This window comes from Branchiostoma belcheri, unplaced genomic scaffold, assembly GCF_001625305.1.
Source record: "Branchiostoma belcheri isolate BF01 breed outbred unplaced genomic scaffold, Haploidv18h27 scaffold19, whole genome shotgun sequence".
In the NCBI taxonomy this organism is placed as follows: domain Eukaryota; kingdom Metazoa; phylum Chordata; class Leptocardii; order Amphioxiformes; family Branchiostomatidae; genus Branchiostoma; species Branchiostoma belcheri.
Window position 1 is genome coordinate 3,038,976 of NW_017803379.1, and position 68,091 is coordinate 3,107,066.

At 42.6% G+C, this 68,091-nt stretch overlaps 11 protein-coding genes and 1 non-coding gene across 13 annotated transcripts in view; 7 read left to right on the top strand and 5 right to left on the bottom strand.

Annotated features, from left to right (window-relative positions):
- Positions 1-513: 513 nt before the first annotated feature.
- LOC109467789 (von Willebrand factor D and EGF domain-containing protein-like) lies at positions 514-13,860 on the top strand. Its single transcript, XM_019765839.1, has 17 exons — positions 514-628; positions 1,531-1,800; positions 2,140-2,247; positions 4,485-4,699; positions 5,989-6,075; positions 6,576-6,681; positions 7,327-7,529; positions 8,500-8,697; positions 9,116-9,312; positions 9,872-10,075; positions 10,414-10,636; positions 10,895-11,102; positions 11,488-11,666; positions 11,974-12,234; positions 12,619-12,733; positions 13,051-13,180; positions 13,410-13,860. The coding sequence occupies exons 1-17, from the start codon at positions 514-516 to the stop codon at positions 13,462-13,464; spliced, it is 2,874 nt and encodes a 957-aa protein (XP_019621398.1). The 3' UTR covers positions 13,465-13,860.
- Positions 13,861-15,845: 1,985 nt separating this feature from the next.
- On the top strand, positions 15,846-19,088 carry LOC109467967 (solute carrier family 25 member 43-like). Its single transcript, XM_019766148.1, has 5 exons — positions 15,846-16,099; positions 16,687-17,083; positions 17,426-17,598; positions 17,853-17,987; positions 18,342-19,088. Exons 1-5 carry the CDS (start codon positions 15,980-15,982, stop codon positions 18,591-18,593), a joined length of 1,077 nt encoding a protein of 358 aa, XP_019621707.1. The 5' UTR covers positions 15,846-15,979; the 3' UTR covers positions 18,594-19,088.
- On the bottom strand, positions 19,078-23,033 carry LOC109467966 (iduronate 2-sulfatase-like). Its single transcript, XM_019766147.1, is given in 10 exon segments — positions 19,078-19,260; positions 19,262-19,986; positions 20,319-20,445; positions 20,664-20,824; positions 21,021-21,246; positions 21,344-21,432; positions 21,803-21,961; positions 21,964-21,979; positions 22,443-22,582; positions 22,839-23,033. Coding segments are annotated over 10 exon segments (1,776 nt in total). The 5' UTR covers positions 22,912-23,033; the 3' UTR covers positions 19,078-19,200.
- A 219-nt stretch (positions 23,034-23,252) lies between these two features.
- On the top strand, positions 23,253-26,152 carry LOC109467965 (guanine nucleotide-binding protein-like 3 homolog). The gene is given in 4 exon segments (XM_019766146.1): positions 23,253-23,402; positions 23,585-24,205; positions 24,207-24,242; positions 24,245-26,152. Coding segments are annotated over 3 exon segments (1,887 nt in total). The 5' UTR covers positions 23,253-23,402; positions 23,585-23,641; the 3' UTR covers positions 25,532-26,152.
- A 1,133-nt stretch (positions 26,153-27,285) lies between these two features.
- Positions 27,286-31,610, top strand: LOC109468044 (thioredoxin domain-containing protein 9-like). Its single transcript, XM_019766265.1, is given in 4 exon segments — positions 27,286-27,420; positions 29,620-29,806; positions 30,197-30,638; positions 30,641-31,610. Coding segments are annotated over 3 exon segments (645 nt in total). The 5' UTR covers positions 27,286-27,420; positions 29,620-29,638; the 3' UTR covers positions 30,676-31,610.
- Positions 31,611-33,167: 1,557 nt separating this feature from the next.
- LOC109467993 (kynurenine/alpha-aminoadipate aminotransferase, mitochondrial-like) lies at positions 33,168-47,085 on the top strand. 2 transcript variants are annotated; one of them, XM_019766187.1, is made up of 14 exons: positions 33,168-33,371; positions 36,281-36,383; positions 36,577-36,645; positions 37,037-37,166; positions 37,643-37,717; positions 38,029-38,238; positions 38,613-38,678; positions 39,011-39,093; positions 39,467-39,563; positions 39,860-39,921; positions 40,104-40,168; positions 40,394-40,498; positions 41,018-41,118; positions 46,640-47,085. In XM_019766187.1, the coding sequence occupies exons 1-14, from the start codon at positions 33,305-33,307 to the stop codon at positions 46,697-46,699; spliced, it is 1,293 nt and encodes a 430-aa protein (XP_019621746.1). In that variant the 5' UTR covers positions 33,168-33,304; the 3' UTR covers positions 46,700-47,085. The 2 variants fall into 2 exon arrangements, with proteins under 2 accessions (XP_019621746.1, XP_019621747.1); XM_019766188.1 differs by lacking the exon at positions 33,168-33,371 and adding an exon at positions 35,593-35,743.
- LOC109467992 (leucine-rich repeat and immunoglobulin-like domain-containing nogo receptor-interacting protein 2) lies at positions 41,130-46,631 on the bottom strand. The gene is made up of 2 exons (XM_019766186.1): positions 45,718-46,631; positions 41,130-44,384 (listed from the first exon to the last, which is right to left on the bottom strand). Exon 2 carries the CDS (start codon positions 44,319-44,321, stop codon positions 41,301-41,303), a length of 3,021 nt encoding a protein of 1,006 aa, XP_019621745.1. The 5' UTR covers positions 44,322-44,384; positions 45,718-46,631; the 3' UTR covers positions 41,130-41,300.
- A 1,117-nt stretch (positions 47,086-48,202) lies between the features above and the next one.
- LOC109467994 (ribosomal protein 63, mitochondrial-like) lies at positions 48,203-50,535 on the bottom strand. Its single transcript, XM_019766189.1, has 3 exons — positions 50,342-50,535; positions 49,718-49,829; positions 48,203-48,524 (listed from the first exon to the last, which is right to left on the bottom strand). Exons 1-3 carry the CDS (start codon positions 50,443-50,445, stop codon positions 48,315-48,317), a joined length of 426 nt encoding a protein of 141 aa, XP_019621748.1. The 5' UTR covers positions 50,446-50,535; the 3' UTR covers positions 48,203-48,314.
- Positions 50,536-51,153: 618 nt separating this feature from the next.
- Positions 51,154-52,853, top strand: LOC109468053 (60S ribosomal protein L31-like). Its single transcript, XM_019766273.1, has 4 exons — positions 51,154-51,380; positions 51,865-51,990; positions 52,231-52,343; positions 52,770-52,853. The coding sequence occupies exons 1-4, from the start codon at positions 51,262-51,264 to the stop codon at positions 52,802-52,804; spliced, it is 393 nt and encodes a 130-aa protein (XP_019621832.1). The 5' UTR covers positions 51,154-51,261; the 3' UTR covers positions 52,805-52,853.
- Positions 52,854-54,381: 1,528 nt separating this feature from the next.
- On the bottom strand, positions 54,382-54,463 carry Trnas-aga. The gene has a single exon. It is a non-coding gene; the product is annotated as a tRNA-Ser (tRNA).
- Positions 54,464-55,381: 918 nt separating this feature from the next.
- On the bottom strand, positions 55,382-58,384 carry LOC109468015 (40S ribosomal protein S3). Its single transcript, XM_019766219.1, has 7 exons — positions 58,305-58,384; positions 57,896-58,120; positions 57,405-57,499; positions 56,769-56,956; positions 56,198-56,320; positions 55,722-55,836; positions 55,382-55,501 (listed from the first exon to the last, which is right to left on the bottom strand). The coding sequence occupies exons 1-7, from the start codon at positions 58,332-58,334 to the stop codon at positions 55,468-55,470; spliced, it is 810 nt and encodes a 269-aa protein (XP_019621778.1). The 5' UTR covers positions 58,335-58,384; the 3' UTR covers positions 55,382-55,467.
- Positions 58,385-58,667: 283 nt separating this feature from the next.
- LOC109467920 (NF-X1-type zinc finger protein NFXL1-like) overlaps positions 58,668-68,091 on the top strand; it is a 14,158-nt gene continuing 4,734 nt past the window's right edge. The window contains 22 exon segments of the mRNA XM_019766070.1: positions 58,668-58,914; positions 58,916-58,962; positions 58,964-59,049; positions 59,587-59,772; positions 60,192-60,304; positions 60,692-60,822; positions 61,113-61,182; positions 61,381-61,489; positions 61,872-62,033; positions 62,364-62,464; positions 62,650-62,694; positions 62,981-63,050; positions 63,398-63,456; positions 63,644-63,703; positions 64,001-64,132; positions 64,419-64,509; positions 64,941-65,061; positions 65,746-65,905; positions 66,358-66,449; positions 66,683-66,704; positions 67,019-67,153; positions 67,945-68,091. The exon segment at positions 67,945-68,091 is cut by the window's right edge and continues 20 nt beyond it. Of these exon segments, the coding sequence (XP_019621629.1) occupies positions 58,783-58,914; positions 58,916-58,962; positions 58,964-59,049; positions 59,587-59,772; positions 60,192-60,304; positions 60,692-60,822; positions 61,113-61,182; positions 61,381-61,489; positions 61,872-62,033; positions 62,364-62,464; positions 62,650-62,694; positions 62,981-63,050; positions 63,398-63,456; positions 63,644-63,703; positions 64,001-64,132; positions 64,419-64,509; positions 64,941-65,061; positions 65,746-65,905; positions 66,358-66,449; positions 66,683-66,704; positions 67,019-67,153; positions 67,945-68,091 (2,271 nt within the window). The 5' untranslated portion in view covers positions 58,668-58,782.

The window sequence follows — 68,091 nt, forward strand, 5'->3', positions numbered from 1 at the left end:
TGTCTTGTCACGGGGGAAATCCTAGTTGGTTGGTTCTGTCACAGCCTGCTTCCAAATTCTACAACATCAAAAACGTACGATGACTTACAACGAATATGACCGCGCCGTAAATTCTCTTCAAGGACAAAAATCCTAGCCCTCTCCATCTTTCAAACGTTCTGAAATCTCTACTTCTAAAGTCCTAATCGCCGACCTTTCATTTGCTTTTAATCATGTTTTTATTGTCTTTTATTATCAGTGTCCTATTTTTGTTTTCGATTGGAGATCAGGTTTGATCCTGTTTGTATTACTAGTACCCATTACATCAATCTATTCAACGTCACCTGTGTTATTGCTCTTCAATGTAGTCTTCATCATTGTATTGAATTTATCACCCTCTACAACTTAAGTGCGCAATCACTTTCCTTTGTCATATTATTTGATGTTTAGTTACATTGATTGATGTAAAATGTCGCAAGTACCAATTTGCGTAGTGTCTTAAATTCTTCTTGCAGCTTAGCAATTGTCCGGAGCATGTGCCAAGGCAAGCAGCAATGTTTCGTGCCTGCGGCGGACGCCATTTTTAATGGCAGCCCTTGTAACTCTGTCATGAAATACCTAGAAGTGAATTATGAGTGCCAGGGCGAAGGTAAGACTCCACGCGCTTTATCACTGTCAACAGTGTTCTAGAGTGTGCTGTGCTTTTTTTGCAGCTTAGCAATTGTGCAGGCCATGTGCCAAGGCAAGCAGCAATGCTACGTGCTCTCGGCTGACACCACTTTTGGCGACCCTTGCATGCATATAGTAAAATACCTAGAAGTGAGGTATGAGTGCCAGGGCGAAGGTAAGAGTCCATACGCTTTACAGTGTCTAGCATGGGCTATGGTAAAAGATCAAATAAAGATGTCTAAGATGTAGCATGTGCATGACATTTAGGACAGGATAGTACAGAATCCTAGAACATAAAGAATCCTAGAACATAAAGAATCCTAGAACATAAAGAATCCTAGAATATAAAGAATCCCAGAACATAAAGAATCCTAGAACATAAAGAATCCTAGAACATAAAGAATCCTAGAACATTAAGAATCCTAGAATATAAAGAATCCTAGAACATTAAGAATCCTAGAACATTAAGAATCCTAGAACTTAACGAATCCTAGAACATAACGAATCCTAGAACAAAAAGAATCATAGAACATAAAGAATTCTAGAATATATAAAGAATCATAGAACACAAAAAAACAATAGAACATATAGAACACTAGAACGTAATTTATTCCACTGAGTCTTCCATTGTAATCCCATCGCTTTTAAAACACATAGGATACATCAGGATAAGCGTAAAGTAAAGATACGCGTAGAGGTGAGTAAAGTAGAAAATAAGGATAACGACTTGATATGATACGGTCTTGTCAAGCTTGTCAAGATCACAAGGTTAAGATAAAAGACGAATACAGACGCTGAGGAGCACATAACACGATTGTAAGTAACCATATAGATTAATCGTAACCTCCCTGGAATAATGCTCTCCCTCTCCCCACACGGAAGACCCGTGCGAGCAGAACGAACACGACTCCATCGACGACATTTGGCGGAGCACCGGGCACCGCACGATCGGCCTCCCGGACAGCGAGCTTCACGACGACCGTTATGTGCTCGCCGAGGGCTGGTACCGCTTCGTGAGCCCGGCAGGGGGAGAGATGCCCACCTCCTGTGTGCCTCTGGAGTCCTGTGGTACCAGGTCTCCTGTGTGGATGGACGGGACCGTACCGGCGGTCAACCAGACCCAGACAGTCTCGGGGTGTATAAACGACGGAGGTATACTGTACACAGAGCTTCATATCTTATGTTAGAGGACTGATTATGGTGTTCAAATGCATGTATGTCGACTACATGTATTCTTAAATTTGGCATGATAAGTTTGATTGATATTGGTTTTAATCATAAGTTAGTAACTTAATCACAAAATACCCACAGGTATAAGACCTGCCCAGTACAAGTCTCAGGCTGTCGACGTCAGGCGACCGCAACCATAGCGTTTGATAATTGCACGCAATGTCTTTTAAACCTTTGAAGGCACACCTTGCACACGCAACAATAAGAAGGTACGACAGATGTCTGCGTATGTAAAGCGTGCTTGTTACTTGTCCTCTGCAGGCTGCTGTGATAACATTGTCAGCTTGAAAGTGAAAAACTGCGGTGATTTCCTGGTGTACAAGCTCTCACCCCTGCAGTTCGCCTTAAACCCCAGTGCCTACTGTGCAGGTAGGGTCGGTTGTATCCAGAACCGCGCTTTAACCAGAACCATGCTCACGTACGGTTCTGGATAGTCCACGCGTATCCAGAACCGTGCCTGGGGCAAATCTATGTTCTGTCCTTGGATACGCGGAGACTATCCACAACCGTGCCTAGATCCTAGCCCTAGCCCTAGCCCATTTAGGCATGCATAGAACTAGATAGTGAATGTACAAACAGATGCATTGCAATGTACTACTACTAGTATGCATTGTAATGTGCAATGTGCATACAGTTTAGCATTGAGTCTTACAGGTGTCAAACGAACGAAATAAACGATTAAGTTGTCTACCATCCAGTAATTGCTTCCCGTGACTGTTAGTAGCGACGTAGGTTTATGCACACTGTCACTGGGTCCCAAGGCCGTGTGGTAGGTCACGTAAAACAAGAACAAAGTCGTTCTGTAGGTCATGTAACTTTATACACAATCACGTCGCAACTGACGAATTCCTTTTCAGCCTGGTAAGCTGTACAGTGCCAGGCTATTTCATGTCGTTATAAAGTCGTAAATCCTGTGGTTGTGACAGGAGGATGATTATTGACATGACGACCCGTTTCATTCCCATCAGGTGATCGTGTGCCGTGTCCGGAGGGTCAGGGGTCACCGAACGGCGGCTTCTCCCCAGGCTGCACAGGCATGTTATTCACTTTTAAGTGCTGACATATCATCTTAAACAGACGAGAGTTCTGTTTGATGTAGTCAATCATCTGATACTGTAGGTGTGCTGATTGTGACATACTTTCTTCTCCACGAATGATCTCTTAGATTTCCAATTGTACACATACGAAGTTTTCTGTGGAGCACAGGTATTCTACCTAAAACACAAGCGCACGTATGAATAAATTGTACCAGCCGTACTTTGTGCATTCGACAAAAGTTCTGTAGTTATGTTGCTGACACGGCATCATTTAGTTAAGAGTTTATGGTAGTTGAATGTCATGAAAAGTAGGATTACGGAGCTAATGCCTCGTAATCCATGTACAACATTTGTATTTGGAGATGCCTTTACAAAATACTGGTGTCAACTGCCACTAATCACGTCCACATCCCAGAGGCTACAGAAGCGCATACAGACCAAACATCCTGCAAAACAAAGGCTAACCGTTAAACGGTGAAAAGTGGGGCACGTGTGGATCCAACTACAGGCAGAGCGTGGAGTGCGTGTCACAGCTTTGCCTGGCGCAAACAAACCACGAGTCCTTCTAGAGAATAACACTAGAAAAACACAAACACCCTCTTTGAGTGTGAGGGGAAACTGCGGACAAGTTTACACACCGACTTGTCAGCCCTTCACACGTACCATGGATACACATGTAGCTGTTTGACTCAGATGACCGATAGTTTGCGACCTCATTTGTAAAACAGGTTTAACTTGTTTCTGGCTTTTATGCTTAGACCAAGGTCACAATTTTGTACACCGGCCAACAACGGGTCAGGCGTCTATGGTAATCTCCAAGCAGATCTTTCGGTGACTGCAAAGACAGAATCAAATTGGCCAGGCTGTATCCATGTGCCAGAGAGTTGGTGCCAGACAAATCGGTAGCCAATGGTAACTGTCTGGCACATGGATACTGCTTGGCCAATTTCATACTGTCTTTGCAGCCACCGAAAGATCTGCTTGGAGATTGCTGTATGGGCGTGATTGTGCTGTCATTCCTAGCGTTTTTATTATATCCTGCACACAACAACCTACCATCCTCTTTCATGGAGGAGACAATAATTTTAAGGTACATCATTGAATACTAGTAGAAACGACAGATAAAGATAAAGACTCCAGTACAATTGTAATGTATCATGAGCTCTATCGTGTATCGGAGTAGAAATATTTTGCAATAGTTGTTTTCGGTTACGTGCAGTAAAGAATTACGTCCCTTCTTGGCAACCAAAGACACAACCATCGAATGTGCTACTCAGCGTATAACGTTACGTAAAGCTGGGGGCCTTGATCAACAACTATAATAAGAACAAAGTTCTGCCTGAAATATGTTTTCCCAACAAAGCTTTACAAAGACGCCAAAATGAATCATTAGCTAAATCACAGGAATAGGAAACGGCCTGATTACACAAATCTCCAAGCAGATACTAGGGTGGCAAGGCAGTATCCATTGGCCAGAGCTGTGACCATTGACCGTCGAAGTCACGCCATTGTCAATGGATACTACCTTGCCACCGTAGGGTTTGCTGATGACACCCCTCCCTCCCGCAGACATGATCCCGAAGCTCCGCGGCGCGCCCACGCTGGACTACCACGCCAGCCAGACCGAGTCGTACTTCCTGTGCGACTTTGACGGCCCGACCTGGCCCAACGTCACGTGGGTGGTGGAGTGGTTCCTGGACGACACCGTCATCCTGACGGAGGAGCTGCCGGGATGGGTGCAGACAGCCTACCTGGACCAGAACGCCATTCTGCTCAACACCGAGGTGTCTATCAGCTAGGCTTTAGAAACGATATAAACGATACAACACACCTGACAGATGTATATACATAGCCAACTAGAGTTCCACGATCTCATACCTTCGCCAAATGATGTTAGCTTTTATGATTAAGAAATTATATATTAATCCCCCTAATTATGCAAATAGGATCCTCAATTGCATGAATTATATCTGTTGATCATATTCTCCACTAAAAGACAGTCTTATCTTAACAAAGAATGCCATGATGACACTTTCTCATAAATTATGCAAATGAGGTCCTTATTTGAATAAGTTATGTTTAATTATGTTCACCTTAACTTAACTTTCAAACACCCCAAGTATAAAATTCCAGGCAGTTACCACTATGCAATTATAATATTTTCTCATTAATTATGCAAATTAAGTCTTCATTTGCATAATCGATATCTGCCTGTGTTTCTCTCATTCTTAATAACATATGTCACAAGCTTGAACTTCCTATTATGGAATGCAGCTGATAAATAGAATTTCCTGATTAATTATGCAAATTACATCCATATTTGCATAATTGTAACATCATTATGTCAAGCATCACTCAAGCTACCTACATACCAAAAATCACGATGATCCATCAATCGGTTCTTGAGTTATCCGCCTTTAAACATTTGTCCATTAAACCCCCCTGCAGTTCTAGAGCAAGCAACTAGGGGGCTCAAACTCATGTCACTTTATCCCCAGCACAAGAGCTATCTACCATCCAACTTTCGTCACCCTAGCATGTCTGGATCATGAGATATCAAAACCGGAAGTTCTGCTGCAGTACCATGACAAGCCGCCAGGGGGCCCAAAATCTAATCATTTTGAGGTCTCATCAAGACCTACCCACCTACCAAGTATCAAGACAATCCATCAAGGCCTTCTCAAGTTATAGTGTTTACACACACACACACACACACATACACGAACGCCCCTGAAAACATAACCTTCTTGGCGAAGGTAATCAGAGCACAACTGCCCCCAATAACGTTTGATATGAGAACAAGCCGCCAGGTGGGCCAAAATCATTTTCAGGTCTCAGGAAGATCTAACCACCAACCAAATTAATACGAAGATTCATTACAATCCATCCATAGCTCCAGAGTTATCTTGCTGAATCAAGGGTAAATATAGGTAGATATAGCTTGCAGGTCATACAGTTAGATAGTCTTTAGTTGTGATTATGCACATGTTTTTCCTCGGTTGCTTGTGCCATTTTATGAAGCAAAAACAATCTAATCAGAGAAAAACCACGTCTGTATTTCCATAATCTGCAGGTAAGCTGTCAGGTCCATGGTCACTTCGACGGTTCGAACGCCACCACCGTGCCGGACAAAAGTGACCCGTACTACGCTGGCATCGTGGTGAGTCATTTTATATCCTTCGGGAAACATACTCTCCAAGCATAGGTTTGGGTTTGGGGTCATTTTTGGCGTGTTTTTGGACTTTTTTTATCGGGGTTTCTCTTTTGCACTGAATTTTTTGTGGGAAAAAAAATTCAGTGCAAAAGAGAAACCCCGATGAAAAAAGCCTAAAAACACGCTAAAATACCCCCAAAACCCAAACCTCTGCTTGGAGAGTACGGGAAACAGCCACTAGTCTCTATTACCACCAGTATGTGTGGAACTGCACTTAAACTAAAACTTACTGCTTCAGATGCCACTGGAAAGACTAGAAGCTGGCCAAATGAACAGAACCTGCAAGGGGAGTTGGTCCGCTAGAGGAGTACAGTTTGTCTACGCTTTTCACGATCAGCCGCCTCTTGAGTGATATGATCGTGTATGAGAAGGCACAATTATCAAAGCCGATAGGTCGTTATCGAGGGTATTGTTACGATTGCTCTTTTATGGTGTCCATCTCTAAGGTTGGACCACAGAACCTGACCGTACACGAGAACGGCGGACCGGCCAACTTCACAGTCCACTCAACCATCGCCCTGAACTGTGACGTCATGATCGTCAACAACGACGGTAGGTCTTCACATCTAGGCACTGAATACGCAACCTTAAAGCAGACTGTGTATATGATTATCTTTTTGTCGAATAAAGGACAGCTAGCGAACGTTAAACGAAAGGACGCTGTATAATTATGGAAGCATGCTCACCAAATTTGACAGTTATAAATTTCTGTCCAACGTAATCAAAGGGACACAGTCAATCTCCACCATGTCAAAAAGCTTCACTACTTCCTGTACGGAAGTGTTGTTTTTGGTCGATTTAATTGCGGATTTGTGTGTTTGTGTCGATTCCGCATTGGAACCTGGTGTCATTTGAGATCAGGTTTCCCTGGAGTGATGAACTCGATCTATGAGTATGTCGGAAATTTGACTTGTTATGTTATGGGAGCAAGCATTAAGCTACATCATACAATCGTATGAGTAGTAATCCATTGTATAATTCAATTGGACATTATCTCGTGACCGTGATACCGAAAACAGTCCCATAAGTCTTGTAAGGCTTGTGAGCGAATGTCAGAGACCAGCTTGTTGACTGTATCCTACATGACACATGGGCCGTCCTGGAAGTATTGTTTTCGGAGGGTTTGAGTGTTTGTGTTGATTCCGCACTGGAACCTGATCAAATACCAAAAACCAGATTACTTGCTGTACCTTACAGGCTACCTAGGCCGGCCTGACGTACTGTTGGACCAGTGTACCCTGTCGTTCGACACGGGGAGCTGGGGTGTGGACAACCCGCAGACGGTCACGGTCTGGGCCATCCGGGACTTCCAGAGCGACGGGGACCAGCACGTGCAGATAGACGTCATCCCGACCGCAGACTGTGACGTCCCACCGAGTGGGAACACTCAGGATGTTCTGGTAGACTTCTTGCTCATCTGATATCCTTTTACATTCTGGTTAGTTTATGTCTGATAGTCGCTACCCTGGCATCAACTGGTGATAGCGACTATCCGAGCAGACACCAAATAACCAGGATGGTACCCAGGCTACCCTTTGTATGTATAGCCTTTGGGAGACTTTTTTGTAGATAATAATTTTGTTACATTTGTTCTTCTACATGTCAGGTCACAACCATCGACCATGATTCCAGCACAGCTCACGCCTCGGGCGACCCGCACTACACCACGTTTGATCGAAGGTACCGTGATCCCCAATGGTACCAGTGTATGGGGTAACAATATGTTTCCTACAAACGATTAGGTTGGGGGAGGGTGAGTCATAATTTTACCGGAATGCTGAGGGTTATATCTTGCAACTAGGTCTCCTATCTGATATACCGGTAGCTTAATTATGAAAACAAAGATACCTCGCAGTTCCCCAAATAGATGTTCTTTCAGAGTATGGTGTCACTTGGCGGAGACGTTCATGGGTATAGTGAAGTCTTAGCAATAACATGTTCACTTTTGTGATTATATTGCAGAAGGTACGACTGGTATGGTGTTGGAGACTTCGTTCTTCACAGAAGTAAAGGCCGCCCATTTGAGGTAATATTATAAGCTATCATCACTAAGGATAACGATCTAGTCCGGCCTTCCAGGCTCATCGGTGGTCTTTCCTGAATTTAAATATCATTATGCAGGTACCCAGAACTTACTAAGAAGACCCAGGCTATGCCAATTGTGTTTGGGTATACTGTCTTGTCCGGTTTCCTGTAGGTATAGCCTCTGTTAATGTGAGTAATATTGACGTATATGTCTCCACTATCCATAAGGTACACAGTTGAAGAAAACTGTTACTCAAGCAACTGATTCAAATCTATCCAGTCGGCTTGAGTGCTTTTGTGTATCTCATTACCTGGATGTCTAACCTTTATGGACGTGTCCCTCAGGTCCATTCCCGGGTCTGGCGGTGCTGGGCCGTGTCCTGTAACTGTGGCGTGGCTGTGAGGGAGGGAGACGACGTCATCACGATAGACATGTGCGACGGTCCGTTCGGCCACACGGCCCCGACCGTCCGGCTGAGGAGTCCGCAGGAGCCCGCCAGGGGGACCAGAGTCACCCGCAGCCAGAGTGGCAGGAGTTTCAAGGTACGTAAGATCAACAATCAACGAGAAAGTGGAGAGTATTTAGAGTAGTTTATGTGAATTAATTGGCACAATCAAACAACCAAAGGGATAGTCTGGCTTTCAATGGGCCCTGTAAGACAGAACCTTGTGTGTGTATGAACAAGTCGTAAGCGGGTGACTTGCCTGTTTAGCCAATAGCCAACAAAGGCATCTTTGAGCGAAGTCTTGTTGTGTATCCAGAACCGTTACTATTTGGTACAGTTCTAGATAGCGTATCTGAGAACGTAGATTTTGCCCCAGGCACGGTTCTGGATACGCGTGGACATTCAGCGAACCGTGCCTGAGCATGGTTTTGGGTGAAGCACGGTTCTGGACACAACAAGCCTCCATCTAAACATTTTAGTAAATGCCAAGAACATGTTGTTTCTTGGTCCCGCAGGTTTCCCTTCCCTCCGGCGCAGAAGTGCGGACGGATGTAGAGTACTGGGGAATGAACCTGCACGTGAAGGTGCCCAGTGATGACTTCGGCGCTACGGAAGGCCTGTTCGGCACGTTCGACCACGACTGGACCAACGACTACAACACACGGGACGGAGCCGTCTCGTCTAATTCCAATGACTTCAGTTGGTCCTGGAGGTGGTTATTATGTCTTTTTGGTTTAGTCTGTAATGATGTCATGAAGCGGATCGGGAGAAAAAACTCAGCAACAGACCTAAGTCAGCTTACAAATGTGCCCTATGTGGCAGAGATTTTCATTCTGGTATAGTCGTAGGACTGTTCAGGTTTGGTTAATAGGGAGCGAAAATATCAAACTTGAACTACTATCTATGTATGTGAATATTGATGAATCAACGAATCTTTTTGTGACCAAGATGAAATAGAAATGTTGAACTTGTTTTGGCTCTGACATGTAAGGGTAAAGACAGGTTTTTAGCTGCTAATATATAAGTTATTTCCTTGATGTACTAAAGACCCGGCAAAATCGTGATGTCGACTGTACAAAAAGCTGCGTAGCTATAGGTACGCGAGCGCACGAAACTGCGTATGTCGAATTTGTCATGTGTGTAAATCGGCCTGCTTTGACGTACGACAAAAAGTACGTTAAGATCGTACTTTATCTCTGGTGGTTACGGCTGGTGTACGGAGTGGTTTAAACATAAAACAAAAGGCTATTTTATGACTCCCCCTTGCCCAGGATCCCAGCCGGACAGAGCCTGTTTGACCGCCTGCCGGACCCAGCGGACACACCGGGACAGCCCGCCAGTCGGTACGATGGTTCTGTGCTCTGCGCATGCACCGCCAGCGGCCCGCAATGCGGAGATCCCGACACGATCCCGACTTTTCCCAACGACTTCGACATCGACATCACAAACACGCTGGTGCAGAGGAGAGGCCGGAGGTAAGTTGTGAATGCAGGGGATTCGGAAGACCACGCTCGCAGGTACCTGGTCAATGCATCCTCTGCAATAAAATGCTGCATGTCTGCAATGTAGCTTCTTGAGATCCCTTCAAAAATGCAGAGGTGTGTGTGTGTGTGTGTGTGTGTGTGTGTGTGTGTGTTTGTGTGCATGCAAGTGTGATTGTGTGCGTGTGATTGTGTGTGTGTGTGTGTGTGTACGGAGTGTGTGATAAATATAGAGATACTTTTTACTTTAAGTCTAAAGGGTACGTCCTTAAACCTTGTGGCATGACTTTGGGAACTGTAAAAAATAGGAGATACCACCTGTCTATCATCAGGTCCAGGGACCTCCGATCTACACAAGTCGCGGACAGGTCTATACCAGCTGCCCCTGTGGCTGTCACCGCTACGTGGCCCACTCCCTCCGGAATAACGCACGACAACGCCACGGCCATGTGCAAGGAAGCCGCCATGACGTCTCCCGCCTTCGCCGCATGCGCAGCAGTGCTGTCTGACGCGGACGTGTTCTCAGGAGTGGAGGATTGTGTTGAGGACATCAAGGTGAGATCTGCTGGTCGTGGTTAATAAATTGGCTATGGTTGGATCAACACTGTTTTTAAAATTTTCCTAGTACAGCTAGACCTAGACCATGACCAGCCCCCAACTCTGCCCTGCCACTTGCTACATAATGTAACCCTAGTGCGTTCCAATAGCTTTACGGTTGATGAAATATATCTGTTAACGTTAGTACCACATGACAAGTTACGAAAATGGTATGCGGTAACGTAACCTTACATTGCGTCGTTGTCTTTCCTACAGGTGACGGACAACCTGGTGTTTCTGCAACAAGCCGCCATGCTAATGGAGGAGCTGTGTCGGGAGGAAGCGCTGAAGAACGTGACGCTGTACGACCAGAAGGACGAGAACAGCACGGCCCTCCCCCCGGCCTTCGTGGGCTCCTCTCTGTGCCCGGGCAGGTGCAGTCTCAGGGGAGAGTGTATCAACGCGACCTGCTACTGCGATCCAGGTGAGAAAGGAACTTAAGAACCAGGGATCCGCAGGCTCTTGAACTGTACGTCAAGCATTACTTAATTAAGATCTAAAGGTGGTGATCACAGTACTGCACTTCCGTTTCTACAGACCTTGTAAGTTGGTTTCGTCTGGGACGGAAATATTGTTATGAGTGGCGCTAATTCATGCTAGGTTTGTATGTTTGGGTTCCGAAGTTAGTGGGCAGAGACAGGGTTTCACTTGGTAGGTCCTGCATTCAAATATGTGGTCGCCAAGAATGTATGAAACATAAAAACTATGCTGTAAAAGTTCGCCATACAATCGTATGAGTAGGCATCTTTTGATGTAACGCAATCTGCTTCCTGGAAGTTTAAAATCTCTGATATCTTGTCCCTCCCAAGGCTATGGTTCCTCCGACTGTTCGGTGGACATGACGACACCTCCCGCTCTGGTTGTCGTCAGGTACGGACGCACGTGTGACGTCAGGTCTGAAGACTGTGACGTCATCGGCGTCGTCGGAGACGGGTTCCTCGACTCGCGGTCACTCCAGTGCCACGTCATGCACGTGGAGAGAACTTCGGTGAGTCTTATCATATAGCCAGAAGACGTCGACCAATCAGATGTCGCCATTTTATGTAGGTTATGACGTCGTAAGAAGGGGTCAATAATGATTTGACAAGTTGTGAATAAAATCTATAATCACTTCTGTTCGGCCGTACCATTATGTAAGGGGAGAGGGCACTGGTATTGTGCGTAGTGCCACTTGATATCGTATCTGTGCTTCGGATGCGAATGACGCTCAGTTGAAACCTTTGTTTCACATGCAGTAAAAAGCTGCAGATAGAAATCTAGAGTTGTGCGTGTCAGTTATCGTCCTTTATTTACAGGACAAAGCGAGGGGCCGCCAGCCCTCAGCGCTCCCCGCCACAGCTGACTTCCTGAGTTTCCGTGAGGTGGAGTGTACAGTCCGCGGGAGCGTCCTGACCATCGACGGCAACCCGGATGAGAACACGGGCACCCCCGTCAGTAACGTCACCGTTGCCGTTAGCAACGACGGTCGTCTGAACAGTGTCAGTGACGTGCTTCAGGTGACCATCTACGACTCCCACTGTCAGGAGTGTGACGGGACAGGTGTCTGTCGGGCTAAGGTATGTCCTGTTTGTCCAACCCAAGTTGTCTCTGCTATCGCTAACAATATTCCTACTTCCAAAAATGCCGATAATTTGTTTCATCAGGTTGGTAAAACAAGAAAGCTGACTGGATGAAAAAGTCAACCTCAGTGATTAACCGGGACGAGGGGGCGGGGGGTAAAAGCTTAGCCACGTTTGGGATTGCGTTCTCGCCTCAAAAGCGCCACCTACATTGGCTACATATAGCGACGAGAAGCGGCTAGAACTCCAGTCAGAAGCTCTGGGGAAGGTGTCTGATAGACATCAAAACGTAATCAAGCAAAGTGAGAGAAGCACTGGCTGTGTAAAGGAAAATCCTAACATCCAATATTTCCTACTCTATATCTAAATTGATATTGACAGGAAAACGCTTGCGAGATCAAAGGATTCTGCTACCCTGCCAATGGGAGCCACCCTGCGGACAGCGCTCGGTACTGCAACCCGTCTGTCAACCGTAGCGGATGGACGTTCAGGCCCGGTGAGTGCAGAGATTAACGAAAAAAAGCAAATGCTGCTTGGGCCTGTATCTGTATGGTGACAATCCCAAGCACTTCTGATGTGCAGAGATATTGTTGTACATTGCGTGCACGTTGTATTTTCGCTCAAACCCTATGTTTTAAGCCCTTACTTACGTACGCGCTTTACAACTCAGTATGGACCAAAGCTTATACACGTCGGAAATGCTTGGGGGTGCTTGTGTTACCTTGACATGTCTGAGAGTTTCAGAAATGGATGTGTAAATTTTGTTCTTACCAAGCATTTATGATTCTAACTCATTTGCTAAACCGTTCACAGCTACAGGGGAACAGCAGCCCAAGCACATCGTGGGTATCGTGGCCGGTACTGTTGTTGGTACAGTCGTTCTCGTGTTGGCCGTGGCCCTCATTTTGAAGATTAAGAAGCAGAAGAGGAGCGTTTCTGTCGGGTACGTCAGCTAAACTGAACTGCATTTTCCCTTGTCGTTACGCCACATACAGCTGTCGTTACAACATCAATTGTGCCAGCCTGGGCGACCCCGGAATACAAGGTCTAAATGTGGCTACAAAAGATCATTGTAGTTTTGGCTAGCATGTGATGTAATGAATGAACGAAATAGAAATTCAACGTTACTTAGGAAAATATGGCGATCTACATCTTGCACTTTTGTTTTGCAGATTCTTGAAAGAAGACGGTGACACGGTAAAACAGGCCACGGGGATGTCTCCATAACCATGACAACGTCACCATCCTGACAACTTCAGCATAGACTTAGACAGTGCAGACTTTCTAGCAGCCAGCGTTTGTTTCTGCGATCGCGGCTAGAGTGAAGCAGTTACTTGAGTTAACCACTAACCCTAACGTTAACCCCAAACCTAAACCCTACCATAACGCTGATCCTAACCCTAACCATAAACCCTAAACCCTAACCCTGATCCTAACCCTAACCCCAACCCTAATCCCTGACCCTAACCGTAACCCTAACCCTAACAAACAAACGCTGGCCGCTAGAAAGTGAGTGGAGGAGGCTAGGTTGTGTACACGTGTGGAGTAGAATAAACGATCTCTGTCATATTCAATGTGTTGTCATACTTGTCTGTCTGGTGGTAAGTAAAAGATAAATAGTACAAAGAGCTAGCATTATTGTAGTCATCATTCCCATATTTCCGTTGCAACAGATAGTAAGCATTTTTGTCACATCAAAATGTAAAACAAGGGGATGTAAAACTTAATCAGGAAAGGCCGACATTTGCTTGGGAGCAAATACAGCATATTTCAGTCCATCTCCCTCCCATGCAAAAGTGGACTATTCCAAACTTCAACCCCAGTGCACAACTGGCAAAGGTTCTCAAATAAATGAATTAAATAGTAGCTATGTAATTGATAACAAAGATGCTACAACAAGCACTTTGGATCTCGAATGCTTTACTAATCTTATTACAGGTATGCAAATACTAACAATGATGAGATTTGATACATTTTGAAGGTCTTAGCCACATAGAATTGAATGTGTGGGTCATTACGCACGACTTACGTGCAATGTGACCCCAGGTAACCCCCAATGGAACACGTGTTCCATGGCCAGTGGCAGATGGAACAGGCCATTCTTTAGATAGAACATGGAACGGGTATAGCACTGTTGGCCCTTTTTTGGCCTGAAATAGCCATTAAAGTCCCCCAAATGAGTCATTTGGAAGTGGTGTATGCCAAATATGTGACTGCTATTCTGTAGACACATGTTCAAGGTACCCTTATACCGAATTTCAGAGCATTTGGTTGTAAAACCGGGGCTCAGGATCCAAAAATCCATTTTTTGTCGAAAAATGCCCCAAAAAACCTTCATAAAAATTTTTCAAAGGCATGTATACAAAAAAATGAAAAAAAGGCCTGGGGGGTATTGGCCCACTCTACCTCCATGCCAAATTTCAAGTCATTTGGCTGAATGATGGCTGAGTTGAATCCCTTTGACTGTTTGGCAGGAGGAGAAGGAGAAGAAGAAACATCAGAGAACACAATATATTTCATCCATACCATGGTATGGACTGAAATATAAAAAGATTGAGATGCAAACGCTCAGTCCGTCCTATGATATACTTGTGGAATTTGTTGGGGGAAAATAATCCTGTTAGTGAACGAGTATGCTAAGAACTCGTCTTGCTGTACTTCAGCTAGTCGCAGAGCGTCTCTTTTTGACCGCTCCATGCAGACCCCAATTCTTGGAAAAAATTCTCTGCGAAGGTGACTAATAGAGTTAAAATGATACCGCTGTATCAATATTTTCCTCGTTACTAGTATACCGACAGGATCACAAAGTACATGTAGAATCATACACTGAAAAACGCTGATTTTCATAAAAAACACAATATAATATCGTTGTTTGTACTTTTAATAGCAATGTCTCATTGCATTTGTTCCATTGGCATTGCTGCAACATTATAGTTAATGATGTGCTGAGTTCATGATTCATTGACATAAATCAAGATGAAAAAGAAAACTTCCTCCTTACGTAAGGTTAGTTTTTATGACAAATACAGAAAATAAAGTCTCATCGACTTTGCTGCATCGAAAAGTGTCAGCCGTATGGTGGCGCTTGAACCCCACTGTTACACATTTCCTTGTTTAACTGTTCAAAGAACATTCACCCTGACACTTCTGTCCTTGGTACTGAATGACATTCACACAGACAATGCTGTCTTTGGTACTGAAGAAAAGTTTCTAGCCGCGGTGGCTACTAGTATTATATATGGACAATGCTCGGCCGATAGGATACTGCCATTCTACCGTAGGATCTGCTTGGAGATCGGTGAGATCACGCGGTCCTCCACGCGGACGCATTCGGGGGAATCTCACTCTCTGAAAGGGTTTCCCAGCCACGCCCCCAAAGAGCCTTTTCACATGAAGATTATCAAATAATTGCGCAAAATATCATAGCGCCACCACAGCACTCTCCTTCATAATCACAACGCTTCATTGTGTCAAGTTCAATTCAAACACTGTAATCTATGTATTACACGGATATATGATTTTAAACGCCGACATTTTACAGTATAAAATCTCGACTAAGAACTATTTTGTTGTGCGCATACGCAGAATCGAAGTATGTGCTGTGGCATCTATGACGTCATCTACGTCATGTGGACTGGGTCAAAGTTCAGATCAACGCAATGTTTGGCTGTTTGGCTACGCACGGAAGAAGAAGGGCGCCCAAAATGGCAGAAAAATGAGGCTAACTGTCGCTTGACGGACCATGGGAAGCAGGAAAGATCACCGACTGACGTTTCTACAGAGCTTTGTGTGCGGGGGGACGGCAGGGGTGACCAGTAGGACTCTTACGTCGCCTCTGGACGTCGTCAAGATTTTGTCCCAGGTTCGTGACTTCACATGCGAAACGTGACAGAAGTGGGGAGGGGTAAAATAAACAACGGAAATAGAAAAGCAAACATCCGCTTATCATTATGGATGATTCTGATTCGTTTTCTACGTATTGACGATGTTGTTATTTCTATAGTTATTTGCTCCGATGACACACATACCATATATGCATACCACGATCGTTTATATACGCATCACATGACATTATTACTATCAATCAGTGCGATTGTACAGTTAGACGTAAACAAACCATGAAAGGTAAACAAGCTATCTGTGTGGGAAAGGTTATGATAGCTCGCGTATTGGATATGGAAATTTTAACTCCAGTGGAATGGTAAGAGAAATATTTCAGCTGAAAGTATGCGTATGTACATGTAAGGAAGGGCTAGATGACAACTGATGATGGAATGGGAATGTTTACTTTCTGAGCAACTACTAGTATTAGGCCAGGGTAGTAAACTAAAAAGTATGACTGTGTGGGTGATGATTATATGGGGTGAATGATGCTGCATATTAGTATGAAGATAAGCAACATAATGTATCATCAACATTTGTATTAACAATTTTTCTTTTCCGCTGTAGGTCGGAACCAAAGACACCCAAGAGGGATTCCTCAGAGCCTTTTCTAACTTGTACAAAAATGAAGGACTCCGAGCCTTTTGGAAGGGCAACTTTCTTGGCTGCCTGCGGCTGTTTCCCTACACGGCCATACAGTTCAGCGCTTACACCAAGTTCAGACAGCTGTTTGTGGATGACATGGGGTACCTGAGTGCAGGTGGTGCCCTGATGGCAGGTAGTCTGGGTGGGATCACTGCCACCTGTATCATGTACCCTACAGACATGGTGAAGACTCGCCTGACAGCACAGCACACAAAGAGGAGCAAAGCCCACTACAGGGGCATCATCCACACCTTTAGAGTGGTGTACAGGACAGAGGGGATCACTGCATTCTTCAGAGGAATGTCCACATCTGTCATAGGTAATGTAATTGTAATAAGAAAACTTACCAGTCTTCACATCACATGCAAAATGTTATGGAAAGCCGGTTTGTTGTGTAATGTTTGTTGTCTTGCACGCTATTTTGCATCTTTTAAGTTCTAGAATAAACCCTAGAGCATACTGGAGAGTCCCTGTTGCATCCAGAACTCTGCATTATCCAGAACCATGCTCAGGCACGGTTCTGGATACCATGAGCCATATCCAGAATTGTACCTGGGTGAAATCTATGTTCTTTGATTAATATGTCTCTGACCCTGGTCCTAACCCTGATAAGCACAGCATGATCCCCCCCCCCCTCACAAGCTGTCTCCATGTATTTCAGGAGTGGTGCCATTTGCAGGAGGCACCTTCATGGCGTATGAGCTGCTGGATCGAGCCTGGAGCGTCCCCTCCTCACACCTGACTCCGCTAGCTAACTTCATCAATGGCTGCATCGCTGCTGCTTTTGCACAAACCTTTTCATATCCGTTTGACACCATCAGGAAAAAGTTACAGGTGAAAAAAAGAGAAACATGTATATTTTTGTATAACTGTGTTATCAACACAACATTTACAATGTGAAAGCAGGAAATATTTTACCCTGGTTACCTGGTATCATGAGCTATTTATGTTTTAGATAAGAATGAATTAAAATAATTTTTGTCATACATTTGTGCTTCCCATATTAATGTGTACAAACCAATACAACTCATGCCAGATAGCTACCTTAGCATGCTGAAGATTAAATTGTGACTTGTGATCTTCTTTAGGCCTACAGCACAGTGCTACCCAACAGAGGAGGGGTAGATGTGGAGTTTACAGGGATGGTGGATGCCTTCATTCAGACGTATAAACATGGGGGGATGCAGGGTCTATGGAGAGGCACCACAGCCAACCTCATGAAGGTACTGGTGAGCTTTATGTTGTTCCAGAACATACTATGGAGTCCATTACATGTACATGTATTTCATTATAAATCTAAAAATGCATTGTCTTATGCTTTGAATTGGAGATAACTGGAGGACAGTATGTGACAAAATTGAAGCATTGGTAGCTGAATTTGAGAATTTAAGCTTTTAGCAGTTTATGTAAATTACTGACAGTTATCTTGAACAAAATACTGGAAACTAGCTCGTTTCTATGGTGGGGATTTTATTTTGTGGTGGAAGGAAAATGGAGATTTTCACGGTGCCCCAAATTCAAAACCACCACAAATGTTTTAAGAAGAACAGTAATTTTTAACTCCCTCCACTTTCCAGGTTGTGCCATATGCGGGTGTGATGTTCATGTCCTTCGAGGCGTGTAAGCGGGCTTTCCTGTACAGTAACGGTTTCACGGTCTCACCCTGGAGCGACGTGCCCAAACCTGGGATCGACCAAACCCTGACGCCAGGAGAGCTGAGAGAGTGGCACAGGAACCAGAGAGTCATCAAACGACGTGTCAACTCTCCTAGCACCAGGCCGGGTTGCGCAATCTCTCACTGTCAGGAGCTGATTGGGCCTCCTCCCTGAGAGCTTGTGGCCAGACACCTCTAACTCTTGAGAACCATTCCCATTCCCAGAACTACCTATAACAAATCAGAGTTATTTATCAGTCCAATAAGAGCTCAGGATCCATTGTCACTATGGAAGCCGGTCATCACAGCCTCCAACACCATAATAACAGAAAGTTCTCAGTCAAACAATGATTGATCCATGTTATCTAGCAGATATGAATAAGTCAGCAGGATTAATATACTCTGTATTCTCCTGAGAAAGAGGTGTTGGCCCAACCAGTGGAAGGACTGCTAGAAGTGTGATGTAGAAGGGGAGTTTCCTCCAGAAATGAAGGAAAACTACTTAGAATTGCCCCTGTCATCCCTCAGGGTTTGCTTCTCCATGGTAGGGATAATTGTGAAATATTTATTGTTTTTGTATTTTAGAAAATCAGTGTTGCAGAAGACACTATAATATCTGATGTACAGTAGCACTAATGGTCTGGCTATTAAACCATTTTTAAGAAGTGAATATTGTTTGAAGATGTGGTGCTGTGTTGTTATGGGAGAAAGTGCCGAGAAAAAAAAAATAGAGTTGAACATACATGTACAGGCAATTTAAGGCCTATGTTCCAATATAACAATTAGACTGCAGGAAGAGCATCTCTCCAGCCCTTCCTGAGTTGCTGTGACAACAGTTTCACCGAGTTGGCTGTGTTCACTTTTCCCTGCCATATTATGATCCTCCAGATCATCTGTGTCATGTAGGTACAATTCTCGAGCTGCGACACGGTCAAAATCAGGTTTGAAAGTCTTGGAGTTGAATGTGACCCATTCTGTGTAGCGGTACTGCTCTGTCCTCATGGAATACCCCATGTACTTGATGTCCTTCAGGTGGGGGAGATCAGAGTTCGTCTGTGGTTTCTTGGAGGGACGTGGGTACTGACTGAACACTGCTGGCTTCCATGTTATTAACGTATTGTGGTCACCAGTCTCCTTTGTGACATTCAACATCACTGGCACAAAGCTGCTACCCTCGGTACAGAGCTCAACTTTTGAGGAATCCGTCGGACAGAGCGGCAGTGTCGTCAGGTTTGCCAGCTCTGCGAGGGTAGGAAACATGTCCACCAGTTCCACTAAAGCATTACTCTCGTACCCTTCTGATGGTAGAGTTTGTAAATAGCAAGGAGGTGATCCTTCCCTGTTGCAACTGTTTTTCTGGACTACATTTTCATTTGTTCTAGCTGGTGCAACGTCATAGTTTGATATTTCATTACTGTACAACTCTAGAACGTCTATATATGGGAAGGTAGATTCTCCCCTCTCTGGCCGGTGAGTGACACCTGGTACGTAGAATATCAGAGGGACTCGTGTGGCCACTTCAAAGTTACTGTACTTGGCCCACTCCTGGTGTTCCCCAAGGGACCAACCTGTCAAAGTACCAATAAAGAAAAAAGGGGAAAATCAAGGTTATTGAATAGAAGGTCTAGCTATGACTTATTTGGGAACTGATACAAACTTTGAAATTCTGAATGCATAGGTCACTTGGTTACAAATAACGTCACAATCACTCAAACTGGAAATGACTTGATCATGATGAAATGGCTGTGAGCGATATGTCTCAGAAAGAGTGGGCCCTCTGCAAAACCACTACAACAACTACTACTACTACTACTACAACTATAAAAGTATCTCGGCTCCTATAACTAGCCCCATTCTAAATCGCATCTAAGTAAACATAGTAGCAGTTCTGAGGACTCACCATGGTCTCCCACCAGTACAACAATAGTGTTTGCGGCCAGTCCCTGGTTATCCAGTGCTGACAGCACCCTGCCCACCTGACTGTCCATGTAGCTGGTGGCTGCATAGTAACTCTGTCTCATCAGCAACTAAGGGAAACAGAAACACAGTTGTTTCTCCCTCACATAAAATGTTAGTACAGTATATTACCAGAAACTGAGGCAGTTAGTGCTCCTAGCCTGGTAAGAAGATAAAAGAATTATGATATAAGTTTATAACGTTACATATTTTACAAAAAGAAACAAATCATTCAAAACATAAGTTGGCTAATCAAGTACTGTACCGTTATTTTAGCTGACGCTCTCACCTGAAACTGCCTTGGTACAGGTCCGTAGGGAAAACTGATGTTCAGTGTCTGGACATCCTCACGTTTGCGGATATCAGTGAAGGGATTCCAGGCAACCGTAGGGAGATTTGGGGGAAGGGAAGGGTCGGGGGCCAGGTGGATGGTGGAGAGAGGATACAAGTCTGGAACAAGAAAATTTGTGTATTTCTGATTGATTCTTTTGACTGATTTTTACTTTTTCTTGTACCAGGGAAGAAATCCAGGACACATGCCAATTTCGAGTTTCTTAAAACTTTCAAGATCAGAATCACAAATTTGCTGGCAAACAGTAGAATAAGATGATGATTTTTTTATCCAATACTATGAAAAAAAACATACCTTGAAATTCTCTGGGGTACTTGAATGGAATATGAGGCTTGTGGAATCCCACGGCCAAAAAGAATGGTTGTGTCTGACTTGCTTGGGAGGAGGCAGAAACATTTTGGAGAAACTCTATAGCGTAGTCTGCACTCTGGATATCAGGGAGGGACCCAAGAGGCTGGGAGTTCACGTCTACAGGACACACCAGGTTCATATGGAGCTCACCATCCGGTCCTGGACAAACCTGCCACAGTGAACAGTGACAATGAATTTGGCCACATCACAAGAATGATAACTACATGTGTAATAATGATAAAGGCCATGACAATGAAAAGACTTACTTTTTTCATCTTGAACTGCTGTGTGGGAGGGTGGTATGCAGGAACAGACCAGCTGTACGGAGCATCATCACTGAAGTTTGATGCTATTCCTGAAAAATGTTTTTTTTTTATTCAGAAAACTTAAGAAAACTTATTGTATAACAGGCAAGAAAAGAAGAGCAATGTTTTGACTTGGAAAAGGATACTTAAAGTTAGGACAGAAGTATTGCAGGGATTATTGTTATGGGCGGTGCTGTTTTTTTAGGGTTCCAGGGTGGCAACGGTTTCTAGAGAGTGTGAGATTATTTTGACTGTTGATTTCTACTACTTATAGTTCCAATATACATTCATAACAACCCTAAACACTTCTCAGAACTCAGACATCTCTGATTTCTTGTTGAAGTTTAAAGCTTTCAATATCGTAAATCAGTTGACACTATAGGCTAGGCCAGCCTGTGTGTATATACCGGAGTTGTTCACCTGGGTGGAAGACTTTGCCCACAGAAGCTGTGAAGTAGCCGGCTTCCTTGAAGTGTTGCGGCAGAGTGGTGAAGTTTCCGGCCGCCGTTCTCCAGTAGGAGTAGAAGTCGTACAGACGGGTCGTATCTGGCCTGCGACCGGTCAGGAACGATGTCCGGCTGGACCGCAGACCGCTTGCTGACGTCATATAAAAGAATGAAAAGTTTTCAGTTTTATCTCACTGCAGAGCTAGTCTCCCACTGGTCGTGACAGAGATTAAGACAGACGCTATGTGCAGTTTTCACAAGTTCACTGTACAGGGCAAATTTCCCTATCACATTGCGATAAGCACAATGAGACAATGGACTGTGACAATTTATAGCAATAAGCATGTCAGGTGTACCTCCCAACCTTTTGGTCCAGAAGAGGGGTTGCTAACCACTGGACTATGCATGCTACATGATGGTGTCAATATGAAAAGGACCGCCATCCAGATTGAACAAATTCAATAAAATAAACTAAAATGAAATTTTGTATGACACAAGATGTACAATATCAAGGCAATATTTGGCATTGCAAGAGAGGGTTTAAATGGGATACTGGAACTTCAGTGAAGATATCAATTATTCCCTTTATTTATAATGTCCAGGAAATGGCTCACCTGGACAAATGCATTGTTAAACTTGATCCCCTTAGCTGCCAGCTGATCAATGTTGGGCGTGACCACGTTCTGGTATCCATAGCAACCGAGTGCAGGGCGGAGGTCATCAATCACCAGAAAAAGCACATTGGGGCTTTCTCCTGTGTAGAAAATGTGAGCTCATTTTATATGGCACTTTGATGAATACGATGTCTGGACTTTGGAGATTTTTATTGAGCCAGGTTGTAAAACAATTTAATTAAACTTGAATGCTACATTCAAACTTTATAATGAAGCTCCAACTTACAATTCTTTATATAATCAAGGAGGTTGTATACTAGTATCAACAAATATATGTAAATAATAGCACACGCACCAAATGTCTATAGCTAAACTTTTTCGTTGTCTAGCACTCACCGATCTGTGAAACTGCGGCACAAGATTGTACAAAAAGAAGACTGATGACCACGGTAGCTGCTGTTACCCACATTTTCCCAGAATGACCTGTTATATCTGTCGCAAGTACTTCAGAACTCGAATCTTGCCTAAAGTTTACATCATGATTATGATCTGCTACCCCCCTGTGCTACCCTACAGCTACGGAAGCGGAAGTCACGAGTTGCGCAATCTGTGGCTTATTCCACTCATCAAATGGTAGGATCTTCGATGTTTATAAATAGTGGTTCTAATAAAGTATTTCACCCCTCTACCTTTGTTTTGTGCACTACAATGTAACAACTTTATAGATGATATACCATCAATAGCAATTTTTATCTGATTGATATTTCAATTTATATTAATAAACAGAGAAACGTGATAGACCCTCCCATTGCTCAAAATAGAATCGTCCAACATGTCTGCCTTCTGCCAAGTAGACGACGCGTGACTCGTTCGCCAACTTTCAGAGATATTACCGGTCTACATTACTGTATTCAAGGCCAGTTTTGCCTCGGAATCTGTCACCAAACACAAAGCAGCACTGTAAGTGTTTTATCTTGCACAGGCATTCCACGCTATTGGTGAATTTAGTGGTTAAATGTGCAGCCAAATGTCTGCACGTGTTATCACAATGGGGGGGGGTACACTTTAAACCCATGAAGTAACTTGCAGTACAAAAATTATAGTGATATTTAGAAGTCTAATGAGTATTCATTGCATTTCAGGATACAAACTAGGTCAGACTTGGTTCTCTCCATTGTGTGAGCTGGTCAGAATTCAACATGGTGAACAGACCCTTCAAGAACAAGCAGAGCAAGCGACTCACCTGCCATAAGAAGTACAAGATCAAGAAAAAGATAAAGGAGCACAACAGGAAAATTCGGAAAGCAGCAAAGAAGAAGGGCACTGCAACCAAGGTGTCGAGAGCAAGAAAAGATCCTGGAGTTCCCTCAGAAGCTCCTTTCAAGGAACAGATCCTTCGGGAGGCCCAGAAGAGAAAGCAGAAGGCTGAAGAGGAGAGAGAACAGCGCAAAATCAAGAGACAGAAAATGTTGGAAAAGAAACGTAAGGCAGAGAAGGCTAAACGAGACGTGGCCAGCCTACAGAAGGATGCTCTGAAAAGGCAAAAGGCATTCGAGCAGAAGCAGGCTGCCATGGAGCAAATGGAGGTAAATGCTTCCAGCAAAGGCTTGAAAAGCACAGAGAGTTCACGGAAGGCCTTTTACAGGGAGTTCAGGAAGGTGGTGGAGGCAGCTGATGTTGTGCTGGAAGTGGTAGACGCCAGAGATCCTCTGGGTTGTCGCTGCCCTCAGGTGGAACAGTCCATCCTCGCTGCTGGTCCTAACCAAGCGGATTGTCCTCATCCTGAACAAGATAGACCTTGGTGCCCCCGTGAGATCGTGGAAAAGTGGCTCAAGTATCTCAGGAATGAGTTTCCAACCGTGGCCTTCAAGGCGTCCACCCAGAGTCAGACCCACAACTTGTCACAGAGCAAAGTCCCGGTCAACCTCGCCAACAAAGACCTGCTGACGTCCAGCCGCTGTCTGGGAGCAGACAGCCTCATGCAGCTCCTCAACAACTACTGCCGCAACATGAACATCAAGACCACCATCTCTGTCGGCATCATCGGGCTCCCCAACGTCGGGAAGAGTTCCATCATCAACAGTCTGAAGCGTTCCCGCGCCTGCGCCGTCGGCGGGACACCCGGGGTCACCAAGACTCTGCAAGAGGTTCAGATCGACAAGCACATCAAGTTGATCGACAGTCCTGGTATCGTCATGACGTCGGGGCTGTCAGACGCCGCCCTCATCCTCCGTAACTGTCTGAAGGTGGAGAACATCGCTGATGTGGTTACTCCGGTCGACGCCATCCTGCGCAGGTGCAACAAGCAGCAGATCATGCTCCATTACGGCGTTCCGGATTACGCCAATGTCCACGAGTTTCTTGCACTCCTGGCCAAACGGCAGGGGAAGCTGAAGAAGGGGGGAGTGCCGGACGTGGACAAAGCAGCCAAACTTGTACTACAGGATTGGACGATCGGGAAAATCACCTACTTCACACACCCTCCAGAGTCCCACAACATGCCTGTCCATCTCGGAGCCGAGATTGTATCAGAGATGGGAAAGGCTTTTGACATCGGCACGATAGAGAAAGACATGGACAAGGTCCTCGGAAATCTCACCATGGAAACCACCAGTAACATGCTGGCCATGGAGTCTATGGGTCCAATGGAAGGAACCATGGAGGAGGAGGAGGAGGAGGAAGATGAAGAGGAGGAGTTGGAAGAAGATGAAGAAATGAGTTCAGAAGATGGAGAGGAGGAAGAAGAAGAGGATGAAATGGATGAAGAGGAAGACGAATCCATCAAGCATGTACCAGAAAGTAACCTTGCCGAACTGAGCACCATTTCTGTCAAAGTCAAGGCTAAGGAAAAGAAGTCTGAGCCCGAATCTGTCATGAAACAGAAGCCTGGTACCAGCCTTGAGATCCCCTCCGTGCTCGAGGGAAACCTCCAGCTGGGAAAAGCCGCCAAAGTGGCACAGAAAAGGCGGAAGAAGCAGCAGAAAAGGGCGGACAAGCTGTCGACCCAGCTGTCAGACTCATTGTCTGCAGCCATGGACTTTGGTTTGGGAGAGGACGACAGTTACAACTTTGACACAGACTTCCAGTAGACTGGATAAATGGAGATGTAATACTTGTTTGAGTCTGATGTAATGTCCTACTGTATCTGCTATTTCACAAAGCTGTAATGACATGGCTGAATTATCTTATTTCTTGTTGTCACATGTAGCAGCCATGAACCCTGGAAATCTACAATATATGGTAACAGAAGATTGACATAAGATTGGTTCTGAAGTCAGTCTGTATGAGGCTCTTTTCAGTTGCAATACCGAAAAGGGTGCAGATCAAGATTCTGAGATGAAGAAATAAAGGAAAAAAAAAAATTTATTTTTCAGGTAGAATTTTCTTACAACTGGTTAATGTGAAGAGGTATATTCCTATGATCTACAAATATGTGTATACCTTATTGACAGATTGAACACTGTATTTTCTTCAAACGTAGAAAGATGTCATTGTCTTAAGTCAACTCATGTCAATGTAAGGATCAGCAAGTCAGACAAGTCTTAATTAAGAAAAATGCTTGAAATATAAGCGCAGAATGTAACGTTACATTCATAGTGCTGATATGAATCAGGGTTGAAGATAGTACAAAAATGTAATTGATTTGTGAAATAGTGTTACATAAGTAACATCACTTAAGCTTTGTGAACATTATTAAATGCTATGAAAAAGGAAAATGCTTCCCATTGTATACCTAATTAAATACTGTCATATCAAATTACTAGTACATGTACTAGTGTCTTACGAATAAAAATTCTACAGAAGCTTGGAATGACATAGAAGCTGTTCTGTAACACAAAAGCCTTATTAAAAGTTAACAAGTTATAGTAACCTAAAGTAACATTACCATACTTAGTATCTTTAGCTGCTTGTTTTTTCTGATTTACGAATATTCGTATGTATGTTTTAGGCATACAGGTAACCTTTAGTTATGTTAGTTTACAAGAACCCATTGATAATTTACTTTGGCCTTCCCAAAAACCCTAAACAAATCCTTTCCCAGTAGTGACTTCTTTAGCCAGGTACCCGGTGTTTCAGGGCAGACACCACATTTGCGTTGCGCAGTAGAGGCCTCAAAATGGGAACACGATTGTAGTGCCTAGTTAATACCTTTGAAAACCTTTTTTTCTCTTGAAATTTTTGGTCCATTTTGGAGATTTTTGGGCTGGAAGGCACAGGTAGGGTCGAAACTTTCCTACATTGGTCAAGTTTTGTTTATTTCACCAGTTTAGTGGGCGTAGTGAGAGATGTGAGTGGTTAGGTCTTGTCTGGCCAGGCGGATGGATACCATGGAAAATGTAGGTCAAAGTTGAGGTTTTTTTACTATCATCAGCTGTGGCGGGAATTTGAGGTGGTCAACCCCCTGTTTCCTTTCTATTTTTGGGAATCAGACCCTTGTTGCTACCTGGTGCAGAAAAATTTTTGAGATTGGAGTATGGGCAAGTACTTTCATGAGGTGTTGAAATAGTGTATTTAAGCATGTGTTCCTATGGCAAGATCTAATAGTACTGTCTGCCCTTCAGCAAAGCCAGCAAATGACTGGCCGGCGTTGATTGGACAAACACTAACAAATTGGACCAATGACCGGACTTCTTACAGATAGACCGAACTATTGCTGTATAAAGGTAATATAAGTTGTTAGTAAGATATTAGGTTTACTTTTTATTGCGTCCTCTAGTAGCGTATAATACAGGTTATTTATGTTTAAATGGAATTTGTACAGATAAAACTTAGTCATGTGTTTAGAGCTTCAAAAAGCCTGTAGATAATAAGATATCTTAAATGGTCTCCCCTTATTTGAAGTGGACCAGTCCAACATTCTAGCGCGCAGCCGAAAGAAAAAGGTCGACTGAGCAAAAGCCAAAGCAGGCGGTAACGTACAAACATAATTTCCTCCAAACTCCACGTTCCCTACAATTGAAGCGGCCCGTTGCGGAAGGTATGTGAAAGTGTTGTATACCTGATCTCGTGAGCATGTTGTTTTAGATCGTATTTGTGGCTGTCGTTCGTATCCCTTACCTAGTAACGCACTGTTTTAGTAAACGGCAACTGATGGGGGAGGGGGGCACTGATGAGTCATGTCATGTCATGCTAATTAATTTTCTGGTAGCTTCGATGGATCCCACCAAACCACTAAATTTATTATAATCAAATGGTATTTTTTCTTCATAAATTGGGGCCTTTGACAATTATCTGTATCTGTATCTGTATAGCCGGTATAACCGCCTTTCGGCGTAACACACCAGCTTCGCAGGCACGCGGCGCGGCGGCAGCTGGCTATATTACACCGATCGACTTGTTACACCTAACCCTTGAACTTCTAGCTCTAGACATTGTTTAAAGCTATCTATTGACAGTGCCCCTACTGTACTTGGTGACAGTGAGTTCCACTCTGCGATAGTTCTAGGAAAGAATGAATTCTTGAACACCTCAATCCTTGGTTGATAACTCTGATACTTGAATGCGTGGCTATTTCTTGTTCTCTTCTGAGCTGGTATTAGGTACTTAGTAGTTGGGACATCCACCAGTTTATTAGTCATTTTGTACATCATGCATAGTCTAGACATCTTTCTTCTGTCTTCAAGTGAGGTCCACTGTAGGTTTCTTTTCATTTCCGTGACACTAGCACCTCTTACATAGTTGTTCATACAGAATCTTGCAGCTTGATTCTGTACCCTTTCCAATTTGTCTTTGTCTTTCTTTGTATATGGATCCCATACTGTCGCAGCGTATTCTAGGTTCGGTCTTACAAGTGACGTGTATGCAAGTGATTTTTACTCTCGTTGGACATGCCCACAGATTACGTTTAATCACTCCCAATGTCTGTTTCGCCTTAGTTGTGATATTATTAACATGTGCACCCCACTTCAGTCCGCTTGTCAGCGTGACGCCCAGATACGGATGGATTTTTGTGGTTGCTAAAGCCTGACCACAAAACTGGTAGCTAGTTGCATGTGGTGTTCGTTTGTTTGTTATGTGCATAATGTAGCATTTTTCGGGATTAAACTGCATGAGCCATTTGCTTTGCCATTCTTCCAGGGTGTTCAGGTCTTTTTGGAGAAGTTGTGAGTCGGTCTGTGTAGAAAGCTCTACATACAATAGACAGTCATCGGCAAATAACCTCACATTTGAGTCAAGCTGATCTGGTAGGTCATTTATATACAAGAGAAAGAGCAATGGCCCCAGGACGGTTCCTTGAGGGACCCCAGACGCTACTTTAACTGGAGCCGACGCCTTCCCTTCAACCACTACTGTTTGCTCCCTGTTGGTCAGGAAAGCCTTTAACCAATTCAGCGTAGGGCCTTGGATTCCATAATACTCCAGTTTTGAGATGAGCCTGCCATGGGAGACTTTATCAAAGGCTTTAGTGAAATCAAGTATTGCTAAATCTACCTGCCGTTTACTGTTTAGTGCGCCAGCTATGTCATGGACTGTTAGTATAAGCTGTGTTTCTGTGGATCGTTTGGCTCTGAATCCATGCTGGTAATCCGTTAATATACTGTAACTTTCTAGGTGCTTCATGATTTGGCTATGGATGATATGTTCAAGTAGTTTGCAGGATATGCAGGTCAGTGAAACAGGTCTGTAGTTGCTGGGGACCGCTCTATCTCCTTTTTTAAAGATGGCGGGTCAATTATAAAAGCAAAACAGCAGTGCTGTGCGTGTTTTCTTTGTTGCATAAGTCTTCTTCGGCAGTTGCAGTTTCGACTGTATATCCCATCTAGCATCTTTTCGTGACATCTGTGAGTGACATCCTATTTGTATAACAAGGCTCCTATAATCAAATTTGTATCTGAGCGAGTATGGGAGCCCCGTATAGAAATGGGATGATTATCATGATCATGGTACCCAGGCTAATAAAAATACTAAAATATCACTGCACTCCATGTTCAGTCCAATAATCTGGTAGTCTTATAGATTATAATGATATCAATGTTGATGTTTTTCTGCACCTTGTAGTTCCTAGCCACTATGGATGTTAATAAGATAGTTACTTGAGCTCATTATGGTAATTATATACTAGTACATGTATCTGTATCTGTATAGCCGGTAAAAACGCCCTTTGGCGTAACACACCAGCTATGAATTAGTAACCTTGTATATTATAATGATATCAATATTCATGTTTCCCCTGCAGCTTTTTGTCCCCAGCCACCATGGATGTGAATAAGATCGTTGAGCAGCAGGTTCTCCAGGCAGCCCAGGCTGTGGAGGCGCAGATCGACGCGGAAATGAACCGACTGGACAACCTTGACGAGGACGACTTGGAGAGGATCCACCAGAAACGGCTGGCAGCTCTGAAGAAACAGGCTTCTAAAAAACAGGTGGGGGTTCAATTGTCTTCTGTAGCATAGAGTAAACTTGGAGAGGATCCACCAGAAATTTGAAAATTACCTGCACTAGGCAAATTTTGCCTGCAGCACTCAGTATACTGTTCAAAACTGTTAAACTGTTCGAAAGCTATTACATGTACTGTTATTTCTGTTATGCTTCATATCAAGAATATGTACAGATAGTTCTAAGATGACTAAGGTTTTCAACTGTTTTTGTGATTTTTTTGTCTTTTATATCACACTTTTCTTCCTGTAAATTGCTCAGCAGGGCCTTGGGTTTTAAAATGTGACCTTACCATAAGAAAGCTCACTTCAGCTTACTTTCACTGAAGATAGACTCATAGAGACAACCCGGTGACCAAGTTACTGTCTTCCCCACAGGAGCTCCTACAGATGGGCCATGGCCAGTACACGGAGATCCCGGAGGAGAAGGAGTTTTTCCCCGTCTGCCAGAAGAGCCCCCGCGTGGTGTGCCACTTCTACCGCGAGAGCACCTTCCGCTGCAAGATCGTGGACAAGCACCTGGCTGCCCTGGCGCCCAAGCACGTGGGGACCAGGTTCTGTAAGATCGACGCCGAGAAGTGCAAGTGGCTGTGTGAGAGGCTGAAGGTGCGCGTGTTGCCCACCATCTGCTTGGTGATTGACGGAAAGACCAAGGACTTTGTGGTTGGGTTCGACGACCTGGGAGGGGTGGACGACTTCCCCACGGAGATGATGGAGTGGCGGTTAGGGTTATCCGGGGTCATTGACTGCGATGCCGACCCCACCAACCCCCCCACCCTGGGGCAGAAACCCAAGAGAGGGAAGAAGGGCATCAGGGGTGGGGAGGGGACTCCGATGATGATTCAGATGATGATTAACTCTTCCTCCAACTTTGTAAAAATGAACTTCATTTTAAGTATAGTAAAATGTTGAACTTTATTTCAACACAACAAGTACAGAGAGATCATTTTAAGTAAGTCATGAAAAATTTGCAGTGTGATTTTTTCATATGTATATCTGTACACTTTTTTTATTGCATGAATGAGGTGGAAAACCTTCTTTATTAACACTAATAACATCTTTCAGAGTCTGTCCAAATGAAAGACAGGGCTTGAAATACCACCTGCATATGCAGGTTAGTGCAGGTATTTCTGATCTACCTGCACCTAACCTGCATTGGTCCATGTACTGTATATATACCAGTATGTGGATTCTTATTTGTGTATTGACTGGTACATGGTACCACTTACTTTATGAATGTATTGTTCAAGAAGTAATGGCAATGGTTTCTGAACAGTTTTTAGCATGATCCATACTTTCATACCAGTGCAGGATGTCAAGCACTGAAAAGTCACAAACATTTATGTTGAACTAAGAAGACTTAAATCTATTCATAATCCTCGTTGTTGTGGTTTTTTTTATCAAATATATGTTGTTTATACAGCAAAACATAAGAGACATGCTAAAAGTAGGGAATGCCTGCCTGCCTGTATTTTTAATGTTTGCTTTTTGCTACTATATGAACTTGCTTTGATGTCAGTGGAGTGCCTCGTCACGATATGATAGATAAGTACTAGTATAGTTTAGGTATTGTCCTGGCAGATATTATTGTAACATCCAATTTTGGGTTGAAGTTTGACACATTGACAACACCAGTATTTTCCCATTTTTTTGTACATGTATTTTCAAAAATTAGAGTTACAGCACTATAATAAGGTTGTCACTTCTTAAGTGTACCCTGTAACTACATGAAATGGAATAAAGAGGAGGATTCTCTTGTTTTGGCCTACACACTTTTAGACTTTCAATTTTGAGGTTGGTTTAGATGACTATCTATGAATGGATTTCAGTTTAAACATTTGTGACTTCCAATAGCCTGAAATCCAGCCTTGTTGGCTATATGTCTGCTCCCCAAAATTTGCTACCCACCAGCAAATTTTTGGGAGCGGACCTAACAAAGCTGGCAGCTAGACCGCTGTAGGCGGTATCTAGAGTTGGGCCTCGTGGAGGGTTCCTACATCACTGCATAGGACCTTTTGTGTTTAGAAATAACGATCTTCCCCCACCAACCTCTGTTTGGAGACAGCTGGAAATGGGGAGCCCCATAATGGGATGGAATCAAATAACGTTACATTGAGGGCTTGTCCTATAGGTTGGAAAGGTTGGACATGCGTCAGGTTATTTCCTACGGCCACACCAAGTAATTGTTATGGATGACGTCCACTGGAGACCTTAAATTTTATTTTATGACGATTTACCACATTTGTGGAAGGATTGACATATCAAGTGACTATCACTTCTTCAAAGATGCCAACCACGAGACCAGACTGTAAGGTTTGAACCACTCACACCTCGAGGTCCCCTACTCTTTTCGATAAGTGCGGTGGGTTCTTTAACCTGCGTGGGGTGAATAAAAGAACACAGTGTAACAATTGCAAGAAACAAGTCTTCTATTCGTCATAGAAATAAATCAACAAAACAGCAGTAGTCGCCCAATTAACAGCCAATGCAAATTTCACCTGTGCCTTGAGGCCGGCCTTTACAAACACAAGGAAATAAAGTGTTTTAATGAATGGATGAATGAAGACCTTCACTGTACAAACATACCCACTGAAGAATCAACGAAGAACCGAGCTGATGACCATGTTGTTATAAGCCTGTGCATAATGTCCTTAGCCTGTGTTACACAAGCTCTCGGCCGGAGGTTTTTTGGGGGCGGCCGGCCGCCAGGAGCGCGATTAGTCAGGCTAATGTTGTGATGAGCTGATGATCTCGCGTTTATATGTCAGAACAAAGTCAGACCGATCACCAGGCTCAGACAACTGAACAGGAAGACAATTTTGCCGATCGCATGTGCTCAGGTAGATCGCAGAATGATCAGCTATTAGATATGCTTACTTTTAGTTGTGAGGTGAGGTGAGGTGAGGTGAGGAGATATTTTTGACGACCACGGGTATAGACAATTTTATTGACCTGAAAATAACACCAAAGATGACATCATTGTACTACGCCAACTGCAACGTTACTGCAGTAAAAATCGTTGTCAAATTTGTCGAAACGTTGGCAATATATAGACTTGCGCAATAATCTGAAAACTGGAGCGGGATAATTTTTGCTTGGCAGAAAAGGGGGCGTCTCTGAGTGCCACAGTTAATGGACAGCGAGCAAATTAGGCAAGTGTGACGTAATTTCTGAGGAAGATAAAGGCCAAATATGATAGACTTAGTTTTGTTAGATACTACCAAAACTTGAGTGGCCACTCCCTGTATTGTAATATCACAAGTGAATCCATGCATTTTACTATACATGACCCTACAGCGACTTTGCGCCAATGGAAATTTCCACTGTCTTCAGACTCTCGAACAACCGGTTTTTTCTCAACGTTGGAAACAGGTCACTGTTGTCAGTAGGTCTACCTCTTCGCTATCAGTGACATCGATCGACCGCATAGTGTCTAATTTTCACAACGACAAAAGCTATCTTGTCGCTCAGCTGTACTTAAGAAGAATGAATTACGTACGTTTTTTGACGGCTGTCAGCCGAGCAAGGAGCAGTGAGTTCTTGAGCCACTTGGGTGAGTAAAACGACAATATTGATTAATGATGAGCGCAACAAACGAATTTTACCTGTCATGCATGTGTGTACGTGTTTCCGTGCTGATAGCACAGACGACTGCAAGGGCTAATTCTTGTTCATGCGATTAACAAAACTAACGAAATGAAGTGTTTCAATCAACAAATAAGAACGTAACTGATCAATGATGATCATGTTGATCGCACGCGCGTGGACATTCAACATTATTCATAGCGTTTCTTTGACAGAGCAAGGTCAGTAAGTAGATTTTTCTACTACATGTAGACAATTTTGTCGCCCGTAGGCGCTCACTACACGTGGATCGCGGAATGTTCAGCTGTTCGATATGTTTGTAGTTGTAGGTATTAAGTAGATATTTTGTACGACAACGTGTAGACAATTATGTACGGATGACCGCGTCGCGATCGCATTGTGTTGTATCGTTACGTCAGTGGAAATTTCCACTGTATTGCGATCCTTGACCCTTTTCTAGATCTGTCGGTTAGTGCAACTTTCAAAAGATTTTGGTCGTGAAAACAGCAGATCCTGGGACAGTGAGTTCTTGAGCAACGGCAACATTGAAAATATCCAAAGGTTACTACAAGTAAACTTTTCGTCCGTTACTAGTTCTTTACGGAAAAGCGGAGCAAATGTCTGAAAAGTGGAGCCGAATGATTTTTGATTCAACAGAAAAGGGGGCGGCGTCGATTTTTCGTCACGCATTTTTCGTCGTCAATACGGTGCGCTTTTCGCGAGGCAAGATTTTTAGTTGTACAATAGAGAGAGAAATCTTGTTCGTGTCAAACAGACATTGGCAGTGATTATTATAATATAGTTAAGCGCAACCTATGGTCATGTTAACACCCAAGCCTACCTTCCCAAGTACTAGTGTGAAGTCACTTGCATACACGACACGTGTAAGACCAAACCTAGAATATGCCGCGACAGTATGGGTGGGGCTAATCAATCTCCCATCGTGAAATACCTAGTACCGGGAAACCTAGCTGAGGCGGGCGGGAAAGAGCTCCTGCAGCCCAGAGGAAAAGCCCGCCCCAACCACGATAAGACTGGATACCAGGCCAGATAGTGGAATGTCCTCATTATTTCAGGCGTGGGCAGTTACACCCTCCCCCGACATGGACGTGACTCATATGCATCGTCGATCTCTGACAGGAAAAAAGAGAGACCTACATGACCCGTACCCTGTAATCATGCTTGTCTGTCGACGTGCTGCATAATACCAAGGAGCTTGATATAGTACCGACCCGCCAGATGCTGTATCGGTGGGGCTTGTTTCTGTGGGCATATGATAAGTATTCTGTGGCCTTTTCTAGCCTCCACCGGGCCTTCCTAAGGGGTTTTGATTACAGTGTACTTATTATAAGATTTATGAATAGAAGAATTCGGCAAAAATAGGGTTAGTATGGTGGCCAAACTCCCCTGGCCAATTACTAGTACTAGAATTCTGCCATTTGGGTGAAATTCTACTCTTTTTAACCCGCGTTGTTGCTTATACTGTTAGTCTGCGTTTCTGCGTATCGTACTGTCTGTTAGGCGACCTGTATTATATATTCATGATATAAATCATCGAACTCGCCTAGAGCAAGAACATTATACACACTGACAGATGTATAATGTCCTTGCCTAGAGCGATGAGTCACGTAGCGTCGGAAGAGTTAATTGACCGTAAATGCTGTCACTAATTTGAGGGTCACCCTGGCCTGATTAAATCACTTTTGCCGGCCGCCCAACATCCAGCCGGCTAGGGAGCCCCCCGGAGCATGGGTTACATAGGCTAAGGGTCACCCTAAACTTGATAAATCAAAGAAGTACTGTTACAGTTGGTACACTGTAGTCTGACTTACTATATTGTGCATGTTTAACTTTGCAAAATTATATTGGACAAGACATTCAGTCAAAGTCAGTCAATATAAAAACGTTTGTGTCAGTACTAACGTGATTTGGCATAGCCCCGCCTACCCAATCGCAAGTCTATAAACCACATGCATGATGTACGTGTCCTATGCGGCTCTTTCATGCTTTTATGGTTTTATAATGGGTTTTATCATTAAATATGACTTCCTTGCTTGGCACGGGGCACTTGCGTCGGTCCGAAGCTCGGTCACAAGCTCGTAACATGCATGTACCGTAAGGCTGTCAAATACTAGTATTGATGAAAAATGACACCAAAAAGCGCCACCCCCACATTCACATGTACAAATGGACTAACCTAGAGTTCATGAGAAGTTCACTGTACCCGGCCATGTCGGCATACTGATAAGCCTTTACACCGGTCATATGTAAGGATGAAGTACGCCAAGTTTCTGAACGCCGTGGCCAAGGCCAGGGGGGCATCGCCTCTCCGTGCATTGGGTGAGCTTTTTCTGGTTGAACTAGATTGGACAACTACCGTTAGCTCGGTTAAGTTAAAACCAGGCATAACGTTATGCACTGCCCTGGAATTGAAATACCATCGTTGCCATAACGGAACGTGCGCATTTATCATGCCTTTTCTATTGTCTCTCTTGTTTACATAAATTATATATTTAAGGAGTATCAGGCAAAAAGCACAATTGCCATTTCTAAACAAGGCCGAACAAAGAATCAACTTGATTTTTTCTGCAAGTACAAAACAATGATGTCACCCCCCCCCCCAACGAACTGTTGACTTTGTCATTTCTATTTCACTGATTTTTACCAACCCTTCAGTCGAAGCATAACGAAGCAAAGTATTTATCGCTTATATGCTTTCTACCATGGTTGTTGCCATGGCATTTGCAAAACAAACTACTAGGAAATATTTATTCCTGTGGAGGGTGTGTAACATGTATTATGTGTTTCTGAACACACAAAAAAGGTGTAGAATGATACAAAAGTTCTCTTACTGACAGAATGACATTGCCCTTGCAGTTGACATCCAGCAGCGAGCAGTTCCAGGGTCGCTGATCGCCCTGTCCACAGGCATGCCCAACACCTCCTGCTTCCCACTGTCTTCTGCACACCTCTACACCAGGTGGGTTGAACTGTTATCTAAAGCAACTTAACAGTCAAGTTTGCCCAAGAAGGCCAGCTAGGGGACCAAGGTCTTCTTGGACAGGTGGCCTTCTTGCAGTCTCCATATTTTTTTTTCAAATGTTGCCACGAATTTCTGATTTCCTGATTGTTTGTAGGTAATTAATATTCTATCATGCATATTTGATTGACAGGAAGGGGAAGAAGCTAGACTTGTCTCCAGTCTGGATGAACCAGGGTCTGCAGTACACCTCCTCACAAGGGTAGGCCTTTGTGATATTAATACATGCAGCAGATTTTCACTTGCTGATTCACCTGGTGGCATTCCAAGTTATTTTGGCTGACATTTTTGTGCATGTGTTTTTAGTAGTACAGTTTCAGCATCGCAAGCAATATTTGTCCAATTCCATGTACAACATACCAATTGTGTGTATGACAAGATGTTGATTTTTATGAGTTACATAGAATTAAAAGCCTGTTAGAAATTGATATATGTTCTCTGTCTCTTAAATGACACTAAAGAAGAGTGACAGATGTCCGAGAAAAGTAATCTCCGTAATTTATCCAGCTGTAGAATTTCTTTCAATATTGTTTACCTGGATGTCTAACCTTCATCAGTATATTCCTGTTCTGAATCATTGTGTACATCTGCAGGCATCCAGAGATGGTAGAATGGGGGAAGGAGCTTCAGAGGAGAAAACACAACCCTCCCACCGACTACCTGAGCCACGAGGGAAAGATGGACTTGTGTGTAACAGCTGGCAGCCAGGAGGCCATGTGCAAGGTACTCACACAGACCTGCCTCTTGCCTCACATGTTTTCATTGTGCAGTGTGCATTGATAGCATGGATTTCATCTGTGGAAGCTATATTCTGTATCTGTATAGCTGGTATAACCGCCCTTCGGCATAACATGCCAGCTTCGCAGGCACGCTGTGTGGCGGCATACTCACTCCATTCTACCTCCTCTGTGAAGGAAGAGTGGAGCTGGTATAGCATCTGCAAATGGAATCTATAGTCTCCAAGCAGATCCTAAGGTGGCAATACTCTTGGCCAAAGGAGTAACCATCTTAGCTTTGTTGGCTACTGTTCACTCCTTTGTTTGACCAATGGTACTGCCTTGCCACCATAGGATCTGCTGAGGTATTATGGAATCCATCCTAGTGTATTGACATGCAATTATCCAGGAATGTTTGTCTGTAAAAGTAAGATGTGCAGTTCTTCATTCTTGGAATTGAACATGTTATGTATTTTTAACCAGACTATGGAGATGTTGGTGACTACTGGTGACAATGTCCTGATTGAAACTCCTGCTTATCCCGGAATACTGTCTATTGTGAGTATTACCATATTCTGATATTCATCACACTCAACATCACATTCAACACTCTTCAAATTAGTTAAGTGTTAAACAGATTTTTGTCACACATAAAGAAAGGCAAAATTAACCTGCTCTTAAAGGAGCAGTATAATGTCTCCATCCCAAAAGAAACGTTCAGAATAACTTACATCATTTCATAAGGCAAATTCAATTGGGTATTTCCTCTCGATCATATAATACAGTTCCAATGCATTCACAAAAACGCAAACACTTCCTAGAAAGCTTTACATTTACTAATCTCTGATTTCCTGTTCCTGGTTTTGTAGGCAAAACCGATGGGCTGCAACATCCTTGAGGTGGAGACAGACGAGCATGGGCCAAAGATAAGTTCCCTGCGAAGGATCCTGTCCAACTGGAACCCTGCAGACAGTTCCAATATGTGTTCAGACATCCCCCGTGTGTTCTACACCACCTCGTCAGGATCTAACCCCACGGGCGTCACCACGTCAGTGGAACGGAAACAGCAAGTGTATCAGGTCCAATATTTTTACATTTTTCTACTGTATATAGTATTGCTGTGGAGAAGCTATGTACTGGCAGGAGAGACTTAATATGCTCTCTTTTCACAGTGCTAGGAATAGCTCCGCTCGCCAGCAGTGAGGGCTGAAAGTGAGCACACCTAATAGTGCTATGCCTACACACCAGACATCAAACAGCCATTTAGTATTGTCCTATGCTTCAAGAACAGATTCTGAAGTATTGTTTTGGGCATTGCTTGCTTAGGGGAAGTTTGTATGTCCTCAGCACAAAGTATTGGGAGTGAGTGAGCAGAGATAGGACATCTCTTTATTTTGAATCCCTATATTTATCTGTGATTGAAACTCTTGATATCTTTGCATTTACCCCACAGATAGCGAGCGAGTATGACTTCCTTATCCTGGAGGATGACCCGTACTACTACATCCAGTTCACAGAGGTACAGTCATCAATGTTTGCTTCTTCATTGGGGTCCCAATGTTATATCAGAACTATTAACAAGGCTATCAACTTATCTTAAAGGTAACATCTTATAGTAAAGTTATACAGATGATACATGTGACTTGGTGAGCAGTGGATCATACATGTGTTAGTTGCATCAGACTTTCTGCAACATATGATTCCACTGCATTACATAACATCACTTAAGCATTATTGCTCCTCTGGACCCCCTGATGGCTTTCCTTGGTACTTTAGCAGAATTTTCAGTTTTGTGTGCTTGACATCCTAGTTTATTGTACTCTAAACATGTATGCTTGTTTGATGTTCTAGACTCCTGTGCCCAGCTACCTGTCTATGGACGTTGACGGACGAGTCATCAGATTTGACTCTTTCTCCAAGATTCTATCTGCTGGGTGAGTCTGTAAGATTTGAACGTGTGTGGATGAATAGACTCTTGTGTGTGAAAATCTTTGTTTTCGATACGCTATATATACCCACTAGCATACATACGTTCAAGGAAACTATATCTGAACTGACAGTATCAACTATCATGTGTAGGTATGATGCTTCATCTCAGAGTTCCTTCCAAACAAGTAAACACTTTCATTTGCATATAAAATGTACCCCATAGCTAGATTTTTTTAATAATTTTTTTTTATAGCTAGATATCTGTGCTAAGATATCGGTTAGGCCAAGGGGCAGTTACACTGTCTTATATACAGATTCAGATACCCATAATGATAATTCTTTCGTACAAGTCTTGTATTTTTCTATCTTGCTACACAGGATGCGTATCGGGTTTGCCACCGGTCCCCAGCCCCTGATAGAGAGGCTGGTGTACCACATGCAGGTCTGCACCCAGCATGCAAACACACTCTCCCAGGTAGGAAACAGTCCTTACTCTCCAAAGCAGAGGTTTAGCCTGATTTATAGCCTAACCTCTGCTTGGTTTTCTAACCTTTTTAGAAGTTTTGGCAGGCTTTCAAGTTTGTTGGCTATTCTTATGATAGAAGGGCTAGAAAGCAAAAAAAAAAGGACAAATCATCAAAGGTTTGAAATAAAGGCCTAACCTCTGCTAGGAGAGTACAAAGTCCATTTTGTATCTCAAGGAGGTTACAACTGTATCATGTTTTTACTACGACTCTGATATGGAGATGTTGTATTTTTGTATTTTCCCAGATGATCTGCCTGCTGATTCTACAGGATTGGGGACAGGAGGGATTTGATGCTCACACGGAGCGGTGTGTCATTGTACTTTTAATATTACATGTAACCTTCCACCTGCTGTCTAATTCCATAAAGGAGTTTCAAAATACAAACTCAATGTATAGAGTTTTAGACTGTATGTTTACCGTGTAATAATCCTCAGAATTTGTTGAAAACTGCTGACATTATGTAATCATTGTTGTTTGTTACTTAACAGTGTAACAGAGTTCTACCGCAAGCGGAGAGACATTATCCTGGAGTCATGTGACACTTGGTTAAAAGGTATTGTGTCTTCAGTTAAACATCATTTGGTGCATAGAGTACTGTAAATGTATCCACTTTTGAGATGGTTTTGTAATCCTATGGCTTTTATGTACCTGTGTCCTATCCTGGAAGACTAGCTGTCACTTAGTTATAGGTACACAGCTAAAGGAGAGGTTGAAACCCAATAAACTCCAATTCTATGTACCGGTATATATGTAAATTAAAAATAACTTTTTTTTGCAGACTATGCAGAGTGGACTGTCCCAGACAGTGGTATGTTCCTGTGGATGAAGCTCCTGGGAGTCCAGGATACCGCTGACCTGGTCATGCAGAAAGCTCTGGATGCAGGTACGTTCATTATGGTGCAAATGTTTTTATACGAGAATCTGAAAACATAACATAACATTGCTCACATTCTCTGAATTCTAGTCTGGCCTTGATGTTTCTATATATGTATATGTTTTTCTACATTGTAAAAAGAATGCTTTTTAGCCAAGTTACCAAACCCAGTTACCAAAACTATTTTAGCTGCCAAATCTCTTTTGTCCTGCCAAAGTTTCCTACCTACAGCTACAATATGTTTGGTAACCAGAGCAGAATTCAGAGAACAGTGAGCAACATTTTTTTAGCTTTACATGTTGGATATACATGACAGTTCAGATGCTTTTAGTTTTATTGTGCATATGGTCTGATCCTCAGCTCAAAATTAGACTTGGGAAACATTGTACCTATCAACTGCATTTATACATAAGATAATCTTCTTGGAAGATGATAAAAACAGTCATCTACTACAATAATCATATACATGTAGCAGAATATTCCAGCATTTTCAGTGTTTGAATGTCATGCCCTGTGCTTATGTTTCAGGTGTGCTGTTTGCTCCTGGCAAAGCGTTTACCGCCAATGAGGCACCCAGCTCCTACATAAGGGCATCATACTCACAGGCTCCTGAACAGGACATTGATAAGGTATTATAATACTGTTCCTTTCTTTATGCCTCAAAGATTTTGCCAGCTAGATTTTGCTTTCTGTAATGAACAAAAGGTTTTTGCACAAAAAAAGCAGTTTGAACAGCTATGATGATTCATACTATAGTTTTAAAAGAATCAGGGCAGGTATACATTTTGGCATGAGTACAGGAAATTCCAGTTCAATACCAAGGCTTAGACACACTTTTTGACCTTCCTGTATGGTCTGGCTTTACACCATCGGATGTCTGTGTTCCTGTCCTGAATGATTTTACAGATTTAGCAACACTCATGACTAGCCCTGCAGGAAGAGGCTCTCTTTCCTTCTGCAGCGTCTTCTGGTCTCCAGCTTTTGCTCTTTCAGATTTGTATCTGTCCTTTGTCTTTGGTTTTTCTTTTGTGTCAGGTTTGGACTTGGGAGTGGAATCTCTTGCTTCATCAGGGAGGTCATGCTTATTGGATAGATTTTTGGAAGGATTTCTTAGAACTTTCCTCCCACCTTCCGTGTTTGTTAGCATGTGGGCCATAGCACGGAATTTTGAACTTGAATGCTCTGGTTTCCGAGGGGCATTGCCAGTGGGTATTGGCCCTGCCTCGGACACCAAGCCACCACCCACGTTTAGTGTCATCTGAAGATGTCTGTGTTGTTGCCTGTTCTGACTAGAAGGGCTGTAGTGGCGGGAGCCAGGAATTGTGAGCTCTCCGTTGCTGTGTTTACCTCTGCCTGTGCTGGGCAGCGTATTTCGCCAGAGGTCTTCCTTGTGCCTTGGATTCCGTGGCTTTGGCCATGTGGTGGTTGTTTCTGATGCAACTGAATGGTAACCAAACGGTATGGTGTATCTTGTACTCAGAGGAGTGCGACTTGTTTGGTTGTCACTGAGGTTGTCCTCTTGTATGTTCTCATAGATGGGCTCAGTAGGATAACTTGAGACCGGGACATGTGTGAATCCTGACTGACAATTTTCACTCGGCTTTTTGAGGACCCTGGCTGGGAGAGTGGGCCTATTCTGGCCATGGTCAGGGATCACCATCTTGCCATGTGTTAGGGACCTGGGATTATCAGTTTCTCGAACATTACTGCAACTGCCATGGTTTATTGGTGAGGTGAGAACTGCCCGGAATGACCTCGGAGAGTTGCTTTCCTTCGGCATTACAGAGCGACAGGATTCATCTGGATTGTTGTAACCAGGTTGTATAGACCCGATGCTTTTCCCATTCATTTTTCCATACCTGTGATTGAGAGTGGAGGGTACTATCTCATAGTGATGGTCAGTTGCACATTTGTTTTCCGTTGTCACAGTTTGTGTCAGTCCTGAGTGTCCTATATGGCTGTTGCTCAAAGTAGAGGAGTGTTCCACAGGACATGGCATCTCTTCTGGGGTGGAATATATGTTCTCCTCCCCTGTTGGTGTAATCTCTACATCCTCAAGTGTGATAACAACCTCCTGATCTCGTTCTGCCTTCTTGTTTTTCCTCTTCTGGTGCAGGCAGGACGTTTGACCCCAACCATCACCTTTGTGACAGGTGAAGGCAAGAACAACCATGATAACTATGATAAGAGAGGCCAGCGTGCCAAAGACAATGCCAATAACAGGACTGGAGCCCCTTGAAACGTTTTGTATATTCACTGCTGGGGCTAAAGATGAATTGGTGAATGTGGAAATACTTGTGATTTCCTCTTTGAACTGAAACTCCTTGTTTTGTGGAGAAAGTGAAAGGCTGCTAAGGACTATTGAAAGTGTGTCGTTGCCTCCAGCATTGCTGGCCTGACATGTGTATGTGCCCTCACTGTCCGGTGAGGCTGTGACGACATGTATGGTGCTGCCAGTCTGTGTGCTTCCATCCGGCAGTGTCCAACTGACGACAGGTGCAGGGAAACCTGTGGTGTTGCAGTGTAACGTCACCGTCCCTTCTCCAACTGCTGCCAGGTCATTTGTGACCTGTACTATGTCTGGGGCGACACAGATAAAGCTTTCGGACGGTACATCGGGAATCGTACGAGTTTTCAGTCCAGAGGGCTTGTCACATGTTGGATAGAAAAGTCTGTTAACACTCGAGGACTCGTACCAGTCTCTCAGCCATGCCAAGCGGCAATCACAACTAAAGGGATTGCTGTCTAGGTACACATAGGCATCATGAATTATGTTCTCAAATGTCCCCTCAGGAAGTGTGGACAACAAGTTGTTGGACAGGATTAGATTGTTAAGCATTGGAAGACCACTGAAGGCATCAGTGTCTATTGTTTGGATGGTATTAAACCAAAAATCAAGATGGGTCAACTTAGGGAGGGGGGAGAGGATATTATTTGGAATCTGAGTCAGATTATTGCGCTGAAGGGACAGTTGCTCAAGGTTTGGTACATACTCGGAAAGATTTGAAGGAATGGCATCCATGCTATTATTACTCAGTTCCAAGATAGCGAGCTTTTGTAATCCTAAGAAAATACTTCCAGTAAAGTGAGAGGACAGTTCTGTTTTTATGTCGTTCAACTGAAGGCTTTGGAGAAGAGGAACCCCTGCAAATGGCTGGAGAATTGTCTGGGTAAACTGGTTTCCTGACAGGTCCAGTGTTGTGAGGTTCGGCAGTTGGTTCAAAGTGCTGGATGGGACCAGGGATAGGCGATTGTACTGAAGGTAGAGTTGCTCAACATTCTCGAGAGGATTTGTGGCAAACGACGGCAAAGACGTCAGCTTGTTTGACCCAAGCTTCAGCACTCTCAACCACGGAAAACCACCCAAAATGTTCTCATCCATATATGCTATATCATTGTAGCTAAAAGCCAGGTTTTCTACCAAATACAGCCCAGATAACATTTCCAGTGTTAAGGACTCTAACCAATTGCTGGTTAGATCAAGCTTTGTGACGTTTTCCAATCCCATGAAGGCTCCAGGCTGGATGCTACTGATCCGGTTATTGTAGATGTTCAAGGTTTGTAAGCTGGTGAGGTTAGAAAATACGCCGTGTTCCAATACACTGATGGAGTTGAACGGCAGGTCTAGTGTGACTGTGGGGAAGGTGGCTCCAGCTGTAACATTATAGGCCGGAATCCCGCTTGGTACTGCCAATAGGTTCTTCTGCCTGCAGTTGACTCTTCCTAGGATGTTGTAGGGGCATGCATGAATGGAACATGGGGACAGACATACCATTAGATTGAACAGTACCGGTATGTATGTGAAAGGTCCCGGTCTTCCTGTAGTTCTCATGTTGTGGAGCTGTTGTTGTCTGGAAAGTCGCAGGACTGTGTCAGAGTTTCTTACTGACTCTGTCTGAAATAAAGCATGGAGGGCAAGCTGTAAGAAAAAGGAGTTGGGTGTACATAATGTTTTACTAGTCCTTTCAGCATTTAGTACATGTACACGCAACAATCATGTATTTTCATTGTAGTATCAATACGGTACTGTGTGAGCAATTTAGCATTTTTACATACTACATCTATACAGTAGTAAGTCATGATACAATAGTCAGTGGTGATACTTTGCACAAAGTTCCCGTTTTTCCTGGCCTTCTCTGTACTAGTAACTGATAATTGGTACCTCATTTGTAGAGAGAAGTGCAGTAAATGCAAATATGCGTCGACATGTCAGCAACTTCCCCAAACATCTTTTCCCGAGATATTGATGTCAAAAGATAAACATCTTTTCCTATACTTCAACAAAAAGCCTGTAGTGCCGAATTTCTTATGTTCTTTGTTATTGGTGCTTACACAAGCTACAGTTTCGCAATGGCGCCAAAGTCAAAGCAGCGGTAACAAAGGTACTTCTGAGAAGGAAGGGGTTGTTTTTAAAAGTCTTACGCCTCGATGTCACCATGATGCGGAAATTTGTGCCCCAGGTAGGATTCTGAATACAAGAACAATTCCATAGCACTGACCGCCATGTAATATGCTGATGAAAGTGTAATAGTCAGTATAGAACTGAGACCTTCTTTTCCAACATCAAAGAAATGTGTGGGTGTATCATGGCCATGCTTCCTTAATTAACTTAGTTATGTACCTCCAATCATCATAAAAAAAGCAAGTTGGAAAATGTAGATGAAAACTGGGCATTAGTTCTAAGATACACAAATTAAAAGGAAAGTTTAATGAATACAAAATATATATTGGTTATACTACAGCACAGGCATTGTTTCAAAGTGCTGATTGAGTCTCTTGTTTAACTGCTGTGAGTTATTGACTGCTTTGTCTCCTCCATTGTCCACTGAAAAGATGCCCTCCAATGGATTCTGACCATAGCAGATGTCTTTTCTGGGTATAAAAGCCAAGCCTTTGTACTGAGGGTGGTAAACTTGCAATACAGAGCTTAGTCTAGTCTTGCTCCAATACCAATTTGATAGTAGAGTCCACTACCTGTTCTATCCCTCAATGCCTTACATGTACCTACCTCAGAACCACATTACTGTATCTATCACAAACATCAAATTGATGAATAAGTGTTCATTGTTGGCTTCCCATGCATGAGGACTATAATACACATTACACAAAAGTAACCTCGAGTCTAGGTCTCTCAGTTCTAAAGAGCCTATGTAAGACTAAGAGTTCCTTCTATTACAGTATACCTTTGGAAGGGAGAAACAACTTAGATAGAGTACAATGTTACCTACCTTGAGTGATGTCTGTAAGCTTCCTCACTGCTGCTAGAACCACATTCAGGGACGGATCACAGATGGAGGGCTTCTCCTCCCCTGGTTGTTGCCAGGAGGCAGCCGTCCACTCAGGAAAGAATTCCCTCCCCAGAGCCTGAGTCCTTCCCTCAAGTGCCTGGATTGACTGTGCCTCTTCTGTTCAACCCTGATGAATTTGTGATGCAGCTGGATTGTTTCCTCCACATTTATACCCAACCTTGTTCCTCATTAAATAAAAAAGCCTCATTGTTTCTTGATACAGCTTATTGTCCAAATTATGTGATCTAGATGAAGATTGTGCCATTCTCCACTTATCCTCAATTTGAAAAGAGGTTCCACATTTATACCTAACTTTTACATGATGTTCCCGATAAAGTATAAAAAGCCTTTTTCTTCCTTCATTAAGCTTATTGTCCTTATTCTGGGAACTACATAGATGAAAGAAATGTGCCATTCTTCTGTGATCCTCCATTTGAAAAGAGGTTCCGCACGTCTGAAGAAAACATGTCCAGTGATACAAACATCCTGTTTTAACTCAGCTTCCTCTTCTTCAAATCCTTCATAGAAAAGAAGTTACAACTGTTACATCATTCTTTTCAAGCTGTTACCTCTTAGCTTATAGTGTACAAGCAAAACTGTGCATATACATCCTGCAAAATGCCAAATAGCTTATGTACACTTAGCCATCTTGTCTACAGTTTGTTCATGAATCAACGCTATTACCCAGACTTTGTACAATGTAAGTATGAAGTGGGAAAAATATAGTATGGCCCATTGACTCCATTGACAAGTCTGAACCTATCTGTATGTTATAAGCCTTTTGCTATGCCTACTGATTGCATGTTACTAAGGTTACATAAAGATTGTATAGAAATAAAACTGTGTGTTTTACTTCTCACAGGGTATCCAGAGGCTGGCTGCACTGTTGAAGGAAGAGCTAAAGCTGACTGCGTCTGTGTGATGCCAAACAGCCGAACTGCAAACTTGGTCGGGTTAATCTGAATGTCAGAGGGGCAGTCTGTAAATGTTAAACTGGGACAGCTACAGATGTTGTTTTAAACTGGGACACCTATGTTCTAAAGCCCCTACGTTTCGACATAGGGTTATTGTTGTTGGAACATACATGTAGGGGTGTCCGTATATAGGGGTGTAACCTATTAAATCATGTCTTACTTCTTTGAGTTTTGTTCACAATAGTATTTCACATAGGATGATGTTATTGTTAGTGATATGAAAGCAAACCGTAATCATGGAAGCTTCTAGAAGAGAAACAAATTTTTTTAAACTGTACATGATGTAAAAACACTTTCAGTGTTACTAATCATGACCAGTACCTGTATATATTGAGTTAGACCAAGGACATTATACACAATGTCTCTGGTTAGACTAACCAACATCTTTTGCAATTAGGAATGCCTTTCAAAGTTGTTGGTTACTCGCTAGAAGATAACTAGTGCTATCCTAATCAGTCAATATATAACCATGGCCAGTATTTTATTTTTGCTCAGATAAGAAGACATTATCAGTCCTCTAGCTATGCAAGAGTGGAGCTCATCATGATCTATTATGTAGGAAAATAGGTGTTGAATAGGCAGGGTTTAGGTGTAACTTGTTGTTTGATGTACATGTCTGTTATAAAGACATGTACTGTAATTGAGTGTAAACAAGGTATTAAATGACAGCTAAAGAGGTGAATTTGGTACATCCTTCCAGTGATATATCATTTATAAGAAAACCTATCATTTATAAATAGATGTTTACATGTAATACATGGTAAAAGGTGCTTATGTTTAATGATTCTTTACTGTATTCCTATGGAAGCAAGCTATTTGTCTGCAGAGAAGGCTATTATAGTATTAAATGGAATAGACAAAGTTTGAACATATCTATGATCCAAATGGAAATGGCAGCTTATTTTTTTATGGGTGCAATAGCAATTTAATCAGTTTTCATGTACTAGTATTCAAATATACAAAATGAATGAATTACTGTGACAATTATGTAGAACTGCCTGTCCACAGATTACAGATCATATACACTGTACTGTATGGATCCTTCATTTTTTTGGGGGGTGTGGCTTTCCCTGTTTTGTGTAGCAAGTGAGGAAGTGCTTTATGTGGAAGCGGATGTATTTGAATTGAATTTTAGTAAAAATAAACAAGATGCTGAAAAAGAGCCTTTGTGTGGAAGATTAGCTTTTTTCAGTTTATTGAACATAATCTCTTTGAACACAGCTGAACAATATACATACGTATGACCTGTACATGTTGCAACTGTTTGCAGAAGTAGACTTCTGATCTTAAGATTTGTCTAATATCATTCAATGAATAGTATTAGACAGCAACTTAAATCAGAAGTGTTTTTGTTAAGATATGTCTAATATAATTCAATCAGATATTCATTATCTTCACTTCAGGAGGATAGCTGGGAATTTTATTGGCTGAAATGGAGATATCTGCGGTTGAACCTGGCATTCTTGAATGTTTAAAGATTAAATCATGGCTACCACATATGCACAAGCCAAAACATAATTCAGATTCTCTAGATTATCACTATGGCTACAGCTTCAACCTGATTTACTTGAAGTCCAAGTATGATTTCTTCTTCCGAACAGGAATGTCTCTCTGGTATTCCTGGGGATCTGCCCATCTCTTATGGATATTCAGGTGTTCTAGATGGTCCTGTATGTACTTGTGTGCCGGCATCCTTTTCCGGTAGTTCCAATCCCTGATCTTTTCAAACTCCTTCGACGCACGAGATTCCTCGTCAATACATGCCTCCTCCGCCTGTGAAGTGTAAAAAGTTGTAAACCACATTTTTGGATAATAAGAGGCATTTTCTACATGTAGATAATTCTCTCGTACAGATACCATTGGTGAATGGCCATATGCAGTTAGTAATCCTACATGTAGCTCTTTCCAGCCTATGCTACAAACTGCAACTGAGATGACACTAAATATTGTGAAGTTTGAGATAATCAAAGAAAGTTCTTTTAGCCTGCCAGACTCTTGCCAGGGCTAGCTTCTTGGATCCAGGGCCAAAATGTCCCCAAGGAAACTTCAAGGAAATTTTACCACAGACTCCCTCAGGGTCTAACTGTGGATTGGCCAAGACTATTGTTCTTTCGGTCTCACTAGTATCTGATTCCTGTACACAAAGTTCCCCTATTCTCAATTCCTGAAACCTACGAGGGAATTCCCAACATAACCATTTGGTTATATTGGGAATTGACAGTTTCCATGACAGTTTACTTATAATCAGTGGTCGAAATACTTTTTTTCAGTGCTCTGCAATTTTGCAGAAGAGTCGAAATTTGGATCTGCAATTTGGAAATACTTCCTGCATGCAAATACACATGCCTCCATACTACACCCTTCTCAGACGAATTATGCCTTTTTACATCATATATAGCTTTGTAAATCTGTAGCATTACTGGAATTCTTTTAAGTTTGAAATATTACTCTTTTTAAGATCCTTCTCTTTCACATTGCAGAAGAAAATGCAGGTTTATTAGCAGAAACTATTGATTCATATGCAACTTAGTGAAGACAAATTTTTGGAGTCAAAAGCAAACAAAAGATAGACAAGTCAAGACAATGATGATATAAATTAGTGAAGAAGCTCCTGTTGTTTCAGAACAGGATTTAAGTGTTGTCTGCCCCTAGGGCCTGAGAGTTCTAGTGTGCTAAATTGAAAACAATTGAATCTGGAGCCTACTTTTCCTTCTGCAAAATTGCAGATTGTATAAATTTTTCTTCTGCAATCTTGAAAATCTATCTGCAGATTGCAGACTGCAGACAGGTATTTCGAACACTGTAATAATAAGTTGTGTTTCTAACAGTGCCGCTGCTCCTATTGTCTTTTCTGATATATCTATAACTGTTCCTTTTAATACCTACACAATTAAAAGTTCCCATTTTGACGTATGTTCCCACCTATCAATTATGTTCCTAGTCTACCTGTTCTTTTCTCTGCTCACCTGTGACAAGTGACATGTGGACAGATACTTCTCTGTCTCTGCTTCCCACCGCAGTCTTTTCAACGTGTTCCTCTTCATCGTCAACGTGATTGGTCGCCAGCGACGGTGCTTTCTGTGGGTCACAAAAATATGAGGGTCAACCTGGTGGCCAATCTGTCAACACTTGATAACACTGTTAACATTAGTACTGCTGTCATTCAAGAAACCATGACATGTTGAAGTGGAATCTACAAGTACAAGGTCAGTATTTTCCTCCACAAGCACAAGTTAAAGGTCAATCAAGCTTTAGTATCCTTCAACGGACATACAGTAAGTGTACTAGTACTAGTGCACTTGGAGTGCCTGGTAGTGGTAAGAAAATACTTGGTATCTGTTAACATTAAATTATCAACATTTGTTGGTGTTAATTGCAAAATTTATCTTGAGCAAGTTTATACTGCAAAATTATTTATGTTTATCAGATTATGCTATCAATAATCAAGTATCTCAATCTGCCGCAATCTGCCACTGGTATTCCTGGATGCAATATATGTGGTTCAAAGTCAGTTTTGATACAAAAGTCATCAGAACCTCATACACTCAGTAGTTATAACATGACGACGAACTTGTGCTTGTTCTACTCACCCAATCCACTGTTTGCCGGGCACGTGCTCTGTATTGAAGTACCATTTGTATCTCATTCCCCTCACTGTCTTCGGGAGGTAAGATAAAACCATCGACAACCTCATCTTTTCTGGATTTTTGCAGCTCCTCAGTCGACGTGCCCTCCCCTCTGACCTCTTCCAATTTATTCCGACTTCCGAATTGGGCGCGTATATTTTAAACAAGGGGACCACTATCTACAACAATACATAAAAAGAACTAATTATTCGAAAGAAACGGACTAAAAGTTAATAACGGTGTACTAATATCTTTATTAATTGGAAATATTTTATTTTTGTATAAATTTAAGGGGTATAATTTTATTATAAAAATAACTAATATCTGTAATAATCCCTATTTCGTAATTGACTTTACCGAATCTGGCCTTTCTCCCAGAAGCCCTTGCGGCTTTCTCTTCGCCATTTTCCAAGGTATGATCGCCGAACTTTTTCACATCCCTCTAAAATCAGTCGTAATCAGACGTCTGTGAAGACGATCTGGCAATAATCGTCATCCAGATAGATAAAGCAGGATACAAGGAATATTATCTGATTGATTTTGTAGTTTTACTCTAGTTACTGGTACTTAAAATTCGATGTAGTTGTACTGGTACGATACAGCTCCCTTGTGCTGTCTTACTGTATTTTCAAAGCGGAGTAGAAATCATATAGACTGACACGGTAAAAAGTCTGTATATACGTTGTTCACACCTTTCGATGGCCTATTTCTGTAACGGCATGAAGAAGAACACCACACTGTCAGTAGATCCCTGTTAGAAAGGCAGATCTTCCCATACCTGCCTTGTGTTGTTATGTCCAGTGTTGCTGTTGCAGATTACAAATTATATACTGTGCACTGTACAAAATGTACTCAGATCCATGCTTTCGAAATGAAGTGTTTCGATGTATTTGAAATCGCAGATGGCTCCTAACAAGAAGGGTGAGAAGAAGAAGCGCTCTGCCATGAATGAGGTGGTGACCCGGGAATACACCGTCAACCTCCACAAGAGAGTCCATGGCATGTGAGTACATGTACAACTGTCACTGAGTACATGTAATCTGTGTAGGTTCTTTTATGAATCTACATATGTATAGATTATGATACAGCATAGCAGCAATGAGTGAAGACCAGGACATAAGATGCCTTCTCTCTGGACTGTACAGCGTATCAAGTATTAATCAAGATCAAGATTAAGCAAAAATCAAAGCTTCACCAGGTAGCCAAGCAGTGAAAAAATTCATAGATTTGCTTATTTACAGTCATGTTAATTGTGTTCTATATGTATGAGTAAGGAGAAAGATCATTGTCATGATGAAAATTAAGGTTGTCTGAACTTGCCCCAGAAGAATTTGATTTGAAAAAAGATCAAAGATGGATTTCAATCTCATGGAGACCAGGTGTACTCTTTGTCAGTAGTTTTTTTGTGTGTATATATTATCCTTCCCTCCTTCAGGATTTGTGCAATAAGTTGATAAGACTGTTGTGCTTGTATCAACCATTCCCAGGGGTTTCAAGAAGCGTGCTCCCCGGGCAGTGAAGGAGATCCGTAAGTTTGCTGAGAAGATGATGGGCACCCCCGATGTTCGCATCGACACACGGCTCAACAAGCAAGTCTGGGCCAAGGGTGTCAGGTACAGTATGCTTGGGTCTTGGGGTGTGAAAACACATGTAGTGGTGTACACTTCTTATGACAAAAAGCTGCGCAAAGAAGTTGGCATAGAATTACTGTGAGGTACCGGTACAGAGGCTTAGGGACAGGTCCAGACCTGTACCTGAACAATTTGACCCATTAGCACATGTTTTTCTGCATTGTACTGATATTCAGTACTGGTACACAGCCCTATACTAAATCCAGATCTCCACTGTTACAGGAGTCCCCCATGCAGGCTGAGGGTCCGTCTGGCCAGGAAGAGGAACGAAGACGAGGACTCGCCCAACAAGCTTTACACCCTGGTCACATACGTCCCCGTCACATCCTTCAAACGTAAGGACTGCCGGGAAGGCTGGAGTCATGGGTTCACCTTCATGAGAATCGATACTAGTACTAGTTGTACATGTATATTCTAACAATGATGCATGTGAGACCAAAGCATTTAAATGTCACATACTGATAGGATGGAAACTGCCAATTTTGAGTCTTGTCTGTAAGAAAATAATGTGTCAGCATTCAGGAAAGATGGAAGAAGCAAGCTGTGGTAAAAATGGTAACAGTATGAGTAACACAGTTATACATAGATGTGAAATAATGAGATTCAAAGTTCATCAAAGAAACCTAAATTACACAAAACATAGACCTGTATAGATTTGTATAATATTATCAAACAACCCCTCCCATTAAATCCTTCCTAGCTCCTTGAATGTCCTTGGATTTGATTTTAAAGGTTAAACAATTTTTCTTCTGTGTTTGCAGGTCTGGGGACGGTGAATGTGGAGAGTGAGGACTAGACAAATACATTACCAACATCTAATGTAATAAAAAATATCTCGGGAATGTCCTATGTGTGATGTGTGTTTCTTTCTCAACAAGGGATTAAACTACATGTGCATCTGTAGAATACATAGTCATAGTGAGGTGAAATGCATTTTGGTATGCTTCCAAGAACAAGTACTGTAGTACATGTATCATGAAAATGTGTAATATCATTTAGGTACAGTGCCAGTGGACATGGACACTCACTCATGGCTAAAATTAGGTAAATCCTGCCCAAGTATGAAATGCAAGCTCAAGAGAATACAAGAAATTTCAAATACAGTCAAACCTGTCTATAGTGGTCACTCAAGGGACTGGCCAAATCTGACCTATATGGCCAGGCCATAGAGAAACAGCCAGTTAGTTGACCCCCATTAAAAAAAAAGTGACACATGCTTTCAGCAGTACCAACAGAGATGTCTTTATTCTGAAACATATGAAAACATACATTGCGCAAGGTAAACCTCTTTTTAGATGTACGTGTTATAGTTAAATATTTTTTTGTTCTTTTGCTTTAGTTGTACTCATGGTACTTGCTTGAAAAAAAATACAGAAATATTGCAAGGAAACATTATAATGCATTGACATCAAAGATACACTCAACATACTCTGTTAATCTATTGGGACAATGAAACCATTCACACTAAAACATACAAAATCACTGGTTGTCATTTACTGTTATTTGTACATACTACATGTACGTTACCTATAACGAAAGAAATCAAGCAACAAAGTTTCTGTCAACTCCAAACAAATTTCTATCGACTGCAAACTCATTTAATCTAAGCTCAGCTTTCGACGATTTCTTCTCACTCTCTCTGCCAGTCGGATCAGTTCCACCTTTTGGAATAAGTTCGGCGTCTGTTTTTCCGCTTTCGCCATCGTTCTCTCCACAATCGCCACGTTACTAGTAAGTCGAAAAGTTTCCTTTGTTTACAGCTTGGGTTTCTGCTTACGTGGGTTGTTTGCTTCTACCATTATGTCAATGTGATAGTCAACAGAAAAGTTGCTCCTTTCAGGCTTATATCTTTTGTAAAATATCCACTACAGTCTTAAATTTACATCGTAAATTACTTGTAATAATGTATTTCAAATGTTTTTTATAATGTAATCAGGCCGTTTGATTCTATAAGATTTAAGAAAACTCGGTGTATCTACCTCCATAATAGTGGAGTCGTCCGATGACTGCTGCTAGCCCATTTTGGAAAAACACGACATGCATTTTCCGAGCCCAAATTTCTTGAATTATGCCCATGAAAAACGGAAGTTGCGCACATATCTACGCATTTCGAGGAATCGAAAAAACAAATATGGATATTCTTAAGTAAAGATTGTAAAGATAATTGCCGTTCTAACTACAGTAAAACCTACATACAGTCGTGATGTATTGGAAGTTGGCGCCATGGCATTGCGCAAAACAAATAAAATGTTGAAAAAAAGGTACGTAAAAAATAAAAGCCGTAGTCGTGAGTTAACGAAAAGTGATGAAAGTCGATGTCACTAAAAACAAAAAAATGTTCTGAAAATATTATAAAAAATGAAAAAGATATATCGTTGTCGGCAGGATTCGAACCTGCGCGGGAAGATCCCAATGGATTTCTAGTCCATCGCCTTAACCACTCGGCCACGACAACAATTGGATAGACTATGTGGTGCGTTTTAGGAGCTTATACCAGAATCAATTTTCAAGAAATTTAAGTGCCCAGATTCGCTTCATTTTGGTAAAGAATTATTCTTTATCTGGTAATGGCAACAGAAAAAAATATTTGAGTTCAGACTGTCCCGTGTAGCGGCCATATTTGACCTACTTCCGGTACTACTGCCATGCGGACTCAGGCAGTACTGCAGTGCATGACCGCGCGGACAGTACAAAAGCGACATCTAGCAGAAGTAGTAAAAATCGCAGATCACTATTGACCTGCGATTTCTGCTAGGTGTCGCTTTTGTACTGTCCACGCAGTCATCTTCTCTTCTTCCATATTACGTGCTTAACCTCAATAGGCTGAGGACTCCAAGCACGGTCATACCCTGCATTACTTTGCGGGAATATTTTCGTCCCTATCCTTTTAGTTACTTTCCCTCCCCATCTTCTTAATTTTCCCTTCTATTTAGTAAGACATTGATTGCCCCTCCCAGGCATAACAGCAAAATTAATGCACTCTTGTTGGAGAAACCCAAAATGGATGGTGCTGCATTTACTTTTGTCCAAAGCAAATCTTTTAACTTACCTTGTTCAGAGATGAAGGGCCATTTTTCCTTCCCCTGCATTATCAGGACAGATTACATCTTAGCATCAAATGTTCATGTGGAGAGATACCAGAAACTTATCCTCATCAAGGGCTTAGACCATGGCCAAACCAGCAACTAGACTATTAGCATGGATCATTCATGTTCATAAGCATTTTTTTTTGCAAAAACCAAGTTGTTGTTTGGCTTCCTATGCCCTGTTCTAACTTTTTACCTCATTTACTTTTGACTTTTTAAATGAAATTTCTACTACTATGTCTTGAAATAGACTGCTTGCCCCAAACAAAATGACAACACAACACGTCACTGAGACAGGATAGTTTTCTTTATTTTTCCAGAATTGGTAATGTCTCAGCAGCCTCTAGTTGCTGCTAGTCCAGGTGTTTGTTGTTTATTGAGGTGGTGGCATCTCCTCCTGGTGCCAGCTGTGAGGAGCAAAAAACAAACAAGCAGGTAAGCATTAGCTACTGATGAAAGCAACATAAGGAAAGTGCAATTGTCATTATAACCTGCCATTATTAATGAGAATGAAAAATACAGGGGGGGGGAGGTGGGGGATGGACACAACAACTGCAAGTGTCACCACAAAGAGATGGACATGCCAGAAGTTGTTGAAATTGAAAGGAAAAGTAGCGCACAGCTTACATTGGAGGCCCGCCCATGGCAGGTGCCCCCATGGCACCTGGCTGGACAGGTGCACCTGCGGCGGCTGCAGCTGGGGCCGGGGCGCCCTTCTCACCCTTCTGCTCAGACGATGGACCTGGAATAGAAATTGCACAAACAAATCAATTAGTAAAACCTGTGAACAATGTGTTCATTCAACACTTTCAATAACAGGGCAAAGCCTTCTCTTCCAATGTGATTTGGAGTGACAGACACACCAGGAACCTGGCCTAGGCCTGTGAACTAACCCAGAGGACAGTCTATATCCAGGCTATGACAGATGTGGCCTCAAAACATTTTACCAACCGACCAACAGTTTTTTCCTGGAAGTTCAAAAATATAACACTATGATGAAAGTTTTTCTTCCTGTAAGTACAAAATACGTATAAATATGTATAGATTTTCACTACCTTAGAAACTTTTAATTGAGAGTAGAAGATTAGTTGGTTCCTACTTACCTGATGGCATGATCTCATCTTTAGGCTCCACAATACTGACGTGGTCAGGCAGGGGTTTCTTGGGGCCAGTCTTGCCAGTCGGGTCCCAGGGCAACATGATCTTCACCTTGATCCCCAGGACACCTGGGAAATGTTGCAAAACAAACATCAGTTTGGCTTATCCTGATATTTCAGGATATATATGATAGTGGTGTTGAATGGCCAGGTGGTTAAAGCTAGCACTGTAGCAGACATGAGATTGAGAGGTCACAAGTTGAATTCCTGGCATCCCTGGTAAGATGTTGTGTTCTTGGGAAAGGCAGCAACACGACTTTCCTCCCTCCACCCAGGTGTAAAAAGGGTACATGACTTCTGTTGGGGAGGTAAAAATCATGCCCTAGACACAGTGGGTTAACCCACTGCCCCTTCGGCCTCAAGAAGTCCATGGGTCTATATTTACCTCTGATCAGTCTGACCACAAAAGAAAATCGCTTTACCTGTCATAATACTGCTTTTGTTAAAAGATGTCTTAATTACTTGGATCTCATCATAAATGTTCAGGCAAACAAAACTTAAAAGCACTTTTCCTCACCTTGGCGCAACATGACGTGTCTGACAGCGGAGTCCACGTAGGAGTTGGCGGGCTCACCGCTGTGGATCATCAGACCGTCCACGAACTTCATGGACTTGGCACGCTGTCCACGCAGCTTACCCGACACAACAACCTCACAACCCTTGGCGCCGGACTCCATGATGAACCTCAGCACACCATAGCATGCCCTGGGAGGGAACAGTCAGTTTGTTCATGATCAATTGTTAAATATTGTGATGCCATGGTTTCCACATATTTCTTCTGTATTATTTAATGCATTTGAGCTCTATGAAACTAGACTCAATTTGTGTTTCTCAACAAGGACACAATAATATCAAAGAATCATTTTTAAGTTTCTTATATTATCCATCACACAAACTGGCATGTTATTCAGGATTTATGATAAAGTGTCAAAGTATATGTATACACCATTGCAAGGAACGTTTTCATAATGTCATGCTTAAGAGTCAGTCTGAATAGAGAGATACAGAAGACAGGTTCAGCACAGGCTACACAATTATTTGTGTATCAAAGCAGTGCCTTTAGTTAATTAGAGACTTTCAATAAAGGCTTTTGAAGGTCATCATCATACAAATTGGTACTGCAAGTGCAACAGAGGAAGGATCAACCTTGTACCTTCTGACAGCCAGACCACCGAGTAGCTTGTACCGAAGAGACTCAGCCTGCGCAATGGCACACAGACCACGCTGGGCAACCTTCTCTGCATACAGCTGTGATGGGAGAGAGAAAATATATATATGTTAGCTACATATCGTAAGAGTTATACAGGTGTGATATGTCCCAATAAAGTCAAATTTATCTGCTAATACTACTATATATTTACAAATAGTTTGTTTCTACAGTTTTAACTTAGCCTAACAGTTTAACCTTGTCTCGGTTAACTGATCGTGAAAATAATTTTTTATACCAAAGCCTAAATATCATAAATTATTATCTAGAGTCTAAGAGGTAGAGGTATAAACAGCATATGACAATCTGTACTAAATGATGATTGATAACAGACTTACAGACTATGTAATTTACAACTTCAAGCACTGCTGATTTGAATAGTTACTCTTTTATAAAGGATCGCATAATTATCTGTACGTAAAAGTTTTGTCCCTTACCTCAACTGTGCCCTCGGCGAAGCCAAACCGTTTCTGTACCACCGAGGTGAGCTCGCGGATTCGGCGGCCCTTCTCGCCTAGAACGTTCTGTGTGCGGGTGGCTAGGATGATGATCTCGGTCCGTGTGGGGGTGACGCGGACTTCCACGCCGCTGTAGCCATCCTCGGCCAGCTCACGAGTCAGAAACTCGTTCAATTCAGCCTTGAACACTCCATCCGCGACGAACTAGGGGTGAAAAATGTGACATCATGACCAACTAGAATCCGACTCATCGGGGCAAAACTAAATATTTTTCACCAGCTAAACTACACATACGGAGAGCTAAAAGCATGGCTGATAACCTAATATCAATATTTATGTTGATTTCTTTGATATACGGACGTAAATTGAACATCAGTGCCACACATACCTTCCTCTTTTTGGAAACCTGGACCGCCATTTTGGATGGACGAGGAAAGAGAAAGATTCCCGGATGTACGACCCCAAATAACCCCCCCCATTGCAGACTGGTAGAAACCATTAAAGATATAGGAACTTTTTTATATTACATCTTTTAATATATTAGTTCATACTCGTACATTTGTGCATAAATATCCATTAAAAACATTGATTATATTTGTATTAAAGATCTTTTAGCCAGTGTAGGAAAATTTGGTAGTTTTGAGGATAAGGTATGATTTAATATATAAATGATTTCAACTCGATTTCCCTATATCTTTATGGGCTTTTCCATAGGTGGAAGTCCGTGCGATCCCCTCCCCACTATCAGCGATCACACACCTGCTGCGGTTCGGAAGTGCCACGCAGATTGTTAACGTGTGGTGAACCAATCTTCTCTATGTTTTCGGCTCTATTCCTCTGCCTACAGTTGACGCAACTGCTAGGCAATGGATCCTTCTCGCCAGTCGTTCTTGGGGAGGGGGCGGGGCAAGAAACAGTCAAGGGGAGAGCGGGACCGGCCGGGCGGGGGCCAGTGGCCGTCCCGCGGGAGGGGAGACATGTTCGGCCGCAGCGATACCGAGGGGAGGGGGGCTCGGGCCGGGCAGGGGGCGGGGGGAGAAGGAGGGCTTGGGGACAGGACGCCGGCGGGGACAGGCGCAAATCTGGCGGCCGGGGCAAGAAGCAGAAGCGTTCCCTTGAGCAGGGGAAACAAGGTGTGAATGTCATTCATTCGTTCGTTCATTCATTCATTCATATGCTCATAAATTTAGTCATTTTGTTCATGCATGCATTTATTTACCCTCTCATTCATTTAGTACAGATTGATTGAATTTATTTATTAATTCATTCATTCATATAGTATAGGTTGATAACTGCATTCATTCATTCATTCATTCACTCTCACTCATATAGTACAGGTTTATTACAATTCATTCACCCATCCATTCATTTATTCATTTAGCCGGTATGGAAAGTGGTGTAATGCCTAATTACATCCTACAATCCTCTCCAGTTCCAATACATCCTTGGAAATCCTTCACAGAAGTATGCCAACTCGAAGGTCATGAAAACCAAATAAACACTTTATGGAAGTCTGAAATCCCAAAAGTCAAGCATTTAAACAGATACATGAAACTTATGATTGATTTAGCAAAGAAGCTTTCAGATGGCATTAAGCTGTATTAAGGGTAGTCTGCAAACTTAAAATACTTTCCGGAAGTCTGACATGTCAGATTTGTTGTTTGCTCCAGGAGAGAGTGATGAAGCCAAGCTGGATTATGATGCGGCTGTGAAGAAGATGGAGGCAGCTCAGAGACAGATGCAGGAATCGGCACAGCGACATCTGGACCAGTACCAGGACTCGTCATCAGAGGAGGAGGAACTGGACAAGGAGAAGATCCTGACTTCTGCAGTCAAATCTTATAACCAGGCACTTGGTAATACCAAACATCCTCTTTGGTCTACTTAAAGTTTTTTTTTGCTCCAGGGTATGGAAGTTTTGGGTGGTAGAGCTGTGGGTTTGTGTACTACTACTAGGATCTGTTTGTCTGGCCAAGTAGGTTGACAATACATGGGTGGGGATGATTGAAAGGCAGAATGACAGGAAGTCATAGGTTGCAGAATCTGGCCAGGAGCCAACAAGGCTTAACATGAAGTGAATTGCATACTTCCATGGAATTAAAATCTCTGATTTCTTGTTTCTTTTTACTGCAGCTGTACTTAGATTGCTTTTGTATCATGAGTTTTGATAAGTTATCTGCATCGCATGTTGACTTTGCGACAGTTTTGTTAACCATACATCTATTAATGCATTTGGTCTCAAAGGTTGAACATTAGTGTCTTTTTGTTCCCCCAGGTTCAGATGAGGATGCAGATTTGAGTCATGTGAAGCAGCACCTGGTGCAGACATGCCACTCTGGAGCAGCTGTTTGTCTCATCTGTATCGCCACCATCAAGAGACACGAGCCGGTCTGGGTTTCATCTTTGTGCAGTTCGGATTTTATCATATATGAAAGAGAACTTCTTAATCTTACTCTGATGTTTATATGAATTTGAACTTCATAGCATTTGCTTGTGACACTAATGTTTCTGTATCTGTATAGCCGGTATAACCGCCTTTCGGCGTAACACACCAGCTTCGCAGGCACGCGGCGCGGCTGCAGCTGGCTATATTACACCGATCGACTTGTTACACCTAACCCTTGAACTTTTTGAAGCTCTAGACATTGTTTAAAGCTATCTATTGACCATGCCCCTAATGTATAACTGTTATTCTGGCTATAGTAATTACCTGAAACAACAGAGTTGCCAATTCTTCCATAAGACAATTAATTTACCTCTGCTTCCTCCCTGCAGGTGTGGAACTGTCGCCTGTGTGCGTGTATGATGCACCTACAGTGTATCCAGCGCTGGGTGAGGGACGGAGTCACACAGACATCCCTCCTGTCAGACGAACACTTTCCCAACAGGGACATCCCATGGCAGTGGTGAGTACTAGTGGTCAGATCCTGGCCTCATCTGATCACTTTTGCAAGTGATAGGCCTTTTAATGTCTTCCATTCAGATGTTGACATTTGAAACTAAGAGAATAGCTGCTGCGGAGGCAAATTAAAGAGAAAGGCCAAGAAAGGTTGCCAAGTAAAGGACTGACTGCACCAGTAGACAATGCCTCACTTGACCTGTCAGTGGTAAATCTATCAGTACTCCATTATATATCATCACCTTAAATATCACAGATACTGATGTATAACAAAGTATGTTTACACCCTTTGAACAGCCCAAAGTGCAGACACGACTACAGTCAGGCTGAGACTCCCACTAGATATTTCTGCTTCTGTGGAAAAGTGGTGAGTTGAATGTTCATGTTTTGCCCGTGTCCTACCTATCCAGTATCCACCAATTCCCTACGCCTATAGTTGAGGCATAAGTACAACAAATACAAAACATTATCCAAGATCTACCTTCAGTTGTATTATGTTTGTCACATTCATACATATAGGTACATGTGTTGAGTCCGCTTGCCTGTGTTTTCTATCCTATAACAGGAAGACCCAGAGTTTGACCCGTGGCTGGTTCCCCACTCCTGTGGACAGACCTGTGGCCGTGCTCTCCAGCCAGAGTGTGGTCACAACTGTCTGCTCCTCTGCCATCCAGGTAGGCACCACGTTACAGATAGGTGTTGTCCAACCAAGGATGTAGTATTGTGGAGGGTCCTCTATTCGTGATATATGTGTCATTGTGCATATAGTGATTCATGTCATTCCTGTGATAACCTGGGTTATGTCACAGGATTCTTTTACACATGGGCTTCCAAAAGTTCCATTGAATGTATATGTGTACTGCAAAACTTTCAAAATGTGAAGATTAAATTTAGACATTGGAATTGATGTTATAATTTTTTGTCAGGGACATCCAAATGTATTTTTTTTTATGTTTGTTTTCCCTTCCAAAAGAGAAGTATGTAGTAGGTTGAATGCATGAGTGTTTTAGGTGGAAAAAGTCCCCTATTGTAACACATTGTGACTGCCTGTTGTAGGCCCCTGCCCCCCCTGCCCACAGATGGTGAGGAGTGCGTGTTACTGTCGGAAGAAACCACCTGAACCTCGCAGGTGTGCTGCCCAGAACTGGTCCTGTAGCCAGGTGTGTGGCAGGAAGCTGCCGTGTGGCCTGCACACCTGTGGACAGCTGTGTCATACAGGTACTGTTTTGTGACAAACAGCCGTAAAAAAAAATCTTGCTTCAAAAAAGACTTGCACTTGATGCAAGCACGTCTAACCCCCCAGTTTCAGGGAAAAAGACATTAAACTGGATCTTGTTTGTTAAAGTTAAAACTTTTGTTCCAATGCAATTGAACTTGGTCAATAGACTGACCCAGTGAGACTTGTCACGTGGCTTCTCTGAAGTGTGACATCAACACTGGGTGTATCTGGTCAACAATGTCAACCCCTGTCGTGTCTCTGATATCTTGTTGCTATACATTTTTTAGTCTTACTGTACTGTTTATTCTATGCCTGTGTGCCCCTTGTAGGAGATTGTCCCCCCTGTAGGAAGGAGAGTGCCCAGCCCTGTCAGTGTGGGCAGAAGTCATCTGTCCGGCCGTGTGCTGAGCCTACATGGCAGTGTGACAAGGTAGGCGTGCCAGGGTTAAAATGATATGTGGCAAAAAGACATGGAAATTCATAATACAGGCTTTATCCTTAAGATGTTTGTCATCCCAGTGTAGTACGGTATTCCCTTCCTAAAAGACCAGTGTTCACTATTCCAAATGTGTAGTACTCGTATTTACATTGATGTTGAATCTGGTTTGTGCCTAGGTGTGTGGAAAGCCTCTAAGCTGTGGTTTCCATACTTGTGAAAAGGTAGGTGTCACTTTGGTCTTGCCCTCTCTCTTTATTTCTTTGTTTGTGCATATTCGTGTGTGCATGCATGTGCGTTTGCTATTTTGTTCAGCAGTGAATGTACATATACTTTTGGGCTACTTTGTACATTCTGAATCTGAGGACAATTTTGTTGAATGAATGAGATGGGGGGTGTAAAATACAGTATGAATCGACAAGGGTAGATGGAAATGAGACAATTTCAGTACAGGTTGGCTTCTAGAAAAATTCTGTACATTTTAAGTTCTGACTAGTTTCTATGCTCCAGGTGTGTCATGGTGGAAGTTGTGGTCCCTGTCCCAGGACTGGGCAGAGAACCTGTCCCTGTGGGAAGACAGGTCAGGCTCATTTTGTTTTTAACCCGGGAGAAAAGGAAAGTTGTCAAAGGTTCAATTTGCATGGTTCCCTCCAAACTGTGCACTGTCCTGATTGCAAATACGGTAACCTAGTTCTAATCTTGGCATCCATGAAGTTGTAACAGTTTGTAATGATATGATATATAACATGTTTGCCCAAAAAATTCATTTTGGAAATAAAACAGACTTTAACAATCTACTCTTACAACCAAATAATATGGTATCTATACTAGTACTTGAGAAGTTCTGCTCTGTTGTTATGAATGAGATTATGAGTGAGATTATAAGTGAGATTGAGATTTTTGTCTTGATTTTTTTGTTCTCTATAGTGTATTCTGATCTGTCTTGTACTGAGGATGCACCAACATGTATAGATACTTGTGGGAAGGTGAGTAGAAAGTCTATAGAACATTAATACTCATCATGTGCAGTAATATGTAAGCTTCATTATTATTATTTTATTTTAATTTTTATCATAAGTGATGGTTAAAACAGTTGCTCTGGAAAAAAACATAATATATGTACTTGATAGTAGCACATGGTTACAATGTACAACTCTTTTATTTATGTTCCAGGACCTGGCATGTGGTAGTCACATGTGTACGGACAAGTGTCACTTTGGTCCTTGTGGACAGGTAAATGCTTAAACCCTCCCCCTACTGCCTAACCCCATGACCAATACAAATTTGGTGCCAGATGGCTACCTTAGTAGGCTGAAGGTTATTGTGTAAATTCACAGTGCAAAGATTGTGAATTGTTGTCTCTTTTGAACTAAAATCAGTCAGTGTTAGATAGACTGCAAGACTTTCCCTGATAACTTACAAGTACCTGTTACCAAATACTAGTGCTAGGTTGTGGCCAAAGCTGAAATTGAATGGCCAAAGCTGAAATTGAATGCCCCATATGGAACATTTGCCTTCTTTCCACACCAGTGTTGGGAGATGGCAACTAAAACTTGTCGGTGTGGCCAGCGGAAGAAATCCCTGCCGTGTAACAAGGAGTACCTGTGTGAGACCAGGTGTACCAACATGCGCAGCTGTCAGCGCCATCAGTGTCGCAGGAAGGTAAGGCTTATAGCATCAAAAAACATGATTGTTGTAGTATTTGTTTAGAGTTTTATGTATCTTTTCCTCAGCAGCAAAAAGTGGATTTGATTGGGTTTCAGTTGATTGACAAGGCTATATGGATAGTAGGATGTGGTATGAGGTCACCAGTAATGTGAAACATAAACTCACTCACTCACTATCCAGTTTAGCATTTGTTGTTACTCGTCTTCCGATGGTTAGACATGCTTGCATACCGTTGCTGAGGACTGGTAATAAACCATGGTGTAATACTGTTATATCCTAGTGCTGTGATGGTCAGTGTCCACCCTGTGACCAGAACTGTGGCCGAACCCTGAACTGCAGAAATCACAAGTGTCCAACAAAATGTCATCCAGGTGAGATGATGTTAATCTGCAAACGTTTCCAGTATATAACCCATCATACATTATGAAATTAGTTCTGAATATCATGCATACTTTTCATCTTTCAAAATGAATAATATTGTCTTAAGTCAGTACCATGTCTTGAAAGTGGAATGCATAGTTTTTGCCCAGTTTAGTACCAACTCAAGGAAGTTGTTACTCAAACAGCTAGATAAATTTGAAAACTTTCTGATGTTCAAGTAGCATCCACTACTTTTTGTCAGTGACCAAAGTAGTGGATGCTACTTGAAATGTGTGACAGTTTTCGAGTTGCTGTACTAACAAGTTCCTTGTGTATCACAACCTGTATGTCTAAACTTCATTGACATATTTTAATACATGTACATACTTTATTCAAGTGTTGAAATGGCACTAACCAACCCTGCGTTTGCCCCCCTCCCCAGGCCAGTGCTACCCGTGTAATGAGACAGTGGACATCTCCTGTCACTGCGGCTCGACTGTCGTCACGCTGCCCTGTGGGAGGAAGAAAGGCGCCAAACCTCCCAAGTGCATGCAGCCATGCAGGTTTGTTTGAGAATTATTTCATAAAAGATTCTAGGCCTGCAAAAAAAAACATATTTTCCTCAGTTTCTGTTGGATGTTTGGTCAACAGAATTTTGCCCATTACAGATATATCTTTTCCGACACAACATTTCAAAACCATAGACAAGATGTCATCCATAAATGCGCGAATACAGCCTTAAACAAGATGTTCTGCCAAAGTGGTATGCACAATACTATGGGTTTCGTGCAGGTGCAGTACGTTTTGCTGACATACTAAATGTACCTTTTCTGCTCAATTCTGTTACTTCTGTAACATCCGTGTCCATAATATCACCAGTGTCCATAATATCGGCACCTTGAGAAATAGTGGGCTTTAAGATATTTTTACTGCAACATACTTTTGGTATGCACTCCTGCACACCTCACATGTACATACCTAGGGTATGTTGCAGTAAAAATATCTTTAAGCACACTTTTTCTCAAGGTGGCGATATTATGGACCCTGGTGATATTATGGACACAGATGTTAACATACATTCATTTATTAATTGATCTTACCTTATCAGTAGATCACACTCAAGTCTGTGGCCTGTTTTTCAGGTGTCTTCGGTACATAAACAAATACATACATGTACATACAATGATTTCAATACAAATGAACCATTTCACTAATTAGTGTAACAAACATGGTGATGATATTTCCAGACAGCCCCCAGACTGCCACCACCCCCAGCGCGTGCCCCACCCCTGCCACGCTAACGACTGCCCCCCCTGCCGACTGAGGTGCTGTCTACCCCTGCCTGGCTGTTCCCACGTCTGTCCTCACCCCTGCCATACTGCTGTCAAGGTGTTACAGAAGCCTCAGGTATGTTTAGGAACCTCTTACTACTGTGTATTGATCCCAGCAATGATACTGATAGGATGACAGGAATAGACTAATGCATTAAGATAGATCAGTAGAACAGTTGTAAAAGTTGAAGTGACATTGTAATGTTGTACATTTCAAATAGGGCACAAGGTAAGGGATGTTAAAACAAAATGACTGACTACTTATTGCTATGGGAATGTGAATTGTAAAGCCTTGTCACTGCCTGGCCAGTACGTGTCATGCCCTGTTGCATTTTCAAAAAAAAGAAAGCCCAAAATATGGTGGACATGTACACATGTATGTACATACTGTGTGTTCACTTATCTTTTGTCATCATCTTTAACTGAGGGCAAGCATGATGTTTTGTCAAGTAGATACTAGTACCAAGTTAAGCAATCATTACACAGCACTATGTCCCTGACTGTAAGAGTGTCTGCTGTTGTTGACAGGGGAAGCGTGCCGGACCATGGGAGCCTGAACTTCGGCCAGTCCTGACAGTGGTCAAGTTCGACTGTCCTCCCTGCCAAGTACCGCTTCCTGTGTAAGGCTTCAGGCATCTCACACAATTGCCTGAGTTTTGTTTTCTGTGATTTTTGTAACTACATGTTTCAGCAAATTGAACTTGTACTTCAGACCAGTACCAATTATACTGCTTCTCTTACTCATCATTGAACAAATCACACCCCTTCTTTGAAGGTCTGCTGCTTCTACTAATTCTAATTTTAAGAGCTTTGTGAAAAGTAATAATTTTGTGTGTGTTTTCTTTTTTTCCAGACAATGTGTGGGAGGCCATGAGGTGAGTTGAGTCTCGTTAATTGAGGGGATTTTTCCCGAGCTGTCATCTTTAACGGATAAAAATCAGTGTGTAAAGATACGTCATTAAACTAAGCTTAGTCTACCAGCAAAATTCGCCTCTCAAAATGCAGGAAACAGCATTTCAGAGGGTGAAAATTTCACAATTTTCCAGGGGGAGCATTCCTCTGGATCCCCCTAGGGTTGTCACACCTCTGGGGTGCACTTGGTGCTCAACATGATGTTACATCAAACAAAGTTAAGATGGTGGAAAAAATTTCAGGCTGATTAAAACAGTGAACCTAATGTTCTCCACAGATCAGCCCCCTGCCCTGCAGCCAGGCCAGGCCCTTCCCCTGCGGACGCCCCTGTGGGCGGAGACTCACCTGTACCAACCACACCTGTCAGAAGATATGTCATCTGGTCACCATCGTTGGGGAAGACCCATCGCAGGTATGTGTATATCATATAGCAAAAATTATTACCACTCACCATGTGGTCTATGTGTACAGGTGGCCACTGAAATGCTTGTGTCATTGGGAAAAAATATCACCAAAAAGGACCACCAAAGATTTAACACATTGGCCAGGTGGTCCTTATGTAGAGTTGGTCACTTGTACAGGTTTGGCTGTAGTTACATGACAGGACAATGCTGGAAATGTGAGGTGTTTTTATGGAAGGGTGCAGTTACTGCAGTACCTTCTGTGACAGAAAGGTGGCACTTTTTTTACAAGTCTGCTTGGCATATATTTGGAGTGTGTCATCTTTTCAGTTGGTGTCACTGTGGTACCATAATGAAGAAAACTTTTCAATTAAACCAGGTATTTCAATGAGAGATACTATTACACAAAACTTTTCTCTCTCTGCCCAAGTGTAAAATGAAACATTTGGTTGGGGAAATAAAAAGCAGTGGAAGGAGAGGGATGGGCTCTGCCTTGCAATACCGTGCTAGACACAGTGAATTAACAACACATTGCCCTTATGGCCTCAAAAAGGTTATGAATTGCAGTTCTTAAACTGTCTTCAAGAATGTAAGTGAAATGTTATAACATTTGAATGGCAACATGTTAGCTAGAATCCTCCTAGGATATAAATATCCTAGGAGGATTCTAGCTAACATGTTGCCATTTGAAAGCAAACTTTACATCTTCTGGTCCACTCTTCTTACAAGTTTATTAGATGCTAACAAGTTACCCCTCAAACTGATAAATGTGGTTGAACTTCCTTGCTTCCTTGCTGTCCAGGCTGGTCCGGAGTGTGAGGTGTGTGAGGAAGGGTGTACTAAGCCCCGTCCTGAGGGATGTGTTCACCCCTGTCTGCGCCCCTGTCACCCCGACGCCTGCCCCCCCTGCGGACAGATGGTGCGCCAGCCCTGCCACTGTCGGATCATC

Excerpts from the sequence above, each read along its gene's own strand:
- LOC109467994 (XM_019766189.1), bottom strand. The coding sequence starts at position 50,445 with ATGAGGTTGTCGATGGTTTTATCTTACCTCCCGAAGACAGTGAGGGGA. Across the intron at positions 49,830-50,341 it reads CCCGGCAAACAGTGGATTGG|AAAGCACCGTCGCTGGCGAC; the intron begins GTGAGTAGAACA and ends TGTGACCCACAG. Across the intron at positions 48,525-49,717 it reads CCACATGTCACTTGTCACAG|GCGGAGGAGGCATGTATTGA; the intron begins GTGAGCAGAGAA and ends TACACTTCACAG.
- LOC109468053 (XM_019766273.1), top strand. The coding sequence starts at position 51,262 with ATGTATTTGAAATCGCAGATGGCTCCTAACAAGAAGGGTGAGAAGAAG. Across the intron at positions 51,381-51,864 it reads CACAAGAGAGTCCATGGCAT|GGGTTTCAAGAAGCGTGCTC; the intron begins GTGAGTACATGT and ends AACCATTCCCAG. Across the intron at positions 52,344-52,769 it reads CCCCGTCACATCCTTCAAAC|GTCTGGGGACGGTGAATGTG; the intron begins GTAAGGACTGCC and ends CTGTGTTTGCAG.
- LOC109467993 (XM_019766187.1), top strand. The coding sequence starts at position 33,305 with ATGAATTACGTACGTTTTTTGACGGCTGTCAGCCGAGCAAGGAGCAGT. Across the intron at positions 33,372-36,280 it reads TGAGTTCTTGAGCCACTTGG|TTGACATCCAGCAGCGAGCA; the intron begins GTGAGTAAAACG and ends TTGCCCTTGCAG. Across the intron at positions 39,564-39,859 it reads ATGCAAACACACTCTCCCAG|ATGATCTGCCTGCTGATTCT; the intron begins GTAGGAAACAGT and ends GTATTTTCCCAG.
- LOC109467967 (XM_019766148.1), top strand. The coding sequence starts at position 15,980 with ATGGGAAGCAGGAAAGATCACCGACTGACGTTTCTACAGAGCTTTGTG. Across the intron at positions 17,599-17,852 it reads CCATCAGGAAAAAGTTACAG|GCCTACAGCACAGTGCTACC; the intron begins GTGAAAAAAAGA and ends GATCTTCTTTAG. Across the intron at positions 17,988-18,341 it reads CCACAGCCAACCTCATGAAG|GTTGTGCCATATGCGGGTGT; the intron begins GTACTGGTGAGC and ends TCCACTTTCCAG.
- LOC109467992 (XM_019766186.1), bottom strand. The coding sequence starts at position 44,321 with ATGAGAACTACAGGAAGACCGGGACCTTTCACATACATACCGGTACTG.
- LOC109467789 (XM_019765839.1), top strand. The coding sequence starts at position 514 with ATGTGCCAAGGCAAGCAGCAATGTTTCGTGCCTGCGGCGGACGCCATT. Across the intron at positions 1,801-2,139 it reads GGGGTGTATAAACGACGGAG|GCTGCTGTGATAACATTGTC; the intron begins GTATACTGTACA and ends TGTCCTCTGCAG. Across the intron at positions 6,076-6,575 it reads CGTACTACGCTGGCATCGTG|GTTGGACCACAGAACCTGAC; the intron begins GTGAGTCATTTT and ends TCCATCTCTAAG.
- LOC109468015 (XM_019766219.1), bottom strand. The coding sequence starts at position 58,334 with ATGGCGGTCCAGGTTTCCAAAAAGAGGAAG. Across the intron at positions 56,957-57,404 it reads GGTGGTCTGGCTGTCAGAAG|GGCATGCTATGGTGTGCTGA; the intron begins GTACAAGGTTGA and ends GTTCCCTCCCAG. Across the intron at positions 55,837-56,197 it reads AGATGAGATCATGCCATCAG|GTCCATCGTCTGAGCAGAAG; the intron begins GTAAGTAGGAAC and ends TTTCTATTCCAG.